Here is a 63,598-nt window from a genome sequence, read left to right as displayed (position 1 = left end):
TAAAAGATAATGTATCTGGTATCTCGCGTAAATTAACTAGTGATATTTTGTGTAACACATGTTCATTGTGTTTTGTACACGTGGTTACAATTTAACAAATTATGTCTAATTAATAGTGTTGAGAGAGAAAATGATAAACTAAGATAATAAATACTTCTGACGGTCATATTTATAAATAATTTTTACTTTTTCAAATTTATTAAACAATTAATGTATTTAGACTTTAATTTTTTTTTAATTGCATCCATGTATTTATGGTTACATCCTAAAATGACAACGGATGCATCTAGACCTTAGAATTTCTCTTAATAAAATTTAATTTTCAAATTCACCCAAAAAAACTAACGCCTTTTCCTTCTTCCAAAATCCAGAAAACGCCTCTTCCTTTTTCCTCTTCCAAAATCATACTTCTTCAAACAAGATTTCTCCCTTTGATGGAGAAGACTTGATTCTAGTGTAATTGAAATTGAGTGAAACAAAACTTAAAAGAAAAAAAAAAAGGACTTGCTTTAATGATGGATAAGACTTGATTCTAATGTAATTTAATCTTAAACTAATTTTAAGCATGTCATGTAAGTTAAGTTTAAGTAGTCATACTTAAGCAAACTTAGTTTAAGTATGTCATGTAAACTTAGTTTAAGTAGGTCATGTAACAATTTGGTTAAAAAAACATATAACAAGATTTTCTTTTATAAAAATAGATTGTATTTGTGTGACAAAGAACAATTTAAATTTGAATTGACTTATGTATCATAATTGAATTGATCAATGTCGATGACATTACCGTCTGATAAGTGAAGTCCCATAAAAATATAAAATGGCTTGGATGAGATATTAATAAGCCTCTTTTCATTTAACCAAAGGCAACTCAATTTCGTGCAAAAAAAATCTAGTGTATCGCTGCCAGCTTTATAAACTATTTTCATATTGAACCTCGTAAGAGGTTCTAAGGATGTAAATGATAAGACTGCTTATAGCACCTACTAGAGATAAACATCAAATTAAGTAATTATGATGGGTTAATTAAAATATAAAACATCTCATAAAAAACTTAATATAAAAGAAAATTCTTAGTAACGTGGTCTTTTTATTGACTATCTTTCTTTTTTCTTTTATAGGAAATTTCTTACCTTTATCTCACACTAGGATCTTCATAGTCTATGCATATCCGTTACAGTATGGCGTTGAAGTTTCTTTGGCTTGAAGGCCACATAACCTTCATTCAGCGAAGGGAAATTCTTCTTACCCTACACCTACAACTTTTCCATTTTTTTTATAAATTTCCTCTTCCGAAAAATAATCATATTTAAAATATTGTCGAACATTAAATAATAATATAATATTGAGATATTAAGAAAGAGTAATACTAACATCACTTTTTCCAACACTTAATTTATTATCGATTGAAATAATCGAGTCTCATTCATTATTAATTAATTTATCAATTATTCGTTATTTTTTACTAAACAAAGCATAATCCATGACTAGAATTTTCAGTTTTAAAAAAGAATGAATCAGAAAAACAAAAAGAAAAGAAAAGCAAACATCACATGGGGCCTATGAGTTTATTAGAGAAAAATTGTTATTCTCCAATCAAATTTCGCTAATTCTCAATTCAACTATTCAAAATACCCTCGTGTAAATAAACTTATGCAGGTGTTACACGCAGCGTGACTTAAGTCACGTTTAAGTCAGCGTGAGTTAACTCACGTAGATTATAATTCATCGTGACTTAATTCAGGTAAGTTATAACTCTAACGTGAGTTAACTCATGTAAGTTATAATTCAACGCGAGTTAACTCATACATGTTATACTTTATCTTATCTGGCGTGAGTTAACTCACACAAGAGATATTTTAATCAGTTTGTATGAGAATGAAAGTTTTTTATGGGGAAAAGAGCGATTATCTTTTTTTTCTTTTTTTTTTTTTCAAGAATGAGCAATTATCTTATTAGAGTGTAAGAAGGAAGCGAGTGGGGAAATGAACGAAAGAAAACACCAAAATTGGGCAGAGAAGCTTTTTTGTCTGTAGCTTTGTGACAGCTAAACCTTTTTCTGCCAAAGGTTCTTTGAATTTAATTTCTCACATCTATACTTCTCCAGAGGACCCTACTCTCATGTTATTATTATAAAGATTTTAATTGCACTTTTGAACCCTTATCTTTTTAAAAGTTGCGGTTATGGATCCCTAACTAATTTAAATATAAAACAGTCCCCAATGTTTTGATTCTTTGGTAGTTTTGGATCCCCAAGGCAAAAAAAAAAAAAAAATTGACATGTGACACCTCACTTAGGGTGCCACATCAGTGTTGATCGAGTCAACAATGGATTGGGGGTCCAAAACTGCCAAAGAATCAAAACATAGGGGGCTGTTTTGTATTTAAATTAGTTAGGGGTCCATAACTGTAACTTTTGAAAAGATAGGGGTCCAAAAATGCAATTAAATCTATTATAAAAAGATGGTTTCTTTATATTTTGAAATGAGAAAAAAAAAATATAGAGAAAAAATGAAATATTAAATCATTGTATTGTGTAGTATAAGAGTGTATAAAGTATAAACATAAGAGTTCGTATGAGGAAACAAATATAAAAGATACTTTAAAAATATTGTTGAATATTTAAAAATATATTGGATAACAAATTGGGTATTTACTTTTAAAGTTAATTTTGATTTTGATTTGAAGTATAACGACAAGTGTAGATATTCAATGCAATCAGCTAAGTCTGGAACTGTTCTGTTATGTGGACACCATGTGCCATGGACCTGGACCACACGTTGTAAAGAAAATAACATAATTGTTTTTTATTTAAACATGCATTGATCAAATTTAGAGATTGAAACAGCCAACAAGTAGTACTGCGAGGGTTGTTTGGTTGTGGACAAATTTGAAGATTCAGGCTTGTGGATGCCACACGCAACTTTGAAAATATTTATGATGATATGATACACCTCTATCTTAAATAGGATTGATAGCAACACATTTTCTAATGTACTATTTTTAACATGCTCTCTCTTTTTTTTTTTTATTAAAATTCAAATTGATCTCATTAATAGCCACTAGGTGTAGCGCATGTTGTCGATGTAAGTGTTGTTGTAAATCTCATAGAGCGAATAGGCAAAAAAAAAAACCTTCCAATATTGTAAATTTTGCTTAAAAAATGGGGGATGAGGAGGAACCTCCAATTCTTGTTCTCTTCATTTTCTGGAACTTTCTCTTCTCTCTTTGCTCACCTCTTCCACACTAATTTTCCTTTCTTCTATTTTGTAATTTATGTGCTTAACTTAATTTTGTAGTTGAAAACTTGAAATGGATGAAAAGTGTTTTGCTTATTTGACTTTGGAGGATCGTTTTGCATTTCTTTGTTGGTCGGGTGTATTTGTTGAATTGGTGTGTATATTGTAGTACTAAGAGCACGATACATGCATGTATGAGGCTAAATCTGTCTTATTTGTTTGGTTTCCATATATATGTTGCATGCAACATTACGATGGCTGCATGAAGCTTGGATTATTTGAACTAGGATATAAATGGTATGCTTGCAGTCTTTGGCTGAACTAGTGCATCTCTTGGATTAGACAGACATTGGAATGGGGTGGAGGTTTCAAGATTTTGGCTAAGAGAAGCATGTATATTATTCATAAATGGGGTAGAGACTAGAGATTGATTATTTTTGCACAAATTATTTCTTCATGGACCTTAACCATGATTCTAATGATTTTTTGACAATACTTGCAAGCACCAAGGGTCAATTGATAAGGAATTTGTATGTCAACAAAATTAGGAATCTGCAAATAAACACATTGTTCCATTTCATAAAGAATACACACAACTGTTTGTCTTTTGTGTGAGTATGAGAGAGAAAATTGTAAAAAAAAATTGTACAAATATCATTTCTCTTATTTTTATTTCTTACTTTTATTTCATTGTTATATACTTGTGCAAGAGACATTTCACACCCACTCAAGGATGGAGCTTAGGTTTAGGCTTAGCTCTACCTGTACTGCACTTGTGCCCACAACACAATGGCTAGCTTGACTATTAGGATCAATATCAATTTATAATTTATATGATTGTGTTATTGGTCTCAAAATAAATAATAAATTCAACTCATTATTTTTTTTTGTCACACAATTTAATTGTGGAGAAGTGGAGTGTCCAGGGTTCGAATCCCGGTCTCTGCATATAAAATGCAATATCCCTATCAACTGAGCTAAGCTCACGGGAATTCAACCCATTAGTATTTACCATATTCATGAAGAATACAGCCGGCGTAATATTGTGTTATTGGTCTCAAAATAAATAATAAATTCTCGCATATATTTGTGCATAACATAACTTAGTTGACAGGAACAATATATTGTTATATGCGGTCGGCGTTTGAACCTCGCACACCCACTTATTCATCTTAAAAAGACGAATTCTAATTAATCACCGGATTGCTTGACAAACAAAAAAACTCAACCAACACACAAACTTTTTTTTTTTTTGGTAAAAACACACAAACTTTTTCTCTTACAAGAACTACGTATTTGATTTCAAAGACCTTTTTTTTTTTTCTTTACGTTTCACATTATTTTTTCCTATTTAAATATTGGTGACGATTTCATTATATACGAGCAACCTCAATTTTAAGGCTGTGACAATCTCTCTCTCTCTCTCTTCATCCTTTGGTGAGACTCACATAATAAATTGTATCAAAATATATAAGTTATGTTAAATGTAATGATATGGAGTTATATTGATTAGACTTATTTAATATCTTTTTTAGGTTATGGGTTATAGAGATTAAATGTTTATCAAGTATTATTAATATTAAAAAAAAATTAAGGATATATGAATATGATTGGTTTGACGGATAAGGTGGGAAATCATAGAGAGGGTGATGAGAATGTCTAGATCCCTAAAAAAAATACTACAAGAAAAACTGCATTTTGCGACTTTTAAAATGGCTGATTGCGACTGTTAGAAGGGTCGCAAATGTACAATTGCGACTGTTCGCCAACAGTCGCGGATGTTGGGGTCGCAAGTGTCATTTGCGACCCTTCATAGAACAGCCGCACCAACTGCCGCAAAAGGCATTGCGACAGTTGCCAACAATCGCAAATGAGGAGATTCACATGGATTTCAAGGGACTTGCAACGGTTGCTAACTGTCGCAAATGTCTAATTTAAAATTTATAATTTAATATGCTACGACTGTTTGAACAGTCGCAAATGTATAATTTTTTTTTTTTTTTTTTAAAAAGTCACAATCTCAATATATAATTTAATATACCCTGATTTAAAAAAAAATTCTCTAGAATTTGAAGACAATCTCAAAATATATTACTAAAGACTTAAAATGCAAAATATACATAATTCAAGAGTAAGAAGTTTTATCCATACAACAACTTATCTAAAACAAAAGATATATAGTCCCAAGTTTAAACATTCAAAAATCAAAACACTAGTGACTGAACATTCAAAACAGCTGTAGCAAAATTAGAAGTTCTCTAGTGATGTTGCTTCAATGATCCTCAAGGCGGTGGCTAGACTCAGATGAATGTCTACCATCTCTTGTTTCTAAATTTGTTGGCTGAAAAGAAGAAGAAGAAAAAAATAAGACAGTGATTAGTAAATTGAAATGCAAAATATTGAAACAGAAAAGAAAAAAAAACACCAGAGATATCAAATATATTGATAAATGGCACAATATTCAAGTACTTGTATTGCTCAAAAAAAGCACTAGAGTTGTCAAGATACAAGTAAAAACACAACATTTAGTAATGACAAAAATGAGCCAGTCATAGCAGTTATACAAAGACAAGTCTAAGGACTCTTGCAGATATCAACTTCTAATTTTTTTTTTTTAAAAGAGAAGATGTTTTTGCAATAGTTTGGTAAAAGTTACCTCTTTGTCTCTAGAATTTTGCACTTGCATTTGCATTAAAAAAGCAACTTGCGCATTCAAGAAATCAACTTGTGAAGCCTTCTCCTTAAGAGAATCAATCTCAGCTTGCATTTTCAACATTTTCTCATTAGCCTCGATGGAAGATGAGGCTGAGGCTAATCTAATAGAGCGACTAGAGATTCGAGATGGTGTTATCCCAAGCCCCATAGAACGGACATATCCAACATGCTCCTTTCCAAACACTTTGAAAAATGCTTCATTCTCACAGAGTGTTTTGCATTTCAACTTGCAATTAGTTCATGCATATACAACAGTTCATGAAACAACTAAATAAAACAGAACATCAACAAACTTTGACAGTGATAATATGAAGCATTTCATAAATTAAACAAAACATAAACTTTCAATGTTATGACGATTCAACGATTGAGAGTTTGAGAGTCTGAGTGAGCAACGATTCAACGATTGGTAGAAAGAGAGTTTGAGAGTTTGAGATTCAAGGATTCAACGAACGATTTAGCAACGATTCAATGATTTTGAGTGAGCAACCGATTGAGCAACGATTCAGATTTGAGAGTGATGGAGTTTGAGTTTGAGATTTGGGAACGATTCTGATGGAGTTTGAGATTTCAGATGGGATTTTGGGAAAGTGAGAAAAGGGGGAACGAAAATTTGGTAAAGTGAGGAATGAAAATGTACAACGCCCCTTCTAATTAATTAACCAAAAAAACCTGCGACGGTTTACCCTAACAGCCGCAACAACTGTTGCAAAAATGCACTTTGAGGCAGTTGTAAGGTAAGGGTCGCAGATGAAGTGTCGCAATTTGCAGTTTTTTTTTGTAGTGAAAAAAGAATGTCTAGAGTTTAATGGGCATTCAGAGCATAATAATTTTTTTTGGTAAGCCAAGTATCTCTTCATACAAGTACATTTTTTTAAGGTTAATAATGCTTTACCCCCTGTAATATAGGTCATTTCCGGTTTTGTAATTTTTTTTTTTTGAATTTCATCCTTGTATTTTGAAGATTTTTTGGTTTTGGACCTTCGTGGAAAATTTCACCCCCTATAATTTGAGAAAATTTAGGTTTACCCCCTTCTAATTTGAGCAAATTTCGGTTTACCCCCTGCCATATCTTCGATTTTGTACAGTCAATATTCATGAAGATCTAAAATTAAAAATATTCAAATTACAAGGACAAAATCCAAAAAAAAATATTTTATAAGGGGTAAAACTGGAAATGAGCTATATTACAGGGGGATAAAACACTATTAACCCTTTTTTTTATTATACAATTGTTGATAAAGACATATATTCACAATTCTTTTTTCAAAAAGAAAGAGGAACTAGGTCAAGACCTTTCCAAAAAGCTGCATGGAAACTAGCTGTTGATAATCATTGGATGAACCTCCTATGGCTCGAAACCGATTCCAAATTAGTGCTTCTGGCTTGTAAGGATACTTCCACGGTTCCTTGGATCATTAGGATTAGATGGTACAACTGCATGGAGGCTATTAAGAACATGCATTTTTTTGTTAGTCATATTTTTAGGGTAGGGAACACTTGTGCAGATGGTTTAGCTAACTTGAGTTTAACTCTCTCTTCACATGTTTGGTTCCCTTATGTCCCAGATTGTATTGGAGCTGATTTTGTTAGAAACTAGTGTTGTACCCGTGCGTCCGCACGGGTTGCGCCGTTGGCGCATTTTTTTTTTCATGATTATAATTTAATTCGGGAGATTTATAATAAATGTTTATTTTTTATAAATGTAAATTATTTGGCAGTTGTTTATTTTGTATTGACTAAATAGACGAAGGATAAAATAACATAAAAATAATATACATCTAATTATTGGAGTTTAGAAAATGAGAAAACTACACAGCGTTAATTGTTTAAAGTTGATGTTTATGATACATAATAGTTGAATGCAAAAAACATAGTTGATTGGGATGGATTCACATGTCAAAATACAGAAAAGATCTAAAGATAGGAGGAATTGAGTGATGAATATTGATATGATAAGTTATATTTTTGGTCACAAATTTAATTTTATAAGTGAGACCTTAATATATATCATTAAAAAGCATTGGTGTATAAGTTGTATACTATTTAAAAAGCATAATTCTTAATGGAACTTTTTTTGAAGGCGCGAGATACTTAATGGAATGTATTGAACCAAAATAAAAGGAAAATATAAGGAAATTTGTTACATAACACCAAAATAAAAGTTCATTGTTCATTACATTAATTTATTGTGAATTAACATAAGCAGAAAGACAGTTGAAAAGAAAAGGATGAATAGTACATATGCATAAAAACAGTTGGCTTACTCATACAACATGATTGGAAGGAAATCTAAGCATTTTTTACAAAGACATGAACAAAATTACTAAGTTTCCCATCGAAGAACTTGAAACGCAACACATCTCCAGCTTGATATCCACTGGTTGTACAGAAATCGTCCCAACCATTAATGAGCTTGCTTGTGAGTGAGTCAGCTGCTTGGTAATCAATAGTAGTCCTGACAATTTGACCATTGTCATTGGAGAGATACAAATAATCAAAGTCACCATTCCATAGAAAATCATTGAAATGAGGTGGAAGCACCTGCATTTAGACAACAATGAAAATTAGGTTACAACGGAAAGGAGCGAAGGTGATTTAAAAAAAAAACATGGATTGTGATAAATGCATGGATTGGAATAAATTTAAAATTTACCAATTCAGAATTGAAATCCATTTGGGAAGGAGTCAAGGTGATGTCAAAAAAGAAAGACTTCTTATCCCGATGTCTTGTGCTTCTGCTATGGTAGGAAGGTATATCATCAGTGTCCACAATTGTATTTCCAAATGTGATAACAAATCTATTTTGGCCAATGTAGCTTAAACAGAATCAGCTTCATGCCTTCAAACTGATAAAATTGTCTTAAGTCTGTCCTAACTATATATTTGTCTCTTTTTGAAAAGGTCTTGACCTAGTTCCTTTTTTTTTTGTATTTCTTTTTTTATCTATTTGAAGTTGGAGTAAAATATATATATATATATATATATATATATATATATATATATATATATATATATATATATATATTCACAATTCTTTTTTCATGGGACTTAACGACAACTCTAAAATTATGTTGACAATACTCGCATGCATAGGATACCAATGGATAAAGAAATTGTATATGTACAAAATTGACAACCAACAAATTGGCATAATGATCTATTTCTAAAATGAGAAATGATATTTGTTCAACCATTTTGTGACACCTTTTGTACAATTTTCTCTCTCATACTCACATAATGTTCTTATCCGATCTCTCTTCCTTTTTCTCTCTCATTGTTCTTGACCAATAAAAAGAGAGAAAAACAAGGTTGTGATTAAAGCAACTTTCTCTCTCATACTCACATAATGTTCTTATCTGATCTCTCTTCCTTTTTCTCTCTCATTGTTCTTGACCAATAAGAAGAGAGAAAGACAAGGTTGTGATTAAAGAAAAAAATTGAAGGATCTAGCCTAGAAGCACGTAGAGGAAGCAATAAACCACAAAGCTTTAACTTTAAATCGTAATCATAATGAAGAAAAGAAAGAAAAAACTCACATAAAGTCTACTTCATCAGATTGAAGCTAGTATTGTTAGACCGAACACTTTTACTTAATTTCGAATCACAACACATGTGTGTAAGTTCGAATCATAATGTCTACCTTCCTTTACATTCTTAGTTTTGTCTCCTCTTTTTTTCTTTTATTCACACTGCTTTTTAATTCTTTCTACGTTTTCGTTTACTCTGAACTTTTACTCCTATTTATACTAAAGAAATAGGTCAAGTTCATTGTTATAAGATGACAAAATAGCAAGGTTGTGGAATTGTAAGGAGGCCAAAATTGCAGGTGCAGTTATTCTATGCTATTTAGGGAAAAAAATGGGAAAACAGAAAAACAAAGTAGGAAAGCAAAGTTGTGATGAAGCTAAATATGTGAATACACCTATGAAATACGAACACTTATTAGATTAGTCTTATTTGTCCGACACAGACACGACACCGACACATATAATTATTACACTAAATTATGTGATTGTCTCAAATTTTTAATGGTGTCAGCGTGTCCGTAGTGATATGAATGCCCTTAATAGTCATAGAGATGGAAGTGTTATTAACAAATCTTTGGTTGTGTGGATTCGCCACCTTCTTAAGTTGGATTGGGAGGTTGTGGTGCATTATTCTTATTGCGAAGCTAATTGGTGTGCAAAAGTTCTAGTTAATCTTAAATGCTCTTTAAATGCGGTTACTCATTATTGAGTCTTGCTCGTCTCAGTTTACTCATTTGTTAGATGTTGATGCAAAAATGAAATTTGTTCCTCCCTTAGTTTCTTTATAGTTTATGTTTTTCGCTAGGTTTTAACCCTCTTTGTAATAAAAAATAAATGAATTGTTCTTTAGTCTCCTTATTTTGCTCACTAGCCCCTAAAAACAAACTAAAGTACACCCCTCGGGTCCTACCTCCCGAACTTACGAGGGCCTAACTACTGATCGCTTAAGTTTGAGAGTTACGATTATGTAGAGAAGATGGAATGAGAAGGTAGAGTATAGATGAAGGAGTGTAGTACAAGCTAAGGTTTCCTTATATGCAATAAAAGCATATCATGTTGTAACCACCAAACTTGAATGGTCGAGAGTTACGACTCGATATATTTAGTTTGTAACTCCCAAAGGTATTTTTGGATTTTTTTAGGGCATGTGAGCAATTGAAGGCACATATTGGATAAAATTGGGCATTTAAACGCTAGTTACAGTCTTACAGACCTACTAAACAATAAACAATAGACTATAGACTATTCTAATCTCAAAAAACAAAAAAAAGAAAAAAAGAAGACTATTCTAACTTATATTGCCTTAGCTTAACCTCCTATCCCACAAAGCTTGTGAAAACTTTTATTTTACACTTATCCAATTTTTTTTTTTTTTTGGCTAAACTGCACTTTTTGACCTCTAAATTTTAAAATGTTGCGATTTTGGTCTAACTTATATTGCCTTAGCTTAACCTCCTATCCCACAAAGCCTGTGAAAACTTTTATTTTACACTCATCCAATTTTTTTTTGGCTAAACTGCACTTTTTGACCTCTAAGTTTTAAAATGTTGCGATTTTGGCCCTCTATTAAAAAATTTATAATTATGGCCCCTTTCGTCCCAAAATTGACGAGAAGACGCCACGTGTCCCAAAAAAGGGGCCTTAATTGCAACTTTTTGAGAAGATAAGGGGTCAAAAGATCATATTTCCCTTATGTTAGGGGGTCAAAAGAGCATATTTCCCAAAACATAGGGGGTCACTTTTGTCGTTTTTTTAATAGGGGGTCAAAATCACAATTTTTTAAAACTTAAGAGGTGAAAAGTGCACTTTAGCCTCTTTTTTTGGGTACAATACACTTATCCAATTTTAAATATCTTTTAATTTAATTTTGTACTAGGAATAATAAGTAAGAGCAATGTTATATCTCTAGAAAAATAACATCAAGAATTCTTCAAGAATTGCCAACTATGTCGTGGAAAATTCTTTGTGCTATTTTTCTAGAGAAATAGCTTTTCCCAATAAGTAAATGCAATGCAATTAGGCTGTTACGTATCACATGAAAGATTTGCTAACTTAATTGTTGGAGTGTTTACGAATATACAATGACCATCTCTATCGTTGCTGCCATTATTTTCGGTCATCAACCATTGATCTTTTCTCACCAGTTCAACTTAGTAGCTTTCTATCTTAAGAGTTCACTCTGAATGTTCACCAGCTAACAATATCCATTACATAAATTTTTACACTTTATAGCAATAGATTTAAAGACATTCAAACAAAAAATAGTTTAGCACCCTCTAAAATTAAAATGAATGCTATTGTATAAAGGGTATATAAAAAGTGAACCAATTTGTAACAATTAATCTTTGTTCCTAGACACATCGATTTACAATCATTAAGTACTAATAGAAAGAGATAAAACATTTGGTTATAATCATTATCATAGTTTACAATTTTGTGCAGACATGTGAATGCAGGTATTACGAGATATATAATTCATATTTTCATCTCCTTGACATGTGCATTTATAACAGATGGAATAGAACAACTACTGCAGATAAGACGTATTCCGTTGGTTTTGGCGAAAGAGTCTCAGTTTTCACATGAAATTACTACTCTCTAGAATCAAGGATGTTCATGGTTTGGGTTTGGCTAAATGTGAAAAATTAGTGAAGATGTAAACTACCAAACAGCAACAGTTAATTGATCATAATCATCGAATACTAAAGAGACTTTCCACATTTCTCAAATCACAACCCAACCATACAAAAAGACTTAAAATGGTGTATAAAACAACAAAGGCTTTTACAGATTATCATATGAAAGTTTTAGAACTTATCTACAGGTACACCATCTCTTGTAACATCATATGCTTCCCTACTCCTTGTTTTCTTCATGCCAGCAGTCACATAGAGCTTTGATCCCTCGGAGAAAATGGTTGTCACTTTTACCCAGATAATTACTTTTGTCTTCATTCCCTCGATGTCTGCTAGCTTTCCTTTCTCCAGATAACCAGTAACGGTGGTGAAGAAACGCAAGACGGATGAATCCTTATAGCCTACTTCGCAGACCTGAGGGATGAAGACTTCAAGCTTTCCCGTCTCTTCGTTAAATTCGTAGTTTGTTGCATCACGAGGAAAGATTCCTATTGGTAGATCATACTCCTTTAACAACTCTGGTAATGGCTTCTGCATTTTTCCTGCAAAGTGATATAATTAAGTTCCCTTCAAAATACCATTATTGCTATGTCAAATAGAACTGTGATTTCAAATCATGTGACAAAGGTACATTTAATACACTTCAATAAATACACTTATGTATTTATATCTCTAAAACTGTAGTAATGGAAGAAATGGAGAGAATAAACAATGGAGAGGATCCTAACCCCTTCATGATATTCATACTTATTGCTTGATGAAAACCTTATGGATAATAGACAATTCATGAAGTGGAGAAATAAAGTAGAACCATTGGTGGTTTTGCTTCATACCACTAGTGTCAAACTGGTTTAGAAAATTTCTAATAACAAAATTATAGAAGGAACGATAGCAAAATCATATACTCAAAAGACGTTTAAAAATTGATGATAATTGTAGAAAAATAGGAGAAGAATAAATAAATTACTGACTCAGTTCATACAGTTTAAATTCCTTTTCACTGTTTAATTATTTTTCAAATAATTCTGAATGTAGCTTCGCAAAAATTAATAGTAAAAAAACATTTATAGAAGAAATTATCATGCAGTAAAAAAGAGAAGAAATTATCATTGCCAAAATAACTTATAAACAGACCTCCATGGTTCAAAGTACTAAATTTCTCAAGTTGCTGCTCAGTCCACACTAACTGTGGAGATCCATTGTAAGATTAGTGCACATATCCGTTTCAAAAGTCACCAATACTAAGGTGTATATTAAGAGAAAAACCGTAAAGCATCTAAACATGGTTGATGTAATTACATGCAATGGAGATTGGAAGGAAAAATTGAATTGGGCCTAACTCATCCCTACAAAATAGGCTTGTAAATTGAGAGATTTCTCTCACTTATAAATACATTTTCAGGTCATATCTCATTCAATGTAGGGAAAACTTGATCAGTACATAATACAGATATGAAAAATTGGACATGAGAGGGGTGAGAATACAGGGTCTCACAATACCCTACGCTGACTATTTTCAGTTTCAGCTGTTGATCTTTCATTCTAAATCCACAACACAGGTATGGATACTACACTGATATCAGTATGCACAGAAAAACAATACATTAGATTCATCTTAAATGTTGCACAGGTTTCATTCATAGCCAGGACTTGAAAAGATAGATGTTTGAGCAACATATGGAAATAGGAAATAGAAACCTTTTACTTTGTTGACCAACCATTTGGTTCCGCCTTCAATACTGTTGGACAGTGACTGCATAATATCAAAAGAAGAAGGTGTCAATAAAGACATTATCCAAGCAATGCAAATTCATCTTTGGCATTTGTTGTAGTTTTGAAGAAGCATATAATTTCAAAACTGAACATGTGAGAAGGTCATTTTACTCATTATCTCTAACAAGAAGGTAAGGTTTGTAACAAAGCTAACAATGTGATACCATTTCAAACGCTGGATTATGACAGGATGACTTACAGACCTACGTTGCAGATGCTCACGTCACGTCTTTTCAGAATTAAATATTCCTACAACGCATTCAAACTACATAACCTAAATATTCCTATAAATGTTCCTCTAAAGTACAAGTTTACGTCCTACTCGTCATTATGTCTAAGATGGTGACCTAATTGATATCAGTTTGACAAAAACGAGGAAAAATGAATATGAGTTGAATTTTGAGGCACACATATTCATTTTTCCTTGCTTTTATTGAACTGGTACCGATCAAGTCACCATCCCAGCTACAAGGACAAGGAGGACCGCGAGCATCTACACGGTGACCATATAATCTGCCTACCAGCAAACATATGAACAATTTGGAAAAAAAGTATTTTACTGATTAAAAATTGAGATATCTTACAAGAGAAGAAAACATTTTTACAATACTCAATCAATTCAATTCAATTGATCAAATATAACAGCGTGGTTCAATTATCCAAAAATATTAATAATTTTGGAATATTTTTTCAGATGATGAATATAAAAAAATAATGGAAAATTGAAAAGGGGAGATAGATACATTGATTTCATCACCGACGGAATTAAGCTCCTTGCTGGCTTTCTGATTGAACCAATAGGATCCAACCTTGTTGAATACTTGATCCATTTCTCCTTCTTTCTTCAATCAGAAAGAGAAATTCAACAAAAACAGAAAACAGAGATGAATGTGATGATACCACCAAGTTGCCTGCTTATTCGCAAGGACTTTTTCGTCACACTTAATTAAAAAAGTAATAATTTGATTTTGATGCAAATACAAAAGAAAATTAAAAAAATAATTTAGTTAATTGATAAGGAATGATATATTGAATAAAGAAATTATATACTAGCTCCTCTGTCCCTAATTATAAGACCGATTTTAAAAAAATTTGTTGTTCCTTTTTATAAGACCATTTTGTTATTTTCAACTACATTAATTATTTCTTTACATACATATCTCTATTTATTATACATCTTTCTCTTCAATCAACAATAAATAGCATATGGAAAACATAAACTAACCCTCTCTCTTAAGGATAAAATTGTAAAAACAATAGTGATTACAAACAACTTTAATACAAATATCCACTTTCTTAATTTCCGCAAACTCGAGTTAGGGACATTGCATATAATATGCAGGGGTCGAGATTCAAACTCGAGTTCCCCTCTTATTTACCTTACAAGGCTTTGAGGTGAATATCTAGCCACTAAATTATTTGACAAAAAAAAAAATGTGTCAGTGAAGTTGTTCCCATTTTAATGAGATTTACCTATTTTTTTACTTACTAATTAAAATAATATTATAAAAACTAAAAAAAATAGTGTATAGTTATTATACTTAGATGAAATGACAAATGAATAATCACTAAAAACTCACACACACAAGCGGAAGAGTTGGGGTTCGAACCCCATCTAACTTAACAATTTGGATATGATTGTCGGTTGAGTTAAACCTGTGGAACCATTTAACTTTATATATGGATCTAACACCTGTGTCCAATAAATTTAATCTTTTGTATCATTTGCAAGCTTAATTTTGTCTAAATTATAATATGGAGAGCACAAAACAATGCATATGTCACACTCAAATCCCAAAAATGTTACATACTTTTCCGAGTTATATGATTTGTTTTGCGTCCGAGCTTCGTCATGCAAGACATAGATGTCATATTTCATAACAAGTTATTTTTGACAATTTCATAATTATTACTAGTGGAAGGACGAACACATTAAATTTACTATTCGCTTTTCTGTTGCACTTAATATATCAATTATCGCATCTCATTATAATTTTTTAGCATATATCTCCCTTTAAAGTGCAATTTGTTCATCTATTTTTGAATAAGATATTGTTTCTTTTTCTAGCATATCCGTAACAGATGCTATTTAAATAGGCTACACAAAATATAATCATCTATTCTCTCAATTAGTAATAATAGTTTGCTCAATGGTCAACTGCACCTAGTTGTGAGTTGTGACATGAATGAATATTCTGGGCACCAAGTTGGTATTACTGATAGCATCTATCATATAATTTCAATTTATCAAGACAGAATATTTATTCATGGCAATGCCAGATTGTTTTTACTTCATCCATAACCTTTCCCTAGTCACAAGAGCAGTACACAGTAGAAGATTTGTCACAAAAAGTCTTCACTCACAAAAAAGTTCTTATAAACTTTTGATTAATAATAATTAACTAACAAAAATTGTCACAAATTCACAATGACACACAAGTGCCGTCACTTTTATTTGTCCTTACACATATCTAATCGAAGAAAGACGTCCTTACATTTAGTTGTTCCTAAACCAGTTGAATTATTGATGTGGCTATTTCGCGTCATAGAGTTCAAATAGAAGCATAAGAACTTAAGGATGCTGCAACACCATCTTAAACCTCAATCAAACTTATAGTGGATACGAAAACTTGTAGAAACAAAGCAAAGCAGAAGCGAATGATAAACTGATTTCATCTAAGAAAAAATATGACATAAACAGAATAGTATTTGTAAAATGCAAAAGGGGTGCAAATGTGATACAAATGTATAACTATTTCCACTAAGCCTTGTTAGATGAAAACCAATCCTTCTATGTCATAACTAACTCAATGATGAGTCAGCTCAACAGAAATCATGTTGGCTGCATATGTCAATCAACAAAATCATTCTGTGTTTAAACTGGTAGATTCCGCAGGTTCTGATGCTGAAGCATAATTGGCGCAAATAATAACTCGGTCCCTGCAGGTTCGGAGCTTGTAGCATAATTGGTGTGCATAATAACTGGAAGACTCTTCAAGATCCATTCAAATACCCATGAAAGAGCGCTAACCAGCACACATATAGTCCATCCAGCAGTATTCAACGGTACGCAATCTGCTAGGCCTTTTGCATACTGAATCACCAAAACCTGCATTACAACACAACTGCCTAAAGCCACCGAGAAAATCAAGTTCTGAACAATCATCTTCAAACCTTGTTTTTTCAACAAATATACGTTATTGAGCAGATTAAAGAGCTGGCAAAATAAGAATGTGTTGAAGATCATGGTTTTCCTAACTTGCTTTTCACTGTGAGTAATATGCCCCCCAAATTGAAGTATCATGCATAAGAAGGCCTGATACAAAACCTGATAAACAATGTTTTTCAAGATTTTCATGGTTATAATTGGCTGATTCCTATCACATGGTTGTTTGGCAAGCTCTTCTTCGCGACTTAATTCCATCACCATCATTAGGCCACCTAGAAGGCACATTAGCACATTTATCCAAATCATTTGGATTGCTGTTAGAGGAGAATTTCCTGTGAAAATTGTTGTAATCAAGGTTATGAGTAACCCTGATATGCTAACTGTCAGCTGAAGTTGAATGAACTTTTGAATATTGTGATATTTACGTCTGCCGGCCTTCACAATTGGTTCCAATGCACTGAAACATGTCATAGTTATGCCACAACTCCCTTTGTCCATTTTTTTCCTCAGAGAATTAAGGGAAACTATACCTACATCGGCTACTTTCAAAACTTCTGAAGCATGACGAGTTATCAGCCTTTGATCAATGAATGCAACGACATCACCTTTGTCTTGCAAATAATTCACCATACAAAGCTTATCTTCAGCACAGAAGCTTCCCATTGCTATGGCTTTATCCACTTCATCGAATCTAGCTCCTTCATGCAAATCCTTAAATTCTTTTCCCTCAAGGTGACCGCCTACCGGCACTTCTATTCCCAGTTCATAAGCTATCTCTTCAACTAAATCGATGTCATCCTCTGAGATCAATTTTATCTTTATTCCAGTATTTTGGACACCTTGCAAAGCTGATTTTATCGATTCTCGAGATTTTTCCTTGAAACCTATCAGAGCTAACAAGGTCAAATCGTCTTGCTCGAGTACCTGCAAATACGTTTTTCTATAAGCAAATGCAATTGGTTTGAGGCCACTTCCCTCCATCTCTATGATTTTCTGCACAAATTTTATTTTCTGATTTCCCATGGCATGACATTCTCCTTGACCATCATAATATCGTGAACACGTTTCCAATATTGTGGATGCAGAACCACTCCAGTGCAAATGCAGAACTTGTTCAGTACCTAAAACTTCTTTCACCAAAACTCCACTTCCCCCTTTGTCAGAATTCAGTTTGTTATGCTTAAAAATGTCAAATCTTTCTATGAAAGAATTAGTGTCCATTTCACACTTTGTTTCTGCCCAAGAAACAAGTGCACTGGACCTCGGAGAAAGAGACAGTTCTGGTGAAATAATCGATAAAACAACTCCTTCTTTAAGCTTGTCAAGCACAACTGTTTCGGAACCCTCAACTTCACAAATTTCTGTCTCCCCCTCCCCCATCCAGATTTCACTGACCTCCATTGGTTTAGAAATAAGCCTACCAGATACATCAACGCAGATGACAGTTACCAACCCCATGGTTGTACAAGCAGATAAATCATTAAAAACAGCTTCTTCGTCTGGCACTACATCATTAATGTGGTAATGGAGAGAAAAAGTAACCATACGTGGCATTCCATGTTGCACAAACAATATTGCAGCTGTAAAAACACATGCTAGAATGGAAATCCTTCCTCTTGGTCTCAACAAAATATTCTCAAGGAGTTCCATCAACAAGCCAACTGAAACTTTCATATCTGGCAATCCATCACCATCTCCATCTTTTTCACAAATTTGGTGAATGAACACCACAAATGCAACCAATGTAAAGATAAAAAGAGAAGCTTTGTCAAGGTAGGAAATCGGCTTCTCAATTAGTTTTTCCAAAAGGCCTCTCTTTTCAAAGTGAGAACTCATTGAGCAGTTCATCTCAGCAAAATCTGATTCATTTCGAACTGATGTCACAATCATCTGTCCATAACCTGCAATCACCTCCGAACCAGCTATAAGAAATGGATTATCATCGCGATCAACTTTTTCTTTTTTGATTCCTTTAGCCAGCACAAGGATTCCATGACTCACAAGCAAACCATCGGCTGGAACTTCATCATGAGGACTCAGAAACATCATGTCACCCACCACAATATCAGACGCTGAGAGATCAAGATCAACAGACTGTGACACTTCACCTCTTTTAACATTGAATTTCACCTCCTTGCCTTTTCGCTTTGTCGGTTTGTTCATCATTTTCCTATGACGCCAAAAGCTTGTTATTGAAGAGAATGCAAGCATTAGTAGAACAGAAAAAGCTATGGCAACACCATCATGCCAACCATACTTGAGTCCTTCCTCCATGTATCCTATGGCTAAGGAGAATAAAGCTGAAATCAGAAGCAATGAAACTGTGCAACGATTGTCCTTGATGGTATACCATAAAAAGTCAAAGAAGCTTGATCCAAGGTTCCTAGTGATCTTCTGTTCATTCCATAAAAACCAAAACTTCATCAACAAAACAAAAAAATACATCTTTCTCAAGCTAATTATAACAACTGCTAGTAGTAGTGTATATTATGTTGGGAAATCTTGCGGAGTGCCTACAGCTAATGATCAGGTCCATCAAGAGACCATGACACCGCATCCACCCAAAACCTAGAGGATTAAGCATATGAGTCCCCCTCTCTTATATATCTTTATTTAACACATTCCTAGTCAATGTGGTACTAACAACTCATACTTAAATTTCAATGATATATTATATGCTATGAAGCACAGACAGACACGATCACAAACATCAGACACACACACACACACACACACACTTGAGATGTTGACCCCGGTAAAATTTTGAGAAAATGACATAACTCAAAGCAATCACTTGTGCCGGTGTTGTGTCAGACACTGACACATGTTGGACACCGGAACATACCTTCAATCAAAAGTGTTGGTGCCACGCAGATATTATACGCAACGCAACCCTAACACTTAATAAACCAAGAAAGCATTTATATATTTGATCAAACATCCATCGATGATATTAAAGAGAATTATTACCTCTGCTGATGAGTGATGAATTTGACCACGGAGAACATCACAAACTCTACCAACCCCACCAAACTCAAGAAGAGACTTCAAGTCCTTCTCCTTCACAATTCCAGCAATATCATTCGTAACGCGCAGTTCTACTGAGGAAAGAGGTGATGTAGATTCTTCATAGTTAGCCCTAGAAGTTGTAGGCTTCTTGTATAACCATTGAAGCCATTTCTTGTTGCACACGCTACCTCTAGTAGTAGTGAGTAAAGTAGCACCAAGTTCTATGTTGTTACCATCATCTGATTCTGGGAACATGCTTGGTACGTAACACTTGTTTTCAAGAAATGGGGTTTCTTTTGTTTGCGTTGAAAGACACAAATTCAAACAGCTTTCTTTCTATTCGTAGGAACTGAGAACCGTTAGAATGAGACTTTTGCTATTTTGCTACCGTTTGATCATTCAAACTATTAAGATGCTGCCACGTGGTCTTTCTTTTCAACAAATGAAATTCAAATAAAACAGAGCATCAAGGACAAGAATATGAAGGGGCAAGATTGATGTGCTTTATAGATCATAATGTATTGAATAAATTCAAGATGTGCTTTATAAATAAGGGTCCTGCTAACTGGTGCCCCTGGGGCACTGGTTAAACATACCATAAAAGAGAATTATTACCATAAAAGGAAACTGTTTTTGACATTATTATAAATTAATTACACAATTTCAATGCATTAACTACTATATAATTTTCTTTTTCATACCCTTAATCAGTGCCCCAGGGGCACCGGTTAGCATTTCCCTATAAAAAATAATAATGTATGATTTTAGTAAATTTTGATTTCGGCAAAATTAAGTTGAAGGTAAAATGATTTAAATTTGGATATATTTATGTGAGAATGAATTCAAAAATAAATTTGAGTGTGAAAATTAGTTGTAGATTTTTTTATTTTTTTTCCTCTTAGATAAATGCTTCGATATGTCACTAGAATTAGAAACTACAATTTTTAGCTTTAAGTAGAATCAATTATGGAGACAAAATCAATTATATTTTAAGAGGAACCAAACATGTCAAAATGTGTCTGTTTTTTTGTTTTGGGTTAAATATGTTTTTGATCTTTATAAATACATCAAATTTTCGTTTTAATCATTCTAAAATTTCCTTCGACTTTTAGTCCCTATAAAATTTTCAATCACCATTTTTTGTCCCTATTTTAAAGTTAACTCGTGTATATTTTAATGAAATTATGCAAAACTCTGTAGGATATTGTAAAAAAAACTCTCCTAAAAAAAATGAATTTTTTAATAAAACATGAATTAAATATAAATTTTTAACCGTCAAAGATGTAAAAATTCATATTTAATTCATGTTTTTGTCAAAAAATTCTAATTTTTTTTGGAGAGATTCTTATAATATTATAAACGTTTCTTTAAAATTTTATTCACAAAATTAAATTCTACATATGAATTTATTTAAAAGGAGTGAAAATAAGAAACTTTTTGGGGACCAAAAGTGGAATAAATCTTTTAGAATGACTAAAATGAAAAGTTGGTATCTTTATAGGGACTACACATATTTAACCTTTTTTAAGAAGCTAACTAGTCCACCAATATTGGCACTAAGGAGAATCGAACCTGAGACCTTGAAAGGACCACCCTCCAAGGTTTCAAGCCAACACCACGCGGCCAACCCAAATGGGTTTGAGTTTGTTTGTTATAGATTTAAGAAAAAAAAATTTGATTAAAATTATATGTATAGATATTTCTTACTTTCAATTAGTAAAAAATCATAACTATCTTTTTCAATGAGACCGACAATAAAATAAATATAATATAAATTCTTATGTTTTTGAATGATATCAACAATATAGTGTTCTCGACCGACACAGGGCGTTGAGTCTGTTATGCTTCTAGGCACTCTGTTACAGGCACATGGCGCTTATGAATGGTTTTTATGGCGCCTAACGCTCACTTATGTGTCTTTTCGACCCCTTTCTCTTCCAAATTGAGTTTAGATGTCTTCGTGAAAGTTGTAGATATAAATTAAATGTTAGCTTTCATTTGTCTTTGATTGAACTCCATTTGGACATCTACAACTCGTTATATGATCAAAATACTACATATGAGTCATATTGTGCTTTCATGAAATTTCAGAACAAATCATTCGATGGACTCTAAAACATCATGTATTCATCCACTTTGATGCTTACTCGTGACTAGCCTTTTAACTACCTCCAGTCCTACATGATCGAACATACTCAAACAAGTCAAATGTTCAAATATCATACTTAAACATTGCAAAGGGAAACGACAAAACAAAACAAAACAACTAAATAGACACATATGAAGAGAAATATGTCACGCAATCACTTAAAAGATACTTGATTTTGAGGTAAAACGAAGGTAATAACCAACATTTTTGTATCTTTAAAAAAAACAACATTTTTGTAGTTTATATCACTCGGAACTTAAACATTGTTCGACCTCAAGTGATGTAAATGAAAATTATTGATTGTTGGTTCCTAATTCCTAGCACCGTACAAATGAAGCATAAACTTTATAAATTTTTGAGTGGATTGTCCTCAAGTATTTCTCTACTTTGTAATGTCTTTAGAAGCTTCTTGAATCTTCATCCAGTGTCTTCCTAATTCTTTATGAGGTGCTTTGCTTTGCCGAATTACATGATTTTGTAGTGAATTACATCAAAAACACATAAGAATTGCTTGATTTAAGAAAAACTAGAGTTACACGACTCAATATAAAAACAAAACAAAATGTCCCTTTTACAAAAGCCCACTCATTCTTCACAATTTCTCATTCAAACTCACATTCTCTTCTTTTCTTTCTTACTTTTATTTTGAGTCGTTTATGATGTCAATGTTTCACGATTAACCTTTCATATAAAGGTTCATGTCATCTTCTGTTGATAGTAAGAATGATCAAATGGTGTTGTTCCACTTTGTAAATCCGCACTCCAGATCCGTCTATATCTGGGATTGCTTATCACAGTCATCTTGTATTCTCATGTTCTCTAGAGGGTGTGCAAGAGGGATGACAAGTCTTTTCCTCCTTCTCCCTCAATCTTCTTCCACACCATGTTTAGCATTACATGTCTTATATTTTGTTGTAATAAGCTTTATGTTAATATAAATGTAATATGAATTCTTGATCAAATAAAAAAATATGTTGAATCTTTTCCAATTTATATTATGTCATTTTACTTTATGCCATTTTAGTAATTTATTTCTTTGCAATAAAAAGTGTGAGTACAATTCAGATTGTAAAATCTAAAAAGATCATTTACGCTTCAGACTATAAAATTTGAACCAGGTAAAATGGTTAATATTGGCATCCAAAGGTCAATAATTCATAATTTAGTTTTTTTTTTTAAACATTTTTTTTTTAAATTAATTGGGGTGGGTGTACATTTTATATGGAATCAACCTTTTCAAATGGACCCTTCATGACATGTTTATTTTGTTGGGATAGCTTTTTTTTTTTTTTTATATGAAAATTGGGATACTCATTAGTCAAGTGGAGAGAATAAAAACTTTATTTATATTAGAGAGGAAAAAAAAAAGATAAGCAAGTAAGCAAAGCAACTTAAACAATAAAATAGTTCCCTTCAATTGGTACATAAAAATTAAAAGTATGCAAGTGGGGTATATAACTTATTAAACCAGCAACCAAAGATCTTAATCCAAGAATCTTTTAATTTTTTGGCCACACATTAAACCTATTATGATTCCAAAAGCTTATATATCATATCTGTAATCTGAACCTATCTAAACTTACAAGTAGGAGGAAATGTGGTGCTTGTACTTGTACATACATAAATGACTTCTTCTCCAAGAGGCTTATCACCACAAAAGATTTATAAATTGTTATAAAATTAGTGATCCAAATCCAATAACTAAATGCATGAAGATTTCTAACAAAAATATATTATATTTATATAGGTAAACTACTTTTTTTTAAGGACAATGCACATATGCTCTATTAAATGTAAAAAGTTAAACCTATCAATCATGTAAAAGATATTTCTACTCTAAAGGTTAGATGTCGGCAAGTTTTGTGGTGCATCACATATGTAACAACTAATCATAGCTGTGGCCAGTCTCACAGATGCAAGAGGGAACACATATATGTTTGTATGAATCTCATGTCACATGCTCAAAAAGAGGGGGCAGGGATTTTGGCCTATGCTTGAAATAAATTTCTGATATATAAAAAAAGTATTTCAAATTTTATTTCGGTTTGCATTCTTCCGTGCTTTTCCTTCTTCATCCACTCAAGTGGAAATGATTTAGGGTCAATTTATTCGTATGAAATCATCCATATAGATTCTTTTTCTTTATTTTATTTAAATAATTGGCTTTCACATATATTTATCTTTTCCTTTTATGATTTCACCATCTCATACGATGTTTGATTTTTTATTGTTTTGTTATAGCATTGTTTTGCTTTTCCATGTTGTTGTGGTGTTTGTTTTGTTCAAATCGACAAATTAACTCTGATCCGGTGCCGGCGCCAATCAATGGCTTTGATATCTAGAGGTTGGATATTCCATAACTTTTATTTCGTCGTATTTGTAGGTTTTGCCATAGTTATAAGCATTTAGTTCCGTTGTATGTTGTTATCATGTACACTGTTAGTTTGTTTACAGAATAAACATGTTCGATTTTAACAATTTTAAATTTGTGTTATTCGATGTATTTTCTATCAATTTAAATGAATGAACGAGTGCTTTTTTTTAGTAAAATAAAAGAAAGAAAAAAAAAAAAAACAAACTTTAGCACTCGTTTTTCAATACTCATGTTATTATTAGATAAAATGCACTTGAGTTTCATCATTTTAGAAATGATGTCCACCATTTTAGAATTAAGGTCCCCATAAATTAGTGAAACTCATGTATTTCACCCAAATAAAATAGTGCATGTCGAAAAGAGAGCATTGTCATCACTACCTAGTGTTCTAATTGATGGGAAAAGTATAGTAGTACTTCTCAATTATTTAAAAAATATATATATTATTTGTCTTAAAAAATCAACAAATAAAAAAAAGAATACAACACTTTATTTTTGAAGAAGGTAAAATGAAATTAAATCAAACGATCATCATCCTGCCAAACCGGCTAAACAAAACAACTGAAGCACTAAGTGAGCATCCCAAGACAAACTAAGAGATTTCTCCACAAAACATGAAAATCAAATGATAAATTACAAAACTTACCTCTAAGCCATAAAAAAATAAAAAAAAAATAAAAAAAAACACCGGTCTCACCTTAAACACATGAATCCAAACCTCCAAATTACAAAAAAAAAAAAAAAAAAAAAAAGTATTTCTTTCCTTTCAAAAAGTTCAAACACATGGAAGCCAAATAAGATGAACACTTGATTGATTGTATCTTTTTAGAGCACATAACAAAACCAGTAAACCAAGTAGCATGATCAGAATAAAAAAAAAAAAATAGAAAGAACATTAGAAACACCAAGCCAATTTAAAATTAATTAAGATCCAAATTTGACCAAACCATTCACAATAAAAAAAAGTTCAACAAATTCATCTGATCCGCACCTTCCCGTGCAAGAAAAGACTAGAGCTATCATGCATTATTCCACGACATAACAAATTATCCTTAGTTGGAATTCTGTTTATTCAAAAGTTGCAAAGAAAACAAAGAAACTTTCAGCGTAGCTGCCCTAATATTTGTAACCTCCACCTCCGTATGAGTTAAAACTTTTAATAGAATGACCATCACCTAGATCAAGTTGCCAATCTCAACTATCTGAAATGTTATCTTGCACGTAAATGGTATACAACACACAACATCCTCCATCTTCTCCTCCTCCCAAACATGGAATTTCTATGCCACCTCCACCCATCATCCTCAACATCTCAACCTTAACTACACATCTCTGCCACAAATATAAAACAATTTTCAGCTAACTCAACAACCTATTAAATCTTAAACATAAAGGACCCTCCTCCAACCAAGGTTGTGACGAAAAAATAGTGCAGTCCCGTATTCAACCTCACTAACCAAATTTTCATCGAGGTAACTTCACGCCTGCCTCATCCTATCACCGCTTCTATTGTTCCACCATAACGATGCTTTAGGCCCCCTCCTTCACATGACCTCCCTCCAACCCATACTGAACCACCATCACCAACACCTTATTTTTCTATATTATATTTTTAGTATCAATAAAAATGAATACAGTACACTTCATATATACTAATAATAAAATAAATATTCCTTTCAAAAATAAAATAAATATTAAATTTTATACTATAAGCAGGGTTTTAAAATATAGTATAAAATAAATTTAATTAAATTTTGTTTTGAGCGCATTTAATTGTTTTTAAATCGGTTTATAATTTTTATCTAGATAAATTTGAATGTGAACACCCTAATTTAAATAGAAAATATTCTTAATTTATAATGTATAATATATGCAATGTGCAGAATTTAAATCCCGGACACAACAAAAAAAAAAAATCAATATTACAATTTTGACTAGAAATTGAAATGAAAAAAGTGACAAATTTATAATGAAATAGGTTTTTTGATTCCACAAGCAAGATACTTTAATTTACAAAAGAATACAACACAAAATTTGAGATACACAAAACCCCAATTTGGTAAATTGATGTCGGCCAAGTTGGTCCCTATTTTAATATCCCCACATGAATTTCATTGAACCCCTTTCTCTCTCTCTCTCAAAGCCATAAAAGAATACGTCCAACTTGCATTCTCCAAGCTTGGACTTACTACTATATAACCCTAATCACATCCCAAACCCAAACCCCTCCCCAGAAAATCTCTCATTTCTTCATCTTCATCTTCAAAACCCTTTCTAATAACACCACTCAAACTATAACAAGACAAGATCCATCAAATCTTATCATTACTTCTTTTCTTTTAATTATTTTTCTGTATTATACAATTAGTATAAAAAAAAAAAATGCCTCCAAATCCACCAAAGTCTTCTCTTCTCCTCCACAGGATCAACCACACCACCACTACGACCATCACCAACCACCACGACCTCCACTGCGAAAACAACACCCTCTTCATCAACCCTGTGACCAGCACCATTCCTAACACTATAGCCCACTATCACACACACTCCATATCATCCGACCAATTATGCTCGGCGGTCGTCCAAGAGACAACCGCCTCCATCACAGCCGTTTGGTCAGTGGTTCGCCGCTTCGACAAACCACAAGCCTACAAAAATTTCATCAAGAGTTGTAACCTCGTTGGTGGCAACGGTGATGTGGGAACACTCAGGGAGGTCAACCTTATATCTGGCCTCCCTGCTGCCCGCAGCACCGAACGCCTTGAGATCCTCGATGAGGAGCGCCATGTCATCAGTTTTAGTGTTGTTGGTGGTGATCACAAGCTTGCTAACTACCGTTCCGTTACTACACTCCATCCCTCCGCCGAGGGTGACGGTTCCGGCACGGTGATAGTTGAGTCATATGTGGTGGATATTCCGTCGGAAAATACCAAAGAGGATACACACGTGTTTGTTGATACAATTGTTCGGTGTAACCTTCAGTCACTTGCACAAACCGCAGAAAACATTAACAACAAGTGTTGTTCCTGATTTTTTTTTTGTTTCACATTGTATAATTTTATAATATAATTTTCTTGGTAATTTTGTTAATTAAGTATTGTGTATATTGTGATTATTATTACTAGATTGTGTAATGCATGAGTTGGTAAATTGCATGATCAAGTTTTCTTACTTATTGATTTATTGTTTTAATTGTTTTGAGGGATATTGTTTCTTGATTTAATTTCACAAGTGAAAAATACAACATGGTATAATTAGGTATTATTCTGTATATATTTATGTTCAAAATCAATACTTAACTTGTTAGATATAAAGAGATAAAGAGATCTCTCTCTTTGGATGTAACAGTTAAACCATAGCAAGACGAATATAGAGAATCTGAATCTTATCTTATGGGGGCTAATTCTTTTTTCAAAATTGAGCTAGTGGAAGAGAAGGTGGTGGTAGCAGAAGGAAGATATATAATTATTGCACTAATTAATAGGGTGGGTATTTTTTATAAATTAATTGATGTCTTTTTTTGAGGTATTTGTTTTGTTTTTAAATTAAGGAAATGATTTCTTTTCAAAAAATTAAGGAATTGATTTGTTTGATTATAGACATAAAATAGTGGTTAATTATGTTATGAATTTTATGTAAACTTAATAAAAGTTCTAAACCCTCTACTCTCGAACTTGTTAAGATTTTGTTTGTCTCTCTCCCTTAAATTACTTTTGTAATGTTACTTTTAAATCAATCTTAGCCTATATACTTTGAACCTTTTAAACTAATAAGTTTATGAACATGAAAGAAAAAGATAGACAACCTTACCAAAATAAAAAATAAAAACTAGCTGGAATATTAAAGAGTATATACTTTTTACCAACCAACACGTCGTTAAGTAATATTATTATTAGTAAAATAAACTGTAATATATCAAATCTTACGTATTTTCGACCATATATATTTATATAGTTCCAAGTTGCAAACTTGGGTGGTCCATCAAAACATTATTAAATGCGCAACAAGAAGCAAGTAAATTATATAGTTTTGCGCACACTCAAGTTTATTTAATTTCAACTTGTTGTACTTTTTTAATTCAATTTGTGCGTGACTAACGGAAAGAGAAATAAATGGAATAAAAAGGAAGCATTGAAGAAATAGGTAAGTAGAGAAAGAAAAAAAAAAGGTTATGAACATGTTTGTTATGTTTGAGTGTGAATGACGATTATTACATCGTCGGTTTGTGCAAGTTGATGAGCAAGTGGGAGAAAGGAAACACAACATGAGATAAGAAATAGACAAGATCGTGTGTAGAGAGAAGAAGCTTTTAAATTAATTAAATTAATGATCCACTTGGTGAAAGCACCATAACCTTTTAGTTTGTCCACTTTTGGGGTTTTGAATTGAATATTTGAACATTGAATTGATTTTTTTTTCTTGGCAGAATTGAATATTTTGATATTGAAGGTTTTTTTTCCTTTATATCGTTTTCACTTCACATGGCAATATATATAACTGATCGTCTATGTCCCACTCTAAGTAAATATATACATAGTACGAAAACAAGGTACCATAAGTCATAAGGTAAAAAAAAAAAAAAAAAAAAAAAAAAAAGAGTAATTTCTTATTGTCACCTCTTCCCGGGTGTTTTAACAAATATTTATATAGTTTTCTTTCAAATTCTATAATTCGAATTTTTGAGCCCGAAGGTAAATGTAATTCGACTTTGGAGGGAGGTAAATGTAATTACATTTGTAAATGCTCTTTGAGTCTGAATGTCTTCTCTGTCTTGGATTGGAGCACCATCCCCTCGCCTTAAAATTTTTGTAACCAAAAAATTCTATAATTCGAATCGTATTTATGAAACATTGAAATATAGAATCAGAGAGATATCAAACATGACACATAAGACCAATAACTTTTGCAAAAAGTCACATTTTACCCCAACAACAATAAAATCAAGTGTTTTACTGGCTCGACATATAGAATTCAAAGACATATTTAATACATATATGTTGCAGGTTATAGAATACTAACTGTGTCGATCCCTAATGAAACCAATTCTTAACCACACTAAGAGCACCTCCAATGGTGATCTTTACAAATGGTTATTTTGTGGGTCCCATTGAGACACATCATTTTGAAACAACTCATTTATTTTTTACTTCAATGGTGAAATCTAAACAACCCATATTGAATCCCATAACTTTACCTCATATATTAATATTATATTCATATTTAATTTTTTACAACTTAAAATATTATTTTAAATTAATATTAATATGAAATTAATTTAAAATAAAATAGAACTTAAATTTTTATTACAAAATTAAACATTAACATTAAATTCATGACTTGCATAATTAAAAACCATAAAAATAAATAACATTACATGATTAAAAAATGATTGGGATACGTTTGACATAAACCAAAGAAATAAAATTGTGAAGTTAAAATTATATTAGAGAAATTGTGTGTAAAAATAAGAGCAAAGAGAGAAAATTGTGAGAGAAAAAATGAGTCTAATTTCTCAAGTGAACACAATTTATAAAAATGACAAACAAATGGAAAAAGAAAAAAGTACAGAATTGTACAGAATTGCAGAAGGGCTACTTTTATATTCATTTTCTAATCAAAAGAACCGTTGCCTTCTGAAGGCATGGTTTCTTCAAGCTGGCGCACTCCAGCAGTAATTTTGGCAAAATGATGCATTTTTTAACACTCCAGCTAGGTGCTCTAAGATTCATTATAATTGATATGTTTCTGATTTTATAAACAGAATGTTTAAAATATGTGTTTAACTCAGAATCTGAGCAAGGAACACATAGAAGTAATCTAACATTAGAACATGTACTCTAAGATAATAGCCACACACATCAAAACATAACAAACTCTAAGATAATATAGTAAGCCATATTTGGGTAGCACAACCCCTACCACCCCCTGGCCCTTCCTCAAAGCCTCATTAAAGATTTGCTCTATATTGGGGTCCCCTGCTAGCTGCACATGGTCACTAGCTAGTAGCTTGATTGATAATGTCATGGTGCTGCCTGTCCGTTGGACCAAGTCTGCAACCAGGTTTCCCACCTTTTCAGAAGCTAGGAGGGTTTCCCGAGGTGTGACCAACATGTACAAATCTGATATCCCCATATAAAATTTCATTCAACACAAGTATCCCACCTGAAATTCTTTCTCAGTAGGATAGATATTATGCACGATGTCCTGGACAATGTGTACGTAGGACAAATGTTCTACGCGATGTCATGGACAACAAGTACGACAATTGCAGCACAATAACAACAAACAGAAATAAAGTAAAGTGCGATAAAAAATAGCACAAGAGATTTTGTAATCCGGTTCGATGCTACGTCACCTACATCTGGAGGCATTCATGTCAAGAAAGGAAATTAACTCTCAATAGTATCAGTTCCTAGTCTTATGTGAACACACCTTGTTCACTGCCTCTTGAAGCACAAATAGAGGATCTACGTTAATAGCTCCCAACTTTGCTAGCACATCTGCACAAGTATTCCCTTCGTGAAGGGTGTGATGAAGAGATATTGTCTAATCTTTTTGCATAAATCTCGAATAATCTCTAACTCATTAGCATAATGATGAAACTAAGATTTTCCCTATGTGACAAGTTGAACCACATGCAAGGAATCTGAGAAACACATTACTTTTCTAAATAATTGGTTCATATATACATTGATTTGCAAATAATTGGTTACGTGAAGTGGAAAGATAATTCAGTTTTCATTTTCAATTAAAACACTACTTTTTTGCGGATGAATATAAATCAAACGGTCTAGATTTCAAGTTTCATTCTTTAAATTTTCTAAAAGATCAAAATTCAAATATTCTATAAGTCGTTTGATCTAAATCAAACAACCATTAATGTATGACCATGAATGTTGGAATCCAATTGCATTGGAATGGATCCATTTTCTTTGTTCACTCCTTTTTCTAAGTTCCTTCTGTTTTCAACTAAATCAAAGATAGTGTAAGACTAGAGTATTAAGTTTTAGAATTTTTTTTTTAAAAAGATCCTTGTTTACTTAAACTCAAGCCAAAAGTTGGTGATAAGTTTGATTGTTTTTAACTTAGAAAACACATCTTGTATAAAATCCACTATATGCATGATGATAATAAACTTCTGACCAACCAGTTGCTAGAAGCTTAAAAAAAGGACATTGCTAAGGTAACAAGAGAAACCAAAAGAGGTAAATGCAAATGGCAATTAAGGAACACCAAATACTAGTGTTACACACCAATTTGGGAATCAGAATCACTTTTCATTCTCTTGTAGCATTTTTAACAACTATTCTAGTTGTCACTGCCATATATCTAACACAAGAAGGAGGACAATGGTCTCTTGAAAAGACTATCACTTCTGAATCAATGTCAAAATGTAACTTGTTCGATGGTGAGTGGGTTTTTGACAATGAATCTTATCCACTCTACAAAGAACAACAGTGCAAGTTCATGTCTGATCAACTGGCTTGTGAGAAGTTTGGAAGGGAGGATCTTAGCTACCAGAATTGGAGGTGGAAGCCTCATCAATGTGACCTACCAAGGTATTATAAACCACATCAATGTTGATGAGATAACACTATTTTGAAATGTATTATAAAGTTCATTTGTAATATTAAAATACGAGTTGTAGTCTAGTCTTCATCCAATTGTCGAGTTCCTTTGATTGTGTGATTCTTTTTTTAAAAGCTCAGAAAAATATTTTAAAATTTGAGCCGGATTTAATTATACAATTTAACTTGTTAAACCAAGAATCGATCAATTTGCCAATTGGTTTGATCTGCATTGTACGGTAGTGTGATTTAAACTTTTTACTTATAAGTTTTTTTAATACTTTCTTAAAATTGTATTTGTTATCTTATTTAATCGTGATTAAACCAATTAAACAAACTGCACCATATAACCTAAATTGATTTTCCATGAAAATATTTGAAATGAGAATATGGAGACAATTATTCATAACATATTTTAATTATTTGAATTGTATCTATGAATTTGATATGCTTTTACATAATTAAGTTTGGTTATATAAAATTTTGAGCTTTCTTGAAATTTATTTACTTTTTTTATGTTAATATAAGGTTCAATGCCACAACATTGCTTGAAAGGCTAAGGAACAAGAGGCTTGTGTTTGTTGGGGATTCACTCAACAGAGGACAATGGGTTTCAATGGTTTGCCTTGTTGAATCTTCAATTCCCTCAAGTCTCAAATCCATGCAAACCATTGCCAATGGTTCACTCAACATTTTCAAGGCCAAAGTGCGTAGGTCTATAGGAATAGAAATATACATCAATTTAGTTTCATCAACTCTTTATTAAACATATTTCACTTATACTATATACAAATGAAAATTTGATGTGTAAACTCACAATTTTAAAAAATTATTCTTATAAGATAAGATTATTATTTTAAACTTTTTCCTACAAAATGTTTTATGACTAAGAATTTTTGAATTGACACATTTAATCAAAGGAATACAATGCAACCATCGAGTTCTATTGGGCCCCATTACTTGTAGAATCAAATTCAGATGATCCAGTGAACCATAAGGTGCCAGATAGGACTGTGAGAGTTCAAGCCATTGAGAAACATGCTAAGTATTGGACTGATGCTGATATTATAGTCTTCAACACATTCCTTTGGTGGAGAAGGAAAGCAATGAATGTTTTGTAAGTAGCAACTCACTTTCTTTGATCAACTTGCCTATATCAACAACTCTTTTTTAGTGTAAATTGTGATTGATGTTTTCTCTATGAAGTAAAAACTCGCAATCTTCTTTGTTTTTACGATCGAGACAATGATATGATTGATGTCGGTTTGACAAAAACAAAACATATAAGTTGAGTTGAGACACATCACCTGTTTTATTTTGTTTTTGTCAAATTAAATTGACACTGATCAGGTCATTGTCTTATAAATTATAACAAAGAGAATCATAAACAGTTACTTTTTAAAAACTGATGTCAACTGTCATTAAAGGTTCAAACAATTTTTATGTTTCATACAATTTTTAAGTACTAGTCCACGTCATATCACCTTAAAAATTGCCTATCAACAATCCCATATTTCCACCCACCATATATATATGATAGTGTTGTAATATTTTCACCAAATATAGAATGATTCCTATCCTAACTCCACTAGTTAGCAACTTGATTTTAATAGTGACATTTTAACTACAAGCAGGTGGGGGTCATTTGGAAGCCCTAATGGAGTATACAAAAAGGTAGCAATGGTTAGAGTCTATGAAATGGCCTTGAGAACATGGTCTGATTGGTTGGAAGTCCATATTAATCGTAACAAGACCCAATTGTTTTTTGTTTCTATGTCACCTACTCACCAAAGGTATGTGTACCTAAATATAATAAATTATAGCTTACTTTAATTTATTTAATTAAACTATATATTATATGCTTGTACAAATAAATTAAACAGTTATATGCATGAAGTAGACTATTGGTATTTGTTAGCGGAATTTCCAACACACTCCCTCATCCAAGGGGCCTAAAGCGTGGACGATGCGGAAAGCTCAACGATAGATTTAGGATAGACTCTAATACTTTTAACAATTATATGCATGAAGTAGACTATAGACCTAAAGCATGAGGAAGTGTGTTGGAAATTCCGCTAACAATATTACTCAGAGAGAGAGAGAGAGAATGACCATATAGCACTACAAAAGTGTATATTGATACCTCTATCATTACACTATGATCAAATCAAAGAACAAATTTGATTTATAATACCTAAGATAAAATAATTTCAGGGCTCATGAATGGGGAGGAGCAAAGGGTGAAAATTGTTACAAAGAAAGAGATCAAATTAAAGAAGAGGGATATAGTGGAAATGGTTCTGTTCCTAAAATGATGCAAGTGGTGGAAAATGTTCTACAAGATTTGAAAAGAAGAGGTTTGAATGTTCAATTGCTTAACATAACACAACTCTCAGAGTACAGAAAAGAAGGTCATCCATCTATCTATAGGAAGCAATGGGAGCCTCTAACAGAAGAGCAAATATCAAATCCAAAATCTTATGCAGATTGCATACATTGGTGTCTCCCTGGTGTGCCTGATACTTGGAATGAGCTTCTTTATGCCTATATTTTCCATAGATGACAAACATTTGATATTGAAAACTTGAAGTAAAATATGTTACATTTATCTTTGGTTTGTTTTGTTATCTTGTTTTCTCTTGATGTTGACTGAGGTGAGGGAAGTTGAAGTGTAAAGAATATTGTTATCCCTAATCCTTAAAAAACATGCATATGCTAGTGTTTTTTTTTTAATGTCATGTATCTTTTTCATCACAATGATACTTGTTTACCTTATTAAACAAAAAATTAGACCTAGTTTCAAGCTGAATGACATAAAAGTAATGGCGACAGTAGTTGGATCCAAAATATTCTTGTTAGAGCCCTTTAGTCAACAAGTCTTTAAAAGCTTTTAAAAAATTGTTCGACAAAGTTATACGTTAACTCTAATTCAAACTGCACTATTTAGATAAGATGATACAAACATTTTTCAGCTTAATTAGTTGTCTCAAGTTTGAGTCAATCATCCCTTAAAAATACGAATGAATAGTTTATGTAGTTTCTAGCAGGATACTTGATTCAAACTAAAAAAAAACGAATGGGACACAAATATCATCGAACTGTCTTGAATTCCAAGAAGGATGTAAGAAATACAAAGTCCTTTGCCAACATACAAAATGATAAGATGATACAAAATGTTTTATGCTTCAATAATGTAAAACTAAAAGCCGAAATTTTTGTCCCATCTTGAAAACTAGAACGAGACTTTGAATAGTCGCGGACTACCATTGGGTGGAACCTTGCTTAGTAACACAGAGATTGACAAATCGATAGGAGAAGTTCATATCCCAACTGGAACAATCATTTGCTAGACTTAATTTACCTCCTGACCAAACTTTGAAGCACCTAAAGTTGAAGTTTTTAGAAGCATAGATGCTCCCTTTTTTTCACCAACTATCACATCTAGGAAAACTGAATGTAAAGTAGAAGACAACAATTTTGATATTGTATTTCATGAACAATTTGGACCCCAAATTATATTTTGAATTATTATATAAGAAAGTTTATACTTCTTTCTCCTTCTTCCTTAACCATTTCTTCTAATTGATATAGAGTGTCAAGTTGTTTCAAAGCTATTTACGTTAATGTCTCATCTTCACGTTTGTTGAATTTTTTTGATTTAGGGGACTAGCTTGTGTCGGTTTATTTTCTTGAGAGAGGGAACTTGAGTGTTTTTTTTTCTTGTAAAGGACTAAATTGGATTTCATAATTGCGTGAGAGGTAAGAATAAAACTTCACTCTTGTAATTTATAACTAGAGTATTTTGTTATTTATATTAAAAAGTATCAAAAGTTTGTGAAAAATTCTATCTCTATAAAATAGAAGTAAGAGGAAACTGATATTTCATGGGGTAAATTAGTCTTTGCAAACTATTTAGGCTTAATTCATCTAATATTTTGTTAAACACGTCTATTGAATGAAGTAAACAAACTAAATCTTGAGATTGAGCTCCATTAATTAAATGAGTCAAGTCTAAGACTTATAAACTCGACATTAACAACTCACGTTAGTGTGTGTATAATCACTTGATCATCTAAATATAAAATAAAACAAATTCAACTTAAGATTACTTGAATGATATAGTTCAATTAGTGAAACAAAATTAAAACTCTTGAAGAAGAACTTCATCGTCCATTAAAATCCTACAGTTTAAAGAATTATTTTCGCGTAGTTATAAATTTTAACTAATTCAAAATTAGAATTCTAATTACTTGATCTTTCCATTTGTTTCTTGCACCAAGTATTACTCAAGAATGGAAACAATAAACAAATCCTAATTACTTATGCTTCCATCATGGCGGTCCACTTTGCATACCATTCCATTCAATCTAACAAAAAACACATCTTATACAAGATTCTTTGTTCTCTCAACCACTACCAAAACCCCACACACAATAATTGTCACAAACATAAGAAACAACGTCAAATGGTGAAAAGGAAAATCTTCTTCGGTCAAACTGCATCTTCTTCTATATAACTTCTCAATCCATAAATTAAGATTCTATAATATCCAATCAATATCCACAATACAGCTATCGTTGACAACTCAACAAAGAATCCTTTTTATAGCACCAATCATTGTGTGATGCATCGACATTTAAGAGACATCTAAAACAACAAAAGTTGATATATTTGATTTAAATTTATAACTAAATATATCATATTTTGTTGACCAAAATATTTTTTTATAAATAAGAATCAAGAAAGTATTTTATTTTTTCAAATTATCATTGATGTTGACGTGTGAGTGTCCTAATATGTGTTTAATAGATCTAAACGAAACATTAAACAATCCTTCAAACTTCAATTTTCTCAGTCAAAGTTTCTCATCAAAGAACCAAAGTATATAAGTCAAAATAGAAAACCCAACAATCCTTTAACACAAACTATGCAGAAGATGAAATGGAACAAAAAGAAAGTTCCAATTTTTCCTTTTATCGTTCTTTTGTTATTAGTTTTCATAGCATTCTCAACTCTCCACAATGGTAGCACAATTCACAAATTCCATGAAAACCCACTTCACATTCATCAAGAACAAGCTTCTTCAACTACATATGTTAAACCTAATCTCCCTAATCACCTCAAGAAATCTCAAGGTATGCTTGCATGAATTTTCAGTTCAAAACTTGCTTAAAAATGTGAACTTTATGGTTTAAGCTTTGTAATTTCACTTTGATTTTGTTTGTAACTTTCTATTTTTGTGATTTGTTGAAATGGGTTTGATTGGAAAATGGAATTTAGACTTCAAAATCTGAACTTTATGAGTTAAGCTTTGTGATTTGAGTTTGATTTGGTTTGTGACTTTCTTGTTTTGTGATTTGTTGAATTGGGTTTGATTGGAATTTTATTATTTTAGAGATTTTGGATAGATATAGTAGATGCAACTCTACTGTAGGGTATAGTGGTCGGAAGATTGCTCGGCGCGGCGGTTCAAAGAGTTCGAGTAACCGGAGAGTGAGTTCAGAAAGCTGTGATGTTTTTTCAGGCAAATGGGTGTTTGATAATGCTTCATATCCATTGTACAATGAATCAGATTGTCCTTATATGTCTGATCAATTGGCTTGTAACAAGCATGGAAGAACTGATTTGGGGTATCAGCATTGGAGATGGCAACCACATGATTGTGATCTGAAGAGGTGCTTTCTATTTTTAGCTCTTTATTACTTTGTTTCTTGTGAGCATAATTAGGTTATGGTTTTGTCGGTGGTACTAGTTGATAACCTTTTTGGATTGATTATTTGAGGTTAACTATTAATATAAGCACTTGTGAGACTGTTTGAGAGAGCTTATGAAAACAGCTTATGATTTGTTGGTAAGTTGTTTTCAGCTTTGTCCATAAGCTCTCTATAGCTTATCATAACAACTTATAGCTTATATGAAAATAATTTGACTTTATTTTATCTTTTGTTATAGAAATAGTTATATATAAACACTTATATGGTAAAGCCTTTATAATGTTGCTAACCAAATAGGGCCTGAGCTGGAACAAATGACCTAATTGAATGTCTTAAGGCTATCGACTTAACATTAGTTTGTGAATTTAATGTATAACCTAGATTGAGTTTTGTGTAGTTCCAACTTCCAAGTAGTATAACATTTGTTCTATTGTTCATGTGGAATAGGGAATTGGTGTGTCTAAAAGCGTCAATAGAAAATCATCTAATTGAATATTTATAGTTGTTGTCTTGATGTTATCCACTTATCCTCTTTTACTGCATTCATCGAGTCTCGCTGAACATTTAAGATAAACAAAGATACATTAATAAGTTCCTAAATGCTAAAACAATTTCAAACTGAAAGAAAAAAGATAAAGGAAATCAACCTAAACTGTGATAAGTCAAGAATCCAGGTTTATAACCATGTTTATAAAGCAGAATAAAATGCAAGGCTATCAATTTCTGGTGTTTTAACAAATTTACGCTTTAATTATCAGGTATTTGCCAAATTATTCTATTATGTACGACATTAAATTTATGCTTAAAAAATTTACGCTTGAATTCTGGTGTTCTAAAACAGGTGGAATGTAAAAGAAATGTGGGAAAAATTGAGAGGAAAAAGGCTAATGTTTGTTGGAGATTCACTGAATAGAGGGCAATGGATATCTATGGTATGCTTGTTACAGTCAGAAATTCCTGCTGATAAGAGATCAATGTCACCAAATGCTCATCTCACCATTTTCAGAGCAGAGGTTTGAGTTGAACCCTATAGTTGAAACTTCTGTATGTTTTTTATGTTAGTGATCCTAGACACAAAATCGATTTTGCTATGTCTGAGTGGTGTCGGTTGGAATTGATTTTGGCTCTAGATTTGATGCTGGGATCCCTTGCTTTCATTGTTCAGCTCACTTTATGTGAATTTATCCATTAGTAAATCACTTCACAATCAACTAAAAAATTTATTAAATCAATTTTTGTCACTGCAGAACTGAACACACACTAACTGTAACTCCTTCTGTCATTCCACACACAACCTTTCTTCTTACATTTTATGTTCTAGTAAGCAGTCGTTCTAGTAACCACAGCTCGAGAGTCTCATTATTCGCACACTTATGCCAATTTTTCAGGAGTACAATGCAACAGTTGAATTCCTCTGGGCTCCACTTCTTGCTGAATCTAATTCCGACGATCCAGTGAATCACAGACTAGATGAACGGATAATTCGTCCTGATTCAGTTCTGAAGCATGCATCTCTCTGGGAGCATGCTGATATACTTGTTTTCAATACATACTTGTGGTGGAGACAAGGCCCAGTTAAGCTATTGTCCGTATCAGTTCAACAATACACAAAGTGAAGTTTGTCTACTCTATTCTGATAGGATCTTGTGATTTGAACTTTTGTAGATGGACTGATGAAGAAAATGGAGCTTGTGAAGAATTAGATGGGCGGGGAGCTATGGAGTTAGCCATGGGAGCATGGGCCGATTGGGTTTCTTCTAAAGTCGATCCGCTCAAGAAACGTGTCTTTTTTGTGACCATGTCTCCGACACATCTCTGGTGAGAATCCAATCTTGATTCTGTATGATTATCTTTTAGGAGGAAATATATTTGCTAGTAAGCATTCTTGGGCGTGAAACTTTAGCTAGAGGTTGTGCTAGCTGCTTAGTTCTTCATTAAACTGACATAGTGCGTTTCTGATTTTTGTTTGAAAAAGAGCAGTGCTATAAGTTACGGGAAAAATAACTCATGAATGACACAACATTATACGCGTCACTTTTTAAGAATGAAGTAAATTTTTCGATAAGATTTTAACAGAATTGTGATGAACCGTTTCATGATATCAAGCAATTTGTATTTGAAAAACTGTAAACCATCTTTTTGAGCAAAACTTGTCTTTTGTAGCTTTTGGCCAAATTGTGATTTGGAGTTCCAAATGCCAAACCAAAGCAATTTTTTGTTGAGATGCATTCTTAGAACTCTTGGCAGAATCATGTTCTCTGATACAGATTGGGAAGAAAGTCTACCTTAGGATCATGCGTCTATCTTGGACCTAACCTAATTTCTTGGTGGTCATGAAAACAAACCCTAGTAGCTCATTCCTACATACAAAAGTCTTGCTAACACAACTTCAGAGATGTTGTGGATACAGTCTCTTGTCTTCTAACTGAGATTAAAGTTCCTTTCAACCTATCCTGTACTGTGAAAATCTCAGCATTGTGGCCTTGTCTCACAACACAGTGCTCCATGCCAAAACAACCCGGTATGCTGATCTGCTTACAAAGCCTTTGTCACCTCTGAGGTTCCAAAGTCTAAAGGGACAAAAGACAAACTCAGAGTCATGGACAATCCACATGGTTCACTAGATCCTGGGTTGAAGGGGAGATAATTGTAACTGTTAGTATTAGCTATGAAAAACAGAAAATAGAAAAGAGTCAAACAAGGCCTTATTGCTGCAACTAACTTGTGCCGAGTCTCGGCACAAGTCTCACTGGTATAAATACCAGTCGCCTATTCTCATGTAACTAACTTTGTCATAATCAGCAGAAAATACAAAGTGCTTAGATCTCTAACTTTCCCTGGTTTTTCTGTTTCCACTCTATCTTATATGTTTGTTTTCATTTGGATTTAACTCAATGCGAATTCAATGTCATTACCTTTCTATAACTAGAGTTTTTAACTCCCTGATTCTATGTATTGACGCTGCAAAAATAATTACTATTTATGGTCTGAATTTTAAACTTCTTTAGATACCATGTCACATTGTTCGTGTAGTAAGCATTTTGTTCGGTTGAAATGTTTGAGCTACAGATTGGTTCAGTTGGTATGAGTCTAATCACATAGAAGAAATGAAATGGAGTAGCATCCCCTCCCCTTAAAATCTTAACTTACATCCATCCCACTAGGAAGAAAATTTGTACTATCTCCCTCTCAGAAGTGGTACTAGTATTTTTTATTTTTTTATAAGCAGTGATACTAGTCTTTCATCATTACTAACAAAACTTTAATTAGCGATGAAAATTTAGAAATGGAAAACATAAAATTCCTCTCTAATTCTGTCACTAAATTATATGTTGAGAGAATTAGAGAAGAATTTAATTTATTATCACTAGTTTTCATCGCTAATTTTATTTTTCTATTAGTGAATGTTTGAAGGGTACCTAATTATATGAATAACTCAGGAAAAAGGAGTTGTAGGTGCCACTTGGTCATTGTCTTGTAATTGTGTGGTTTTTACTGAGTGCCCCTTCCTTCCCGCACATATCATTATAGGTTTAACATTGCCTTTCTCCTTTGCTAGGTCCCCATGAGGCATCCCACATTCCCAAAGAAAGTTTTTTACTTTTATTGATGTTATTTTTTTTTTGGGGTTTTGCTAACAAGTGCCCTTAGGGCACTAGTTAAGGATTCAAAAAAAGAAACAATTGTTAAATTCTATGTAGAAAAAGTTACTTTTTGGTATTTCAATAAGTCAAATACACAATTTCCATGATAAAGTTTCTACTTTTAGTTTCTTAACAAATGCCCCAAGGGCACTTGTTAGTTAGCATTTCCCTTCTTTTTTTTTATATAAAATTAGACACTGAAATGGCAAAATACATACAGGTCTAATCATGTGTCAAGAAAACTTGCTGGTCAGTGATGTATCAGGATTTTGGGTTAAATATACTTTTGACCCTTAAAAAATTGACAAAATTTGATTTTCGTCTCTAACATTTTTATTCTTTTTTGTCCTCCCAAAAAATATAAAAATTGTGTTTTTAGTCCTTGTGAAAAGACTGATGTGAGACGAAAAACAGCTATTTTTGTTAAATGTAGGAGCTAAAATGAATAAAAATTCTACAAGATGAAATTCAAATTTGACAAATTTTACAGAGATAAAAAACATACTTAACCTATTTTTTATTTTCCAGTTTCTTATTAATTAATTTTTTGTTAGACAAATGTTAGTAAGTTGATGGTTATGTTAGTTTTTACATGGTTCGAACTCTAAACCTCCTGCTTAAAACTCCTTTGACGTCCATTGGTTTTCCAACTGAGCTTTCTACTTCGTACCAGTTTCTTATTAAACGTGTTTATACAATGAAGTTCCCAAATTAATCTTGTCCAAATGATAGGTTTTCATCTCATATCATGATTCCCACATCCCACATCTGCTCTTTATAGTATCCGAACATTAGGAATCCAAATACCACAGACTATATTTTTACATTGAATTGAACATGTTGATTATAGTAGTGATTAGGATTATTCTCCCTATTTAAAATCTTTGACACAGTTTTCTTAGATTATTATTTTTCCTTTTTAGTTATTTTCTCGTGTGTGTGTATATTTGTGCATCCCCTTTGTATAATACAAGGTGATCATACTAAACTATTCAATTGAACCTTTTCTCATTTAGGAGCCGAGAGTGGAATCCAGAAAGTGAAGGAAATTGTTACGGCGAGAAGAAACCTATTGATGTCGAGAGCTATTGGGGAAGTGGTTCTGATTTGCCAACAATGAGCTCTGTGGAGAACATCCTAAGCAGTTTAAATTCAAAAGTTTCTGTCCTGAATGTTACTCAACTTTCTGAGTATCGAAAAGATGGTCATCCTTCAATTTTTCGCAAATTTTGGGAGCCTCTTCGCCCTGAACAATTGTCAAATCCTTCATCTTACTCTGATTGCATACATTGGTGCTTGCCGGGGGTACCTGATACCTGGAATGAGTTACTGTTCCACTTTTTATGAAACCCATTACACGATTTAATTTTGTTAATAGAATATGATCGTATGTGTATGATAACCGCAACCTTTGCGTTTGGAGAGCAGTAAAAGCTACTGATCTTTGTTGTTTGATACAAGGGTGAAGAGATTCCGCTGAAAATTGAGGGAAATTCTTTCTAATGTAATTTATTCCATTTTTATGCTTTTAGCAAATTCTTTTGAAGTGTTTTTCTTTAGCTTTTAGGTCTTAGAAGTTTTGATTAGAATGCTTGTATGGTGTTGCTTCACAAAATCAAGGTTACAAGCATTTTTGACATGATCTTTTGTGTGGATTAGTATCTTGGATCTTTTGTAGAGGATTTTAATTCTAGTTCTGGTAATGAGTATAAAGTTGCATGTGTTGAAACAGAAGCTGCACTTTGATAACAATTCTTTTATACCACATATATTTGTTTCAACATCACTTAAGTGAACTTTCACCTTAATAATGAAATTTCTTGTAGAAAAGAATTGTAACACATTCTTTTATCAGATGCGGTATTTTTTTGACATGCTGGTAAAGATTTGATTTTTTTATGCTAACAAGTGTCTTTGGAGCATTGTTTAAGGAACTGAACGTAGTAACTTTTGCATAGAAACTTGTATAATTATTAGTTTCACGTGTGTTTGACTTATGTTTTCAAGATATAATTTCTTATAATGGATTTCTTAAACAATGTCCTTAAGACATTTGTTAGCATAATCCTTTTTTTAAATAGATTATCATACTACATGTTATTATTTTTCTTGGGAAATACTACATGTTATGTTTTAAATTAATTTAAAAAAAAAAAAAAAAGATAGAGACTTGTATTGAGGCAAAAAAAAAAAAAAAAAAACTCAAAAACCAAGTTCAGAGAACATGGCACTATTCCACAAAAATTAAGGAGAGCAGCAACCTTTGCATTTGGATAGGAGCAAAAGCTACTGCTCTTTGTTGTTTGATACAAGTTTCTCATGGTGTATCAGAGATTATTACACAGAACTTTTCTTGTTATGTTTTGAATATTAAATTATTAAAGTAATACGCATAAATTGGTGTTTAAGGTTCAATTTTGAATGAGAATAGCATTAAGAACAACACTAGCAACTCACTTTTTAACATATTCTCTTTTTTGGTTTAAAATCATATAAATCTCACCATATTTGTATTATGGATTCTTATGAATGTTGAGTGTCATTTTTACAAGGATCTTGTTCTATGTGAATAAACTCACTAAGACAAAGTGTTTTGGACTGGCGGTCTAGTGACCCATAATCCTTGCCACCTAAGGTGGGAAAGAAGACTTCTGTGTTCCTTACCGCACAAGAGCGCAACTCCATCAATCAGGACTATTGATATTCTCTACCGAACTCCCGTCTTCTCTGCCTGATTTCACAGACTCCGTTACAACCGAATCCCTCTGTATAAAGGTGACTTCGCGCCACAGCGAAGGACAAGTCACATTTTTCCACTTATTCTCTTATATTGAGTTTACTCTGTAATCCTTCTAGAGAACTTCTTCTACCATAAATGAGAATAGTTCTATCGTGTCGGAAAACCTCTTTATATATACACATTGATTGAATATACATCGATTTGATTTACTCCAAATCACAAAGGTTATGATGAATCATTCTTATATTTAAGTGCGTCCTGATCATGTTGGAATTAAATATTTTCATATCTTACTCACTTATCTCTTCTTCAAATTATTTTATCTTTTCTTGGATCAATAAGCTCGAATTATTCTTATACTTGCACAGATCAAAGCTCTTCTTCTATTCTTTAACACTTTCAACCTTTGTTAAGAAAATATTATATGCAAACTAGGAAGACATAGTGATCACAATTCACACATGGATAAATTTTGCGGCCACCACGGGTAGAACGTGGAACTCTACAAACTACACAAACCTAGAGAGAAAGGTAAATAATAATGACAAACAAAAAGATACACCAGTATACTTTCTGAGAGAAAAAGTTAAATATGTTTTGGTACTTATAAGCATATTTTTATTTTATTTTTTTTAAAATTCGATATCCGATCCAAAAATCGACTAATCCGAGGGGACCAATCCCACCGCCCACTTGTGGGGGCTCCGTTTATAAGCATATTAATTTTTCATTTTATTTTCTTTAAAAAGTTTGTTAGAATTTTAATCCTTCAAAAGTTTTTTATTATCACTTTTGGTCTCTATTTTTTATCAACTCGTGTCTAACTTTCATATTTTTTTAATGAATTTTTTTTGAAAAATATAAAATATTATGATCATCTACCAAAAGAAAGGTTAGAATTTAAAAAATATATATATATATATTAAATATGAATTTTTAAGCGCAAAAAACATAAGAAAAACATATTTAATTAATGTTATGTTAAAAAATTCTAATTTTTTTAAAGAGATTCTTATAATATTCTAAACATTTCTGCAAAATTTCATTAAAAAATATGAAGACTACAAATGAGTTGATTTAAAAGTAGAAACGAGAAGTGGTGATGAAATTTTTTTAGAGGACTAAAAATTAAAGAAAAATTTGAAGGGACTAAAACAAAGAAAGACATATTTAACAAAAAAAAAAAAGAAATACTAGCGTACACCACAAAAGTATTGAAAAACAAATGATCTAGAAACCAAAAAGCAAAACAGAGATAAAATATCCGTTGATTTATTTTCTTCTTAAGAACACGTATAATCATAACTTTTCAAGAAACAAGAAAATAAATTCATTTTCTATATCCTTCCTTGCTCTCATATAATTATATGGAAGATAACAATTAGCTGCATCAATAATATCGTTAGCCTTACAATTCCAATTTCTTCAAAATAGATTAAAGACAAATTAACTAATGTGGTGTTGGTCAAGTAGAAGGAATTTCTGTCCGCAGTGAGAAACGCCTAAAAAACCCAAGTTCGTATCATGATAGAGTCACCCACATCAAAAGACTCGAAATCTAAAGAAAAAAACATTGTTGATGAATCGTCCAAACCATGAATTAATCTCGTAGTCGGTCCAAAATGTCCAAGTTGTGGGATACCATGGTGGACTCACTATCATTGGGTGTCAAATGCCTTGGTTACGGCGATTTTAAAAATAAAATATAAAAAATATTAATGACCAAAATGTCTAATTACAATATGATATCCTATATGCGAATATGATATCCTACATGTGAAGTTTTTTATCTAAGCAAAGAGTTTTTTCCAGTTATTTTTCTCTTCTATATAATTATATTTAAAAAAAGATGTTCAATATATTAAGATAAATGATATTTGTACAACTACGTTGAGACAGTTTTCTGACATACTCTCTTCTCTATTGTTTTTGTCTAAAAAAAGAGAGGAAAGAATGAATTATCTAATAAATTATCATGAATAGTTGTACAAATCATTACTCGTATTAATGCAACACGATAATATTTCACTGATATGGACACTTCGATTTGTAATTGAGAAAAAAGAAGACAAAAAAGTGGTCAATAGTTAGTTATGAAAACTTTGTTTTCAAAAAGTGATATAATATATTTTTGAAGAATAAAAAGTGATATAATTAATATGGAGAATATGATTTTGGAGGGACATGAAACTAAAAATTGTGATTGGTATTTGTGCAGGGTGCTTGATCCGGTTCTCACGTTGGCTGTATTATTCAGATCATGACAATTTTAGTGAAATATGTGATCAGGTACTATGTGGAGCCCTATCCCATAAGATATGGCTGGTTTCCAATCCTTGCTTTGACTTTATATAACTTTGATCATCAATTTTCCTTCTCAATACAGTTTGATCTGTTTCTTACATAATAGAATTTTGATCTAAGATTTTCAAGATACCCCACATGCTTGCCCATGTCTCCCATGGTGGCTTCTTGGGTTGGATGAGAGATGGCTTAGGACCCATTCTTGAAGATATCAAATTTTTTTACTTGGTAAGAGTAGTAGAATGTATAAATTTCTTTCTTTCTTTTTCTTATGTTTAAATGTATAAATTTCTATATAAATGGTGTTTATCCGACAGTTCATATTCCGAACATAAGTTTAATGTCAGTTAAAGACCTACAAATGTGCCTTTAACTTGTCCAACTCTTACCAAGCATAAGCTAAATCGAGGTCCAATTATGCAAAGGCACAATACGCTATATACATTTTCAGTTTGCTACAAACAAGGCTTCAACAACAGGAAGCATAAACGCTTCTTGCATCTTTAAATCGACCAACGATTGATGGTTATGAGACTCGATAGTTCGTAACCGTTGAATCCAAAGGCTCTTTTGTCTTTACTCTCGGAAGTTCCACACCTTCGCATATGTACGGGACTCTTCACAGTTTTATCATGTACGATTCATTAATATATCATTAAACCTTTCATTTTTGCTCACACGTTAACTTGAACGTTGGAGTGTTTGTAGATACCCCAACTCGACTTCAACACTGTACAAGTTCGGCAAACGCCGTTCTCCTCATCACCGCATATTTCTTAGTGGTATGAATAAATGGAATAATTACAAAATGTTTTAAGAACTTTTGGTCACGATGACATCAATGACATGGGAGATCAAGAGTATGATAGAAGATGACATCTATAAAACCGGAAGGTTAGCACTAAAATATGCAAAGAAAATTATTAATACAAACTCTAGAGCATAATATAGTATATATCGTTGTCATAGTCTTAACCCAACAATTTATATATTGCAAATTTTTCTTTCTGTTTCAATCAAATTTACACTATCGTTTGTTATGCCATCATCTAAACCGCTCATCCATGCTTTTTTTTTTTCTTTCAAAACTATTGGTTAAATCCTTAAATTAAACAATTTCTAATTAGATTTTATTTACCGTTCGACTGAATTTCAAATGACTATATAATCTCAAGAATCGAAAGGTTAAAAAAAATATATTGATATTTAAACATCGAAATTTAGACAAGCCATCTTAATTTTATAATAATTTCTTCTTTATCTTAACCAAAGTAACACTTGATTTTATAAATTGTCTCTCAAATATTTAATGTTCAACAATGATTACTCAAAAATAAAATACAATAATGTGTTACTTAATAGGAGACCTTAAGCACTAATGAGATTCTAAAAATAGCGAGGACTTTATGAGTCATAAACTAATCAAGTTTAATACAAACGTTGAACATAATTGATCATTAGAAGACAATGATAACTACGCAAAAAATTCATTGGACAAAACATTGAGTGGAAAACCAAAGATGCAAAAACCATATCCTATCGTTAGATTTCATTTCCATTACCTAAATTGCAAAGTCATAAATGTCATTCATGTTACTGTGTTGGTAGCTTTATGATCCAAATTTGGCAATTAGTCTATGACGGTAAAACCTTCAGAAGCATTAAGGGCCTTTGGACCGTTGGATCAATCCTCTCCACTAGTATCGGACGGATAGGAACTCACTATCACTGTTGCCTTTTAAAAAGTGACTCACCTAACATCACCACATAGGTCGTGTCATAAATTTCAGCAATGGTGGCAGTTTTATTGATCGGACGATAACACCCTTCCCATCACACTTCTTTCATTGGAGTATATACATAATTATACACTCTATCTGAATATCATCTCATCGTACTGAAGGTCGTATCTGAGGCACAGCGAGAAGAGCAACGACCTAAAAAAAAATGTATAAAATATGAGTCCAAATAAAAAATTGGAGTTCATTAGGCCCTAAAAAAATTACTTAAATTTTAATAGGAGGTGTGGTCGTTAGTAATAGGTTTTTGTTGTCCAATTTATAGTAATTTACTGTGGTGTTATAAATAGAGTTCAAAATCCTAGCATTCCAACATTCCAAACTCTTCCATCAAAATCACTTTAAAATTTTTATTCAAATCGTAGGTTCGTCTTAGACCACCAAATCTTTCAAAACGGCCCTAATCACACTTCTTTGACATTTCTATTCCATTCATATATCTAAATAAAAACTCATTAAACTTATTAATATGATCATTCTTCTATCTTAAGCGAGTACAAGCTCATTTTCATGGAAAATACTTACTTGGACACAAGAGTTTGGACACTAAATTTAGACACACATACACAATTGAGAAAAGGTAGAAAGGGAAAATAATTAAATAATATGTATTTTTTAGATAATGAAATAAAATGTATTTTTATATATGTGTGCCTAAATGATGTGCTCAAAAGCTTATGACCGTGCAAGAATTTCTCCATTTTCATCATCAATTAGTTGGTTATTGTGGTTGACGCACGTAAACATGTCCTCTAACAAATCCCACAACTTTAATAGAAAAAAAAATCTTTCAAAGACGGTCACTTCAATCTATGGAGAAAATACTTCTTCAAAAAAATATCTATGGAGCAAATATCAACTGAATTGTGCTCGTTTTTTTTTTTAAGGACTCTACTCTTGATCTTTCATATCGCTTCTTTTTATTTTTTTAAAATGCAATCAAGATTATATTGGACCAAATCGTCTTGAACTATACTTTGTCATAAAGAGAAGTTCATCCTCCCATTAAACAAAGGAAAAATCAACTTCAAAGTAGTCATGACACTATTTAATGAAAAACAAAAATACGATGATAATAACGAATTATGTGGGACACTACTATGATTTTCCCTCCTCCCTTGATTTGAATAAACAATAGACAACTCACAAAAAAGTTATCATAAAGGGAGGAGGAAAAATCATAGTAGTTTCCACATAATTCGTTATTATCACAAAATGGAATTTTTTCAGTTTATATTTTCAATAGAAATAAGAAAAAAATGGAGTTATGTGGAATTTTTGCTCTTATTTCTATTGTTGGAAAGATAAACTGAAAAAATTTCCACACAAACAAAAATAAACGATAGACAACTCACAAAAAAGTTATCACACTAAATTTACAATGTTTACAAAGAAAAAATGACACACTCTCATATAATTTTCATACTAAAGCAATACAAATTCTTTCAATTAAAATTGTTATCCAATGAAAATTGAAAACTCTTTCAAAACACTTAACTATCCAAACATATAATACATCCAAAAGACTAAAATTATTATGGTAAGGAAATATCAAATTCGTCACCGTGAGTATAGTTCAGTTGGCAGGAACAATAAATTATTATATGTAATGATTGGAGTTCAAACCTTAGGCATTCCACTTATGTCCTTTAAAATGGTAAATTCTAACCACTAAACAATTTGAAAAAAAATCTTAACCTCCTCCAAATTTATTATGATTTTTTTTCTTCTTATTATTATGGAATTTACATTTTGATTGAACAATTGTTTCTTATAAATGAGCAGAACATAAAGTATTGGTTGGTGGGTCCTTTTGAAAAGATATTGAAGAATGTGCTTATAAGGTAACTAACGAGTGTGGGCATCAGAACATGTACTGCAGGGAAGCCTCCAATACTACAAATGCTCTGCTTGCTCATATCAAAAGTCACTCTCACTCTACATTTCCGAGGTAACCCTCCGAATCAGTGTGAGATTACTTTCTTTCTTTTTCTTTTTAGTGTAGAAAAAAGAGAAAAGCAATGCCAAACATGGAAAAGTACCTTTTTTTTCTTCTAGGAGAACCATGGAAGATACTTGCTTCATTTTAATCATTTGATCATACTATTTGGACACACAAATATTAAAATACATAAATTTATTTTTAAATCTTTTTCTCAACATGATACACTAATACCAAATTATTATGGAAATAATCATGTACTCAACTTTTTTTTTTTCTTCGGAAATGCTAATGTGTGCCCTTAAGGGCCCTTAAGACACAAGTTAAGAATTTAAAGATAGGTCATTGTGAGCTTAGCTCAGTTGGTAAGGACAATGTATAATATATGCAAGGTCCGGAGTTTAAATCCAGGCAACCACAAAAAAAAAAAAAAAATCTCAAGATAAAAACATTTTATTAGAAATTGTGTATTTTATATTTTAGAAATTTAAAATCTTATCTTTTCAAGACAAAATTTATGTTTTAATTTTATTTTGAGTTTCTTAATTTGTACCCTTAGAACACTTAATCATATATTTATCGTAATACATATATTTATCGTAAAATAGTACTATTAGTGATTTTTCCAATAAGCAAATCATTTTATTAAATTCATTTAGCTCAACATCATTGCTAATCTTGATTAAGAAAGCATCAGTAGTAATTACGATCCCTCCACTTTCTATTAATACTCCCTCCGTCCCAAATTATAAGCAAAAAAAAAATCACATTTATTAAGAAAACTAAAACATAAGAATTTGGAGTATAGTTTTTTGTGTTTTCTTTGAAAAAAGTTTTATAGGAAGATGTAAAAACAATTTTCATTGGTTATTGGTTATGGAAAAAATGAAAGAGAGAGAAAATTGAATGAAATTTGCATTTAATTTTATGAGAATAAATAAAAGTTTTTCTTGGAAAAAAAGATTTTTTTAAAAAACAAGATTAAATAGGATAAAAGTTTGTCTTTTTTGCTTATATTTTAGGACAAAGAAAGTGAGTATATTTTGCTTATATTATGGTATGGATGGGAGGGAGAAGTTGAAAAGAACACTTAATCATGTGCCCAAGCTAAATGTAAAATATAAAACCTATAGTTCAGTTGTATAATTTAAAGTTGCAGAACCACACCAAAGTACATCCCAAAACATGATTAGGTAAGCGCACACATGATTTTCTTTGGAAATTGAGTTGAGCAAATTCATTTTTTTATATATGTCTTCCGTTAAATTCGTGTTAATGCTTTGGATAATGCAAGTTTACCACATTAGAAATATCAATAGATACCTTCTTAATCATTAATCCAAGGATTAGTGTTAAAAAAGTAGTCTAAAAGTGATCATGAACCGAAAGAAAAACTATATTAGGGCATCTCCAACCATAGAACTAATTTGGTGTTCTTAATGTTGAAGTTAATAAAATGTCTCCTTCTCTTTCAAAAAAAAAAAAAGTCTCCTTCTCTTATTTGTTGTGTGATTTTAATATTTAACAAGTTGGATTCTTTCACGCAAATTAAACGAATTATTTTTAACTTAATTGACGTATGTTTAATTTTAAATATATCTTTAAATTATTTTGAAAATCGCAAATTTTGTAGTCAAGCTAAAATATCAAACAATCGCATGAATCGATAATTATAGAATCTGAACCTTTAGATCTAATACATTTTGATATATGCGAGTTGGATGGTACCTTGACTAGAAACCAAAAAAGATAATTTTATCACTTTTATTAATGAGTGTTCCGACTATATCTTATGAAAAATAAAAGGGATGTGTTTGATATGTTCAAAATCATTGTAATAGAAATTTAAAATCAATTCATTAAGAAAATAAGTGATTTCGTGATAGAAGCACATAATGTGGTTCACACACTTTCAATTAGTTCATAAAGAGCACAAAATTATTCATGAAAAAACTGCAACTTATTCTTCTGAAATGAACTGTAAAGTTGAAAGAAATAATAAAACATTTACCGAGTTAATTGTTAAAATCATACTTAATGCCAGCGTGCATCTCATTGTGGGGGTTAAATTTTATTAATCGTTTGTTTTGTGCTAAATAGAGTCTAAGAACAAAAATTTTCCGTATGAAATTTTTAAGAAAAAACAACCTAACTTGTCTTAGCTTGAAATTTGGGGTTGTATGTCTGCGATTGGACTCGAACCCCAGGAGATGTAAACTCACTGGTAGAGACTATGAATGTGTATTTATTAATTGGGAATGTTATTAACATAAATAATATAGGTTTTATAACTTAAATTCTAAAGTGATCGTGCATAGAACTAAATGATGTTGATTTCTATCAAAATAAATTCCCCCTTTAAATTAGCAAATAATGGGGGCACCATATCTTATCACATTCTTGTAATTAGAATCTAACAAGATGTAATAGAACCTTGAAGAGGTAAGATATCAAAACTTTCTAAAGAGTGTGGACTCGATTATATGGTCTATACATTAGAGGATAATCTAACAAGCCTTGAAGAAGCCATGTCTTTTTTGGACGCTGATTTGCGGCAAGAAGCTATAAACTATCAAATTGATTCTTTAGAGTCTAACATGACCCGACACTTGATAGACTTGTCTCTTGGTTGCAAACTAATAGGTTGTAAATTGATTTTAAAAAAGAAACAAAAACCGGAAGGAACTATTGATAAATAGAAGGTCCACCCTGTTGCCAAAGGTTTTAGGCAGATAGAAAATATATATTTCTTTGACATTTTTTCGTTAGTCACTAGAATTACATTCATCAGGGTACTAATTTCATTTTTTGCTATTCATAAATTGGTAGTTAGAAGAAGAAATCTATATGGAGCAATTTGGAGGTTTTGTGATTCATAGACAAGAAAACAAGATTTGTAAGTTAGATAAATCTATGTATGGTCTAAATCACGCTCGAGCAATAACTTGAAAATTTTGATAAATTAATTAAACGAGTTCAAAATGAATGAAAGTGATAAATGTATTAATGACAAATATGAAAATAACATTTTCTCAATCATATATCTCTATATAGACGACATACTCATATTTCATTCAAATATCGATGATGTGAATGTTGTGAAGTCACTATTGTGTAACAACTTTGATATGAAATATCTTGGAGAAGCTAATGTAACTTTTGGTATTAAGATTAGTAGGTCACAAAAGCCTCACTTTAAAAATTGTTTTTTGCCTCCAAACATGCTGGTCACTCATGAACGTATACCCACATGATCATAAAATAAGATGAGTAATACGAACCTCACAACACTCACTCTCTTATTGAATTAAATTTATATAAATCTCATCACATTTTAAGAAACCAAATTAGCCCACCAAAATTGAGAACACTCCGAGGTAGATCACATCACTTTATGTGAGACTTATTTTTAAATGATGAGATTCACATTTATTTCACCTAATAAGAGAGTTAGTGTTAAAAATAGAGTGACCTTATCATTTTTCATAGAATAAAACATAGTAAAGTCGATCAATTAACTAATGCATAGGTTTTCATTATATTAGAAGAGTTAATGTCATTCCACGCACATAATTTAGGCATTTAAATGGATTTGATGTGTACACGTCATCTATTTATAACTTTTTCAATGTTAATATTAATTCCTCCAACCTAACACCTCAACAAAATTTACTAAATAGGTCTCACCAACAACTCTATATATCATTACATTTCATCAACCCTAGTTTATTTTATTACTATTAATCAAATCAAATTCCAAAAAAAAAAAAAATAGAAAGAAAATGTCCTTATATAGATACTCGTACCTTTAAGCACCAACAAATACCACTCAACAATGAAGGTGTCAATCCATCAACTCTCATGATACAGCTATTGAGTCTTGAGATGAGCTTGAAGGATCATCACATTAGACTTTGAATAACAGTGTAATAACACATGTGAAATTGAACACCTCACTTCACCAAAAACTTAATTAAGTTTTGAGTATACGAGTCTCTCAATTATATTTCGCTCAATATTCATATTTACATCCAATGCGAACTCATACTCAAACCGGAGACACAAATACATACATCTTTATGCCAAAAACAATTTGCTCCATAAGTTGACGAACACTAATTATAAAAACTTCTCCTAACAAAACTTGTTCCAAGTCCATTTTGAATAGTGGTTCATAGACCAACCATGGTGGATGAAATCATGTTGTTCACTCAAAATCAGAGATACAATCAATCCTCATAATGAGATGATTAATTGTGAGTTGAAACCAGTTCATGAATTATAGTAATTTAATTCTTTCTTCAAAAGCGTACGTATTTTTCAATAGAAAGGAAAGGTATGGATTCTATCGTAGTCGGCAGGGGCATTCAAAGGACAAAAAGCAAGACATAGTAAAATTGGAAAAAACTGTTAAAGTCCTTACCCTTTTACGCAAGCAAAGAAACCACATGATACAAAATTGTCAAATTAGTAGTACTTGTTATTATTAATTATAGTACCTCTAGAAAATATAAATTAATACTAGTAGTAAAAACAGTGAAGCTAGCTTTTTACATATGACTTCATAGGAGGCACTGAAGTCTATTTATTTATATTGTCTATCAAAAGACTAAATTGGCTATTGTCATTATTTAAAAAAAGAAACACCAAGAATCAGGGGTGTTTGCGGTGCGGATTAGTTCGATTTTGAAGTTAAAAATCATTATAATTGTAAGATAAAAAAATATGTGGTTTAGTTTGATTGACTATTTAAATATGAACTGAACCAAACCAAACTAATGTGGTTTTGGTTAGTTTGTTGTAGCGTTTTTTGTGAGACATTATAATTTTTTGTTTTCAGTATTAAAATCAAGTTAAAAACAACTTATTTTCAGTAATGTTTCAAAATTTATCCAATGTTAAATTGCATTTTCATTCAACAATGTTCTCAAACAATGACCAAATTAAAAATATGAAACAAAAAGTAACCCTCAATGATAAGAAACAGAATAAACTAAGATTTTATCATTATCTAAAAACTTCCATTAATTTTTATGATTTGAGATATATTTAACATAAATAAATATGCAAAAGTGCAAGTATCATCAAATTAATCATATAAATACATTTTTAAAATAAAAAGAAAGGAAAAAACTTAACAAGAGAAAAATTATGTTATTCTATAAAAGTTGACATTGAGGTTTTGATGAGTATTGGGCCGGGTGACATAAGTTGCTGTTTGGTGCGATTTGATTCGGTTGATAAAATAAAAATCGCAAATCTACCTAAATTGTGCGGTTGAATAAAAAATCAGCCCGTATACATTCAAAGCAAATCCATTTTTTTTGCAATTTTTGGTTTGGATTGATTTGTATTTTTTCTATTGAGTTAGTTCAGTTTTGAACACCACAAAAAACAGCTTGATTCTTAGAAGAAGAAAAAAACATCGATTTAATCATTGTTCTAAAAAAAATATTATTCATGTTAAACACGGACAGATCCAACAAATCGAAAGACCTAAAGCAAACTTTGAAAGGAGACCCATACAAAATTAACAATAATAAAAATAAAAACATTTTAAAGCTAATTAGTTTTTATGATGTTAAATGAATTTATATGATTGACTAATATTTTAATTAATAAATAAAGATTTAATGAGTAAAATTTATACAAGGAGGCCTAAAAAATCAACACTGATAAAATTAACACTATTAATCAAATCTAAAAAGTACTACAGATGCCTAAAAAGTTTGAGGTTGAAAACGGCTGCTAAGCGTACACCCTTTGGGATGGATGGCTTTGATTTTAAAATAAATTTTTAGGTTAATTATGTTTTTTGTCCCAATAAATATATTAACATTTTATTTTAGTCCTTGCAATTTTTTTTCAACTTTTAATTCCTATAAAATTTTCAATCACTATTTTTGGTCCCTATTTTTAAGTTAATTTTTGTATATTTTTTTTAACGAAATTATGCATAAATGTGTATAATATTGTAAAAAAACTAAAAAAATAAATAGAATTTTTTAACAAAACATAAATTAAATATGAATTTTTAACTGTAAAAAATATAAAAATTCATGTTAAAAAATTTTAATTTTTTTAGGAGAGATTCTTATAATATTATGAATTTTTCTGCAAAAATTTGAATTCTACATTTGATTTTACTTTAAAATCTTATCATCATTTTTTTTTAAAAGAAAACACAAATACCACAAACAAAGTCTCAAATTGAAATTTAGGGAAAATCAAAATCTAAGGTTGATATTACGGTTTAACCATAGAATTGAGTTACAAAAACTCATTTGAGTCAAGGTAATCTTCAAGGTTTAAAGAGATACGAGTTACCAACCTTCATCATAAATGTATCATTTTTTTATGATCAAATAATATAACTCTTGAGATTTATTGACTCACATTACACCTTCGTCAAATAATATTTAAATAATTTACACCGTTGATTTAAACTTGAACTGACGCAGTACATAAGCAAGGGTTACCAAGCGCTAACAAACATGTAGCAAGCGACAAACCTATCAAGTAAGGATTTTCGAAATCCACCATAATTGAGAGAAAAGTCTCGAATATTTTTATTGAATGAAAAGAGTCTCTTAGGTTGCATAAGTTTTGTTTAAATACTAAAAGAAATAACAAACTCGCATGGACTGAAAAATAACACACCGAAATAAAATAGAATATTCTAGAATACGCTGAAAAATTAAAAGGTGGTTTCGGGTCTTCAGATGACCTAGAATGACTAAAATAATCCATACGGCATGGCAAAGTGATGAGTTTCGCTCGTAAGGTCTGAGGCTTTTCAAAAAGGTATAACTCGAGTCATTCTAACACCAGATATAAAATCTGCACCATTTTAAATAAACCTCTTACGTGCTACTTCGTCTTCGATTCGCGCCGCTAGTTTATCTACATCATGAACAATTAAAATTAATTCCATCATCACATATTTAATGTGTGTAAGTGTAATAATCAAATACAATATATGTCACTGTTTTTTCTTAAGTACCGATTTGGACCTATACTCTTATTTTATATTATTTTCAAAAAAGTAGGTTTAATTTTTCTGAATGTGCCCACGTACTTTCCCTTCTCTGCTTCTATAAATACCTCTGTTACGTCCCTCCCCACCATGTATCAGAAGCAATAAATGTTTCATAATAATGGTATCTACCTAGCAAGCATTTTAATTAAATAATTTATTTATTTAAAATGAGTTAGTTGGTTTATTATAAGCTTCAACTCAATGCTATAGCTCTTGTATTTTTTGTGTGAAAGAATCTGTTAAGCTCAGGAGGGATAGCGCCATAGAATGTCTTCTTTTTTTGGTTCCATTTTATTGATTGATCTTCTCTTGCGCTATCCATCCTGAGTTTCATGGCTTCTTCATACTCTCTTCCATCTCTTGGTTCATCATCCTGCATAATTTAAGGTACCCTTTTCAGGTTTTTGGCTAATTGTTATGATGTTCATCATCATGCACTATACAAGGTTGTTTCATTATACTTTTGTTGTTCTTCTGCTTCTTAATTTTGTTTCATAAGACTAGTGCATGTTTGGATTAACGATTGACTGAATTAGAGTGTGTTACCGTTGTTTTGACAAAAATTGAATTTGAAGTTTCAACAAATTAAAATTACGGTGTCACTGTAATTTTGTCAAAATTTATTGCTAATTTAAGCAATGAATCCTCTTTGGTTGATTTTTGGCTATTTTGTTACAGTTTGTGTGTTTCTTCATCATGATGCACTATACAAGGTTGTTGCATTACTCTAAATTGTTGTGCTTCTTTTTTTTTATTTTTTATGTATGGTTATTTTATCAACTAACATTTCTTTTTTAACCTTTTTAAGCTATGAGTGTATGTTTAGTTTTATGGTGAGTTTGACCAAATTACGATATATACCACTGTGATTTTGATAAAATTAGACTCTCAAGCTTCACCTTGGCTTCAATCATTGACCATGAAGAAGAAGAAAGTGGCAGAAATGGAATGTCACAAGCCAATGGTTGTCAAGTTTATTGCAAGATCCTTTTTCTCTCTTTTGATTTAGTACTTCAAAAGTTTCCACTTTTTCACTGTATTTCAAATAATTGGTAGCACCATTTATGTTGCACTTCTCAGGTAAAAGCAGAAGATCTAGTTATATGATTCTCATTGTGAACAATTAATTAATTCTTTTATTTATTTATAGCTTGAATTTTCTAGCTTATAATCTACATGTTTAAATCATGATATTCTATGGGGGAAAAAATTCTTCTCCTTCAATTGTTCAAGAGAAATGTTATAAATTAAATGCTTTAGTGTTAAAGGAGACTAGTAAAGTACTGGTTATATGAAATAAGAACAACTTATTAGGTTCCATTCCTCAATAGAAGATTTTTTATTAAAATAATAAATGATGTTAGTTCTTATTTTGTTAGTGGAAGAATTAAACTCATAACTTCATCTTCACTTCAATTCTTATGTTGTTATGTTCATTTTTCAAACCAACTAATCACATTATTACTGTATAATTTTAAATTAATACTCGAATAGTGTATACTTATATTGTTCATGTGAATTTTGGTCTATATGTGATAGATCAAGTACTAATATTCTAATAATTAATTTATATATTAAATTATTAGAACTTTAATAATCATGCACCCAAACTTATATAGTCTATTTTATATAAACTTAAATGTTAGAGATGTCTTCAATATTATTAAGGAACCACCCAAATTGTAACTCAATCCGACTTAATTTTTGGAGTTCAAACTATGGTCATACTAACCGGTGCTCCAGGCACTCGTTAATGATATAAAAAAAGGAAGCTATTACAAACAAAAAAAACTTTTTCGATTTTTTATAAATTAATTACACAATATTCAATATAATAACTACTGTATAATTTTTTTATTTTTTTTTTAATATCCTTAACTAGCGTCTGAGAGCATCAATTAACATTTCAATTCAAAATATTATAGAGAGAAATATTTATGGGCATATGAATTCAGACTAACAACCCCAATTGAAAATAATAAAGGATGATAAATGCAAACACAGAGAAAGCATGATGTTTATTTGGCAAAAAGGTTCCCCCACATAAATCTTATGCCTTGTTATTTTTTCACTACATATATTTGAGACTTAGTAGTACTTTTTCCATTTCTTGTTCCCCCTTCACATATGATGTAACGTTCTAAGCATCCTTAAACAGGGCAAGGATAAGAGGAATATTACATAGAAGAAATTAAGATGAGAAATTAAAATGGATCATATAATATGAAGTGAATTTAGCTATTGTCACATGGGGTGATGGACTAAGAGATGTTGACTACTCCCAACTTCGTGTAAGTAACGGTCTAAGTCCAAATTCCCATGATTTAGGTTGCCCAACGTTGAAGCCATGGTTTGTGCAATTCAATATGTCTGCCCCCACCCCCTTAATTATATGATATAGTTTCCCATTTAAATCTAGTGGGGTTATAAAGTAGAATATGTATCTTATCTTATATTTGGGATATTTGAATTACAAATGTTGTCCATAGTACAAAGGCCACTCATATGTTTTTCATTATTCGTTCTTGTTTAAATAACACATATGTTTTTTTTTATTATTATGTTACAGCCTGAAATCATAACAAAGGACTCAATCTCCAAACCGTGTACTCAACGATTTTAGCCACCAATAAGCTTGAAGTTTACCCCTTTTTCAATAAAGAGGAAAGTTGTTCCGTCTTATTAAAAAAATGTATCCTATTGCGATCATTCTAAATAATAACAAGAACTGAAATCCAAATTGTGTTAAAAGCCAATAGAGACTTGTTGGAAAAACCTCCAAGGCCTCCAAACTGAGTAGAATGTTCAATTAACGAACCATGAAGAGTCGTAGAAAAACCTAGTCAATCCGATATCAAAAGCCAAAGTTGATTGTAGAAAGCACAAATAAAAAATAAATGGTCTTGATCCTCCACCATGCCACAAGTAGTCGTGCACAAAGAATCATTGTAATCGAAAATGTTTCTTCTAAACATATTCATTTTTGTTGCTAATCGATTCAGGAATAAACGCTTAATAAAAATATTGATCCTAAGTGGAATTTGCTCAATGGACATTTGTTAACAATTTGTTTTACTGCATATTAATGGAAATGTAAATGCTTTATTTAAAATAAAATAAATAGAATTGTAAATGATCTCTCATTGTGTTATAATTTTAATAAATATTAGGTTTAATTGCACTTTTGGCCCTCTATCTTTCCAAAAGTTGCGATTTTGGCCCCATAACTAATTAAAATACAAAACAGCCCCTATGTATTGGATCTTTGACAGTTTTGGCTCCCAAAGTGGATAGATAGGGGGCCAAAATTATTAAGCCTAATATTATTAAGCCATAAAGTTTTGAGTATTACTTTTCCCACCCTATGTCTTTCCTCGCGCGCCCTATTTTTTCCATTTTTACCCTTGGTTCGGATTCCGTTTTCCGAATTGCATTGTTAGAATTTTGCAGATGTATCCGGATTTTAAAATCTGGAATGGTTTTTTTTCCATAACTTTTACAATTTTAAGCTTTAAAATTCGTAAAATAAAATGCAAATAAAATAAAAAACATAAATGAAAAGACACAAACATGAAAACAACTCATTTTATTAATGTATGAACAATACATTACAATAATTTTCAAGCTTTTTAAGTTTATTACATAAGATCCTAAATATATTTCTAATCTCCTAAGAGCCTAATTCTAATCTCCTAAGAGCCTAACCAGTGCTTTGTGATAGGACATAACAGTAGTTTCGCTATTGGAGGGCAACCAGAGGAGGAGGGAAGAGGAGGACGGGAAGAAAGAAAACAATGCCCGCTGAGGGAAGTAGGGGGTGCTCAAACTTACGCCCAGACAGGCCAAGCTAAGAACCAAACTGACCCACATGACCCGCAAATGAACCGCACTTCGTTGCAGCGCGGCTCCATCCTCATTGACCGTTCATACAAATCCTGAAAGTTTTCAACGAGGCCCTTATCTATGAAAGGCCAACGATGGAAAACCATGGTTGTAGAAGGAAGAAAAAGAGGGTGGGAGAGGATGGTGGGGTTTGGAAGGCTATTTATGGGGAGGGGTGGGTCAAAAACGGTTGGGAGGTCATAAATGCTGTCAAAAAATGTGGTAAAACGTGTTTTCTTGACTTGGCCACCGAAAAAAACGTGTGGTGCAGACCATCGGCCATGACTGATGCATTCCGGAATATAAAATCCGTAATGCACTTTTTTTCCGGAATATATTTTCCGGATTAATACGATGATGGTGAACGAGAGAAATGTTTGCACTTCTTGTAGGGCTAAGGACGTTCCGGAATGTTTAATCCGAAAAGCTTCAACATTGGATTATTTTGAAAGAGAGTCATTAATGTAGGTTTGGACGGTTACAACCACTAACACGTTTTCATTGATTGTATTAATAACCTAGGACTTGTTTTAGGCTATAAATAGGCTTCCATCTTCAACAAATACCTTCATTCTTCACTTCACCTCTTTTCTTCCATTTTCTTCTAATGTTTTTAGTTTTTTAGGAGTGTCGGTGGTGTCATGGTCATTGTTGACTGTTTTATATGAACCCTGCAATTGCATTGCAGCTTGTGTGGGGTTCATATAACGATCAACAGAGACCCTTGACATCAAAGAAAGACACAAAAAACACATAACATCTGGTCTAGATTTCATTATCCGGATATCACTAACAATCTGATTTGAATTATATAATCCAAATCAGGGATATTTTTAGAAATTTTGCAGGGCGTGCAAGAAGGCAGCAAGGTGGGAAAAATATTTCTCTAAAGTTTTTCATGTCTTGGACTTGGATTGAGACATGGTCATCTCACCCTAAATTTTTATTTTAAAAAAATATCAGCAAATAATGTACGCCTAATCAAGAATGTCACATTTTGTAAAAAAAGAAAGAATGTCACATCCATTTTTATGTTTTTCCTTTTTATTTTTATAGTCTCATTCTATATAAGTGTCCAGAACTATTTTAAAGGGTCTTTAAAAAAAATTATTTTAAGTGGTGACATCTGTCTTATTTGATTTAAAAATAACTGGTTTTCCATCAACATGAAATGGTTTCCTCAGCAGAAAAATACATCAATTGATTTTATTGTATTTATAAATGTCTAGTTTCAAAATATTATTTTTGATACCACCAGACCTATATTTTTTTTATTTTTTTTTAACAAACCAGACCTATATTTCTTAATTTCATTTTAACAAGAATTCGCTTCTCTTGGTTATACACCACTATTTTTTTTAATTCAAATAAAGAATTATTTGCAAGGAGTATATTTTTTTTGATTTGAAAAAGGAGTATATATATCTTTTTTTTTGAGCAAGGAGTATATATATCTTGACTTCCATATAATTTGGAATAAAAACTATAAGAAACTATGCCACTGTACTGCAAAATAAAAACAATGCATGGACGCTAAGAGGTCTTGAAGTTGTCATACCGAAAATTGCTCTTCTCCCAAATGTTTTTACTCATTTCCATCTCAAATTTCTAAAATTAACCCACACGTAAGTTAACTCACATTCGGTAGAACCAGTGTGATTTAAAATCACGCTAATCCAACGTGAGTTAACTCACGCTGAGTTCTGATATGCTAACAGAACAACATTGAATGCTTCTAACCAAGCTATTAATGACCCGTAACCTATACACGCTTATAATTGATCTAAATTATACCAATTTAACAACATAATTCACTCATAATACTCATCATAACATAAGAAAATTCCTAAGATTGAAAGTTTGTAAGAATTTACTAAGTGTTTGTGCGCTATATAATCTGACAGAGTAATAACACCTGTAAAAAAGATTGAAATCTTATTATTTTTCTTCAACTTCTCAGGTCCTTATATAGAAAATAATGAGAGAACCGTTGTTGAAGAAGTGCTCGCACATCAGTAAGTCCTTGAGAAGCTTAATCAGAGACGTTGAAGCTTTTTCTCAAATGGAGAATGTCGTTGGGTAGTCAATATAAAATGTTTTTCTTCTAATACAATGATCCGCTACATTCTCTTTATCCTTGAATTTTCTTGTTTATTTCTGCATGTGGTACTACTTAGAGTTTGAAAGCGATATTCCTTCAGAAGACAACAAACTGAGTTAGAGTCTCCAGGTGTTAACGTCATCTTCAAATGCTTCAACCTTTAGAGTCTTGTTTCCATCATAGGTTTCTTAACAAAATGTATATTCTAGTTAGAGTGTTGACCTTTCTTCAGATCTTGTTCCAAGTCACAATATCTTTTTTTTTTTTTTTTTTT

At 31.7% G+C, this 63,598-nt stretch overlaps 5 protein-coding genes and 1 long non-coding RNA gene across 6 annotated transcripts; 4 read left to right on the top strand and 2 right to left on the bottom strand.

Annotated features, from left to right (window-relative positions):
• Positions 1-12,117: 12,117 nt before the first annotated feature.
• LOC11414237 (uncharacterized protein At5g01610) lies at positions 12,118-14,828 on the bottom strand. The gene is made up of 3 exons (XM_003604510.4): positions 14,634-14,828; positions 13,816-13,870; positions 12,118-12,659 (listed from the first exon to the last, which is right to left on the bottom strand). The coding sequence occupies exons 1-3, from the start codon at positions 14,718-14,720 to the stop codon at positions 12,289-12,291; spliced, it is 513 nt and encodes a 170-aa protein (XP_003604558.1). The 5' UTR covers positions 14,721-14,828; the 3' UTR covers positions 12,118-12,288.
• A 1,937-nt stretch (positions 14,829-16,765) lies between these two features.
• On the bottom strand, positions 16,766-20,323 carry LOC11419191 (calcium-transporting ATPase 12, plasma membrane-type). Its single transcript, XM_039832568.1, has 2 exons — positions 20,030-20,323; positions 16,766-19,453 (listed from the first exon to the last, which is right to left on the bottom strand). Exons 1-2 carry the CDS (start codon positions 20,321-20,323, stop codon positions 16,766-16,768), a joined length of 2,982 nt encoding a protein of 993 aa, XP_039688502.1.
• A 6,389-nt stretch (positions 20,324-26,712) lies between these two features.
• Positions 26,713-27,766, top strand: LOC11413056 (abscisic acid receptor PYL4). Its single transcript, XM_003604507.3, has one exon. The coding sequence runs from the start codon at positions 26,974-26,976 to the stop codon at positions 27,619-27,621; it is 648 nt and encodes a 215-aa protein (XP_003604555.1). The 5' UTR covers positions 26,713-26,973; the 3' UTR covers positions 27,622-27,766.
• A 3,957-nt stretch (positions 27,767-31,723) lies between these two features.
• LOC11414531 (protein trichome birefringence-like 34) lies at positions 31,724-34,915 on the top strand. Its single transcript, XM_003604505.4, has 5 exons — positions 31,724-32,150; positions 32,688-32,865; positions 33,080-33,276; positions 33,794-33,952; positions 34,374-34,915. Exons 1-5 carry the CDS (start codon positions 31,801-31,803, stop codon positions 34,720-34,722), a joined length of 1,233 nt encoding a protein of 410 aa, XP_003604553.2. The 5' UTR covers positions 31,724-31,800; the 3' UTR covers positions 34,723-34,915.
• A 2,076-nt stretch (positions 34,916-36,991) lies between these two features.
• On the top strand, positions 36,992-43,251 carry LOC11411551 (protein trichome birefringence-like 35). Its single transcript, XM_003604504.4, has 6 exons — positions 36,992-37,294; positions 37,555-37,834; positions 38,715-38,886; positions 39,262-39,458; positions 39,539-39,691; positions 42,534-43,251. The coding sequence occupies exons 1-6, from the start codon at positions 37,087-37,089 to the stop codon at positions 42,862-42,864; spliced, it is 1,341 nt and encodes a 446-aa protein (XP_003604552.2). The 5' UTR covers positions 36,992-37,086; the 3' UTR covers positions 42,865-43,251.
• Positions 43,252-57,450: 14,199 nt separating this feature from the next.
• Positions 57,451-58,448, top strand: LOC120580277 (uncharacterized). The gene is made up of 2 exons (XR_005645981.1): positions 57,451-57,728; positions 58,226-58,448. It is a non-coding gene; the product is annotated as an uncharacterized lncRNA (long non-coding RNA).
• Positions 58,449-63,598: the final 5,150 nt, after the last annotated feature.

The sequence above is a fragment of the Medicago truncatula genome, chromosome 4, assembly GCF_003473485.1.
Source record: "Medicago truncatula cultivar Jemalong A17 chromosome 4, MtrunA17r5.0-ANR, whole genome shotgun sequence".
Taxonomy (NCBI): domain Eukaryota; kingdom Viridiplantae; phylum Streptophyta; class Magnoliopsida; order Fabales; family Fabaceae; genus Medicago; species Medicago truncatula.
Note: the sequence above shows the minus strand (reverse complement) of the source record. Positions and strands in the feature narration are given on the sequence as shown.

What these genes read in the sequence shown, in the direction of transcription:
- LOC11414237 (XM_003604510.4), bottom strand. Translation starts at nt 14,720, where the DNA reads ATGGATCAAGTATTCAACAAGGTTGGATCCTATTGGTTCAATCAGAAA. An exon ending in CCGTCGGTGATGAAATCAAT is followed by an intron (nt 13,871 to 14,633) that starts GTATCTATCTCC and finishes GATATTATGCAG; the next exon opens with TCACTGTCCAACAGTATTGA. An exon ending in GTTGGTCAACAAAGTAAAAG is followed by an intron (nt 12,660 to 13,815) that starts GTTTCTATTTCC and finishes ATCACTTTGCAG; the next exon opens with GAAAAATGCAGAAGCCATTA.
- LOC11411551 (XM_003604504.4), top strand. Translation starts at nt 37,087, where the DNA reads ATGCAGAAGATGAAATGGAACAAAAAGAAAGTTCCAATTTTTCCTTTT. An exon ending in TCACCTCAAGAAATCTCAAG is followed by an intron (nt 37,295 to 37,554) that starts GTATGCTTGCAT and finishes TTATTATTTTAG; the next exon opens with AGATTTTGGATAGATATAGT. An exon ending in TCACCATTTTCAGAGCAGAG is followed by an intron (nt 38,887 to 39,261) that starts GTTTGAGTTGAA and finishes CCAATTTTTCAG; the next exon opens with GAGTACAATGCAACAGTTGA.
- LOC11414531 (XM_003604505.4), top strand. Translation starts at nt 31,801, where the DNA reads ATGCAAATGGCAATTAAGGAACACCAAATACTAGTGTTACACACCAAT. An exon ending in AGGAAAGCAATGAATGTTTT is followed by an intron (nt 33,277 to 33,793) that starts GTAAGTAGCAAC and finishes AACTACAAGCAG; the next exon opens with GTGGGGGTCATTTGGAAGCC. An exon ending in ATGTCACCTACTCACCAAAG is followed by an intron (nt 33,953 to 34,373) that starts GTATGTGTACCT and finishes AAATAATTTCAG; the next exon opens with GGCTCATGAATGGGGAGGAG.
- LOC11413056 (XM_003604507.3), top strand. Translation starts at nt 26,974, where the DNA reads ATGCCTCCAAATCCACCAAAGTCTTCTCTTCTCCTCCACAGGATCAAC.
- LOC11419191 (XM_039832568.1), bottom strand. Translation starts at nt 20,323, where the DNA reads ATGTTCCCAGAATCAGATGATGGTAACAACATAGAACTTGGTGCTACT. An exon ending in TTCATCACTCATCAGCAGAG is followed by an intron (nt 19,454 to 20,029) that starts GTAATAATTCTC and finishes TGGAATGAACAG; the next exon opens with AAGATCACTAGGAACCTTGG.